This window comes from Rattus norvegicus, chromosome 19 (assembly GCF_036323735.1).
Source record: "Rattus norvegicus strain BN/NHsdMcwi chromosome 19, GRCr8, whole genome shotgun sequence".
Taxonomy (NCBI): domain Eukaryota; kingdom Metazoa; phylum Chordata; class Mammalia; order Rodentia; family Muridae; genus Rattus; species Rattus norvegicus.
This window is the reverse complement of record NC_086037.1, coordinates 30,170,397-30,241,700: the sequence shown is the minus strand read 5'-3', so window position 1 is coordinate 30,241,700 and position 71,304 is coordinate 30,170,397. Positions and strand designations below refer to the sequence as shown.

The following is a 71,304-nucleotide window of genomic DNA, read 5'->3' as shown; positions in this document are numbered from 1 at the left end:
CTTTAGCATGGGTGGCCATCGTTCCACACCTGGGAGGGCCTCTTCCTCAAAGGGGAAGTCTCTGTAACTCTCCTGGCTTTGTGGTAGCCAGGCCCCTGGCAGTGGTGAGTCAAGAAAGAGACAAAGAGCATCTGTTATTTCAGTGGAGTAATGAGTTCTTCCATGGAACAAGCAACAGGGAGTCACATCTTCCCCAGAGGTGTACCGCTAGCACCCCTACCCAGTCAAGGCAGGCTTCATGGCATGAACAGGACAAGACTGCCAGTCACCATGTTTCTAGCTTGTTTCTTCCTGTTTAGATAAGGCTGAGGAGTGCTCGCCAAGCTGAGTTCAGCTTTCTTTCCCAGCCTTTGATTCAGCATGAGGTAGAGAAGAAAGCCTGGCATCCTCTTGTACATGAAGGCTACAGTTCAGGTACAGTTTAAATGTGTCTCAACACATTAGGAGCCTGGTGTCCCAGTGTGGTGATGCTGACAGTTCACGGTAGAACCTAGGAAAGATGGGGAGCAATAGAAAGGAACTAAAGCACTAGGGGGGTGGTCTACCATCAAATGAAGATTAGCATGGTTCCCTTTGTTAGTTATTACAAAAAGAACACATCTGGGTTCTGAGTCTCTGGCTTCTTTTCCTGTTTGATCTCACAATACCTCAGCCATCTGCCACCAGCCCTTCACAAGAGGCCCAACAGTTGGGGCCTCCTGCTCGTAAACATTCGTCCTCTAAAAATATAGGCATAATACGTTTCATTTTGTACTTAGTACCCCACCTCGGGTGCTTTATTGTGGCAACTAAATGGATGATACAGGTTGTATCGGGAAAGGGCTTATGGGGTAGGGACAATTTTCAGATCTTGAAGTCTGTGGAAAGCAAAAACCTAAGCCAACCAACCAGAAGCCATGTACCAAATAGCTGCCAAGTTCTCCTTCATATTTAGAAGAAATGAAATCAGTTCAGGAGAGAAAGGTCTTGTCAACATCTTCCCATACGTGTTTGCATTTGGAGCTCCATGCTGGGTGGGGTCTTGCTTTATCTCAGTAAGATTTAGACGGATGAACATGGCAGTCTGCCTTAGAGAAAAGATTATATCAGGACCAGGGAGTGAGGTCAACTCCAGGCTCGGCTCACAGAACAGCTACTGTCCCCTAAGATTGCAGAGCCCACGATCTTATGCTACATGTTCTTGATCTGACAGCACTAAAAAACTGTTGGCTGATCTGAATTTGTTCTTAGTCCTTAGTCCGTGTCTCACTTGTAAGAGTTGAGACAACTCCAGCTCTTGTGAACTCCTAGGTATATTCTGTGGATAGCACACAGAAACCGTTTCCCAAGACTTTCTGGTTCCCACTGAAAGTGTAGCAAGTTCTGGGTTCTTGACCAGTCCAAGAGTAAATTTGCCATGCTTGTGCTTGGCAAGTGACTCAGGATTTGCTGTGGTGGGTCGGCTTGAGTCTGGCCTCCCAAATCCAGGTGCCCCTGCAAGAAGTGCCATGTCTCCCCAGGAATCACTTTGAAGTCTGCTTCTGATAGACCCCACCCATCTGGGCACTCATCGATTACCTCCGAATTTTGCATCTGGATCATCTTGCATTACTTCCTAAGCCTGGACACACTGAAATTCTGAAGTCCTTGAAGAACAGCGGCCACAGTGATTAGCTTCTGTTTCCTTCTGTGTCCCACGTGTAGATCTGATGTCCCTATGCTTTGCTGAGAATCAAGACTTCAATTTTTTTTTCTTATTATGGCAGGAAATATGCAAACGTGGCCACAACAATAATGCTATGGATCCTGGGTGAATTGGAGGAAGGTCAGTACCATGTATCTTGATGAGAGTACTTAAAAGTCGATCCTGCAGGGTACCCGTTTGGTGGGGACAGGTACCCTAAGGGAGTTTGATGTACAAAAGTAAGGGCAACTCTTTGCTAACACTAAAGTAGATAAGAGTGCACTGGGGTGGCCAGGTCATGGCTGAGAGGTAGATGGGAATGGGGGAATCCTAGATGCCGACATAGGAGCAGTGATAACTCCTTCTCAGACAATGCCACCGTTCCGGGACAGTGCCTGCTTGTATGAAGAGGTTGTATCGCAACCTGAAAGGCACTGGGGGAAACCAATAAAGCATGGCTGGGCTTCCTAGTGTTCGTAAATCCTTTCTTGATCTATCCTGAACTTTGAAGCACCACAGCTACTTAGTGACCCTTGGGCATCCTTCGGAGTGGACACAGATGGTTGTAGCCCACCCCTGGTGATAGAGCAGGGGGAAGATCTCTCAGGACGGTGGAGCCGGGGCCTGTGCTTATGTTCCACGGGGATACAATCAAAGCAAATTGGGTGAAGAAGAGCTGAGAAAATCGATGGCCGAGGCAGGGAGGAAACGTGTCCCTGTGGATTCTTCAGCAATTAGCTTTCATATCCTGGCAGCTGCTGAATTCCAGGGTCATCTCTACAACCAATACCTAAGACGTCCTGAGAAACTGAGGGGCCCAGTGAGGAGATTAAAAGGGTGATGGTAGTGTGATGAGGAGCGTTGTTGTCACCACCCTCAAATGTCTGCAGGGTGGTTGGGTATCAGCTTCTTCTGTGCGACTCGAAGGGTCAGAGTTAGGGAGACAGATCCTCCTGACTTAACAACCACAGATGTCTGAAGAGGGGACGGGTTGCATGACCACACCCGTTTCACTCTGTGTCAATAGGAATCTAGATGTGTGTCAAACAGCCACTGTTTGGGGCGATAGGAGCACCCACCTTTGGATGGGTTCTGGAGTCCCCACTGCCCTGAAAAGGCTGCGTCCTGACACATTTGTCGTAACTGCCACAGCTTGTGATTTTCCACACACTTTATTTACCATCAAGATTTCCTTAACAGAAAATTCAGATTTCTCTGGAAATGGAGTTCTCAGCCCAGTAACAGAGTGATCTAGAAAGTACTATAAATCTAGAAGGACAGGGTGGGGGAGACACAAGTAACGGGCAGTGTGGTAATTTGTGATTATCCAAGAACAATGAAATATAAGCCAGGCTTCTGTCAACCAGGAATGGACACGGGCAGGTAGGACATGAGAGTCTGGAATCTGTAAAATGTCAAGTGGGTTTGACGTATTTTGTTCCTTTGTTTTGTTTTTGTTTGTTTGTTTTTTCTTCTTTTTTTTTTTTACAGTCTAGAAGTGAGTCTTCTATCTGACATATCAATAGCCAACATTTTCTTCTGTCCTGGGATTTTCATTTCCTTGCTGAAGAGGCTGTTTTAGAACCTTATTTATTTTATTTCACCTTATTTATTTTTATTTTAGCAGATTAATTTGTATGAGTGTGTGTGCATGTGCACACAACACACACACACACACACACACACACACACACACACACACACACACACACATTAGCCATAACATGCAAGTGGCAATCAGAGGACAACTTGTAGGTTCTCCTTTCCTACCTTATGTGTCCAGAGGATGGAACTCAGGTCGCCAGGCTCACTTGCTGAGCTGCCTTATTGGTCACGTGCAGACATTTTGTTTGTTTGTTTGGTTAGTTGGCTCGGTTGATTGGTTGATTAGTTTGGTATGGTTTTGTATTTGTTTTAGTTTTGGATTTTGGTTGTTTGTTTGTTTGTTTGTTTCAGTTTTCTAAGGTCCAATTTATTGATTTGTTGGCCACGTTTCCTGCACAATCTTGCTCAGAAAGTACGCCTGTGCTCATATGTTAAGATACACTCCGAACTCTTACACTGAGGTTCTTGATCCACTTTTCTTCTTGATTTGGGTACAGGCTTAGAAGTAGAGATCTATTTTATTTCTTCTACGTATTGATACCCTGTATTCCTACCAGCTGTTGATGATACTATTTTATTTCCAATGTGTACGTCTGGTATTTTTGTCAAAACCCAGATGGTTGTGGTTTCTTGGACTTATATCTGGGTCCTCTATGCCAATATGCTGAGCTATACTTCTTTTGTTATTTTGTATAGACTAAAGCATAAAGCTAGGGGTATAGGAAAACAAATCGCCAATCAGTCATGGTATGTAAATATGGGATGGGCTGCCTTTAAGAGCATTGTGTATTTGTCACAATAGGCATCCTGCTCAGTAGTCACTCTTTGCGGATGGCTTCACACCTGTGCCCACATAGGTAGTCCTGGCTAAACTCTGGCAGTTCACCGGTAGAAACACACTAAACAGGAAAGTCATAGCAGAAGGGGGATTTTTGGGAATAAAGAGTTTGATGGGAGTCAGAGGGAGATAAGGGAGGGAGAGGGAGATAAAGATGGCCACAGTGTATTATTATATGTGTGTCTTATCAAAAATTAAATTAATAAAGAAATAAAGAAGTCAATTGGATGAGTCACTGAACTAAACTCACTCTGAAGGTAACAGGGGAAAAAAGACGGAAGTCAAGTAATCAGAAAGTAATGAAAAATTCACAAAGACCCCAGGTGACCAAACACTAGGAGAAGCTGGAAACAAGTAATTACAGGATGATATGTGGGTCCCTTGTGGCAGACCGGTTACCCTGCCCCAGGCTCCCCTCTTCCTTTCTGTGTTCTAGGATACAATAGGGCTGGAGGTTAGTCATGTTTGGAGGATGGTCTGTGCTAGCCCACCACATAGGCGAATACATCCATCTTTTGCTTGCTCCCTACAGAAAGAATTTGTGATGTAAGAACAGAAGTAAATGCTGGGAAGCCATCTCTTGATTATATTGGAGGAAAGGCTGAGTTCCAAAGAATGATTCCGTGTGGATACAATGGGGGAGGAATGGGGCACTATGGGAGCTACGATATTTTTCATTTTAATTAACTGGGGAAAAGTCAATACTGGGAAAGGCAGAGCTGAACTTCTGCCTTTAAAATATTGTCTGCGGGAATGTACGTGGAGACCCAATCAAATGATGCCTTTGCCTCTGTTCCCACACTGAAAATCAGCTGTTTATGGACCAGGTCAAGGTTAAGATATATGTACTTGAGACAGCCAGAATCTGTGTTCTGTGGTGTCCACAGCTGGTCAGGGACTTAGCATCCTTTGAAGGAACTTTGCTTGCAACGTAAAAAAAGGGTTTTTTCCTGGTTCACTGGCTTCTGAGCCAGTCCCATCTCCTCTCTGGAAGTCAAGCAAGCTAAAGCCATCATCCAGTCTGCAGGTATTGCCTTAATATATTTTCAAATCTGAAAATGCCACAGATTGTCCTTGGGTGGTAGGCTTTACAATATCGAGATCATCTTTTTTCCTCCTGCTCTGGGACCAGAGCCTCTTCTCTTCTTCCTTTCCTTTGTGCTAGAGCCTGATGATCCCCCCATCCCCCTTCTCTACCCATGTCCCTGTCCCTGTCCCTGTACCATACAGCCTTCCAGAACCTTTAAATACAAATTCAGTCAGGCTGCTCTACTCCACAATCCTTTATCGGTTCCTTACTAATAGGAAAGGGGAAACCACACTCCTCAAAATTGCCAGAAAGAGCTGAAAAACCAGGCCACTGTCCACCTCTGCTCATTCACACCTTGCAAACAATGGCCTTCTTGATGTTCAGCCTCTGGCCATGGACACCGATAGATGCTGCTCCCTCTGACACACCCAATCCTTCTCAGCTGTCCACGAGGCTGAGGCCTCCTCATTTTTTCCTCCCCGAAACCTTAAAGAAGGTACCTCTGAGGACCAACCCAGGGCCCTTCCAGGGCTTTCTATGGCTTGTCACCACTCTGGCATCTTCTTCAGAACCTTTCTCAACGCATATCCACGCTGTGTGTAGTTTTGCTTGTTCTTTTCTAGACTTTCTCCTTGAGTAAAAGGAGGGACTTGAGCTGTCTTATTTGCCACCGTAGTTTTGGCTCCTGGAACTGTTCTGGTCCAGGATCGTGGATCAGGGAATGGAAGGGAAGACGTAAGGGAGGAATGTGAAAGGATATTAGTGACTTTTCTTATTGCTGTTACCAGATATAGACAACAAGCAACTTTTGTGTGTGTGTGTGTGTGTGTGTGTGTGTGTGTGTGTGTGTGTTGGGGGTGGGGGTTCTTTGGGCACAGGGTTTGAGGACACGGTTGGTCCTGTGGAGGAAGCTGTGAGAGCAGGAGTGGCCTGTGGCTGCAGGAGCTTGCTGACATGTAGGCAGAGCAGGAAATCTAGGCACTCAGATGGCATTTTCTATTCCTTTTTTTAATTCCAGCAGGGCTTCCAGCCCATGTGGCAGTGCCACACACATTCAAGGTAGGTCTCTCTATAAACACCCCATCAGACATACTCAGAAGTTATCTCTCCTAGCTGACTTTGAGTCCTGGCAAGCTGGTAATGAAGACCAGCTATAGGTTGCAGAAGAAAGAGGAGAGAGAAACTCTCTTCACTATGTGTCTACCCTAGACAGTTTTAACCACAAGACAATGACACTTCTAAGTCTTAATGGTGAGCTTTAAGACCCCAGAGCAGCAATATTTTACAGCAGGCAAGATCCTTGGGGAACCACCACGTCTTCCTTTACAGGCTGCCCACTGAGTTAGCTGCCTGCATGTGGGGTATTCCGAAGCTAAGGGAGAGAGAACTGCCAGCAGGCGAGAACTCTCAGTTCACAGATGGGTGGGCCTGTTTCTCCCCTGTGATGTTTGATGCCAGCACCTACCATTGTGTGGTTCCCTCCAGGTAACACAGACTCAGAGAAAGAGCTGAGGATGCTGCACGTGGGGCCTGAGAAGAAGCAACTCAGACAGCTTGGGTCTTCTGACACACTGTCAGGCGCTGGTCAGAGGTTGGCACTCAGGTGTAGTTGTCACATAAGTGATGGCACGGGATAGGAGGAAGCGTTCTCCAAGGAGGCGAGGTGACCATGAATGACCTCTGACAACCCTGAGAGCATCTCCATGGGAAAACACAAGACAGAAATGCCACCTGTCAGCCAGCAGGGGGCGGGCTGTGAGGACCCCACCCCAGATGCAAGTTTTGGGAAAGAGCCTGAGGATGGTGGTGGTGGTGACTGCCCAGCCTCACATTCTATGACATCCAGACCAGGTTCCCTTCCAGCTGCTACCTATGGACTCGCAGAAGCTACCAGGAGGGGACTCAGCTCATCAGGGAAAAGTCAATTCCCTGGGGCTCTTACTTCTAACTTTGTTTGCAGATAGGGAGCCTTTTCCGCCTCGCTCCTCATCCCGAGCCTTTCTGCCTGTAACAATCACATTATTTAATTTAGACGAGTGCGGTTACCTTAGATCAATTATACTTATTTTTCCTGTGTAATTTCCAAAGCCTAATATCTGCATTCAGGCCCAGCCTGGGGGACAGCTTGTCTAGCAGAGTCCTAAACGATTTCAGCCTTTAATTCAATTGTACTTCTGCCATGGCCTGAGCAAGGAGCATAATTCTTTTATCCCTAAGATGTCTCATTAGCAATAATCTAATAGCACACATTAAAATATAGGTCACTGAGGTGGGCTGCTGATAGAAGACTTGTCATAACTTTGAAGGTTGGGTAGCAGCTTTAGTGGGAGTGGGTCCCCCCCCCCCCAGTGCAGTCACAGCCCCACTTAACATTGAAGCAGTTGATTCAACAAAACAATTTACTTTCTGCAGTTCAAGGCTGAGAAGTAACTTCGGCCGGGAAATGGGTTGGTGTCTGATTATGGGTGGGTGAAATAAAGAGCAATACTTCTTGCCAAGATAACATAATAGGAAAGCTCTCTGGTCTCAGGCATTGGCTGGAACCTCATTCTGACTGTGACCGGAGCATACACAGAGACCGGGAGTGGAGAGGGCACAACCTTTACTGTCCCTGGCCTCAGTTTGCATAATCATAAAAGGGAATGGTGGTGAGGGAGGGGTGCATGGTTCTGGGACTCTCTGTACCACTTGTCCTGGAGTGGTCTTGGTGTTTTCTTTCCAATCAATTCGCTTTCCTTAATCAAACCCATTTGTTTAAAAGAAGGAGATTCACATATCAACCTGGCATAATCTCAAGAACATTCGCAGAAGGATTCAGGCAGAATGATAGCATTTACATAAACTCACAACATACATGATGCCTTCTATTGTTCCGACAGATGGAAGGGATTCGCCCATCAGAGGTCAGGGTAGAGGTTCCTTTTGGGCAGAGGGAGGGGATTCTGATTGGGAGAGTTGTCAGGGGAACTTTTTACAAGGCTGATGCTTTCTTTTTAATATCCTCCATATAATTAAATAGGTGTATTTATTAGTTACAAAGTTCACTTATAATTAGCTGTTTTCTCTTACACTCAGAGAAATGCGTGTGTGTGTGTATACATATGTGCACATACATGTGTGTAATATAGAACTTTAGGGCTACCCACAAATTTTATTTATACATATATGCATATATAATGGTATATACTAAGTATGTTGTGTACATCCATGTAGTATATAGGTTACATAAATATACAATTCATGTATTGACCATATGGAAAATATGCACATACATTTATGGGTGATAGTCTCAGTGTCAAGCCACAGAGGGTCCACCTGCAATGACTGTATACTTGGAGGATCCATATCCGTTCTTTTTTTTTTTTTTTTTTTTTTTTTAAGATTTATTATGTATACAGCGTTCCACCTGCATGTACACGTGCAGGCCAGAAGAGGGCACCAGATCTCATTTCAGATGGTTGTGAGCCACCATGTGGTTGCTGGGAATTGAACTCATGACCTCTGGAAGAGCAGTCAGTGCTCTTAACCTCTGAGACTTGGGTCATCTCCTAAGACCACTCTACGACCTTCTTCTCCCCAGTTTTTCCATGGAAATGTGTGTTCTGATATGATGGTGGATGATGGTATTAGACGTAACATTAACACACTGGCTCACGCCACCAAGGCAGTGTGACTTGCTTAGTTCCTCACAGGGAAGTGTGACTTTGTGTGACTCCTCATCACAGTGACTTATGAAGTGCGACCCTGTTTCTGTTATTACCGGAAAAACCTGCCTAACCTGGACCCTCCTCCTCCTGCCACTATCAAGACTCTACGTGGACCTATAGACTCTTCTTCTGGTTCTCCGAACTTTATAGCCAGACCACCTGGTGCGATGAATGACTGATGAGCATCACATGATGACAGGGATGGTGTGGGAAGAGTCTTCTTTCAAGTGTCAAGGGACCAAAATCTTAAGTCTTAGAGCCATGACGAACCTGTGCTAACTTACAGTGGATGTACAGCCTGGGGTGGGTGAGTGGGGGATTCTTTTTCTCAGCTCCATGGGAGGAAGATGATGAATCAGAGGAAAGTGTGGAGGGGAGAGGTGTCTCCAGATGTGGAAGTCTTTGCAAGTGGGAACCACCCAGGGAGGAAGAGAAGAGGAGAAAGAGGATAGCATTTGGGGTAGGCTCTCAAGATGGCGAACGAGATGATGATACTAGGAGCCTGGGAAGAACTCGTGAGTCTTGAGAGGCAGGAGAGCTAGAGACGGAGACAGCTGGCAGGTAGGTATGACAGGGGTTCAGAAAGGCATCCGTTTCAAGGTTTGTAGCCAAAATGGATGAATCAGCAGGCTGCTGAGAATGGAGACCATGAACATAGAAGACTGTGGAGGAGGATGAGGACCAAATAGCAAGTTGCGAAGTCCCTGGGATGGGAGAGTGGTAAAGAATATATGTCCTGAGCTCAAGACCCATTCAGTCCCACTCTATCCCTTCAACCCAAGACAAGGGCTTTGGTCATTTTCAGCCCCACTGTTTAACCTATGAAATAGATTTAATAGCAACCATGAATGTTCTATGAAGCAAACAGCACAGTGCCTAGAGCCACTTTGTGCAATGAATAAAGATCTACTATTCGGGTCACTGGTATCCATTGTGTGCTTAGCATGTGCCCAGCCCTGCTTCGGCTCTTTGCAACCACTGATTCATTTAAGTCTGGTGTCCACTCAATGGGATAGCTTCCATTATCATCTTGTTTCAGAAATGGGAAACTGAGGCACTCATCAGTGTCAGGTGGCAGAGCTGGTGAGTAGGTGCCTGGTTTTAATCCTATGTTCCTAATAGAAAGGCGGAGAGTTTCTATGCTTGTTTGCTGTATCCAGGAAGGCAGAAGGTTGGGCTTCTAATGTTTACCCTAACCATGCCACAAGCGTGTAGATTCCTGGCCCCAGTTGCAAGTTCGCTCCATCCAGGAGTCCAGAACAAAGCCCAGGGATCTACTAGACTGACAAGATCTTGAGACGTGGCCAGCAGGCAGCCGTAGCAAATAAGCCAACGGCCTTAAAAACATAAATCCTGGGGTTGGGGATTTAGCTCAGTGGTAGAGCACTTGCCTAGCAAGCGCAAGGCCCTGGGTTCGGTCCCCAGCTCCGAAAAAAAGAAAAAAAAAAACAAAAACCAAAAAACATAAATCCTACTGATAATCCCAGAGCCTGGAAACACTTGTACCACAGGGGCTGTCATGCCCAGTTTACAGATGGGGAAATCGAGTCTGAAAAATCATCCGACGAACGAAGGTTGATGTGAAGCACTGAAGCTGGCGTCGAGTTAGAACTCTAAAAGCTGCACTCAAAGCTGTAACCCCAACCCACGGCTCCTGCCTCTTCCTGGTCGTGGAAGTTGAAGTCAGGTGGGCCTAACTTAAAATTCTGGGGATCAAATTCTGTACCTCCAAAAGATTTATGAGAAATACTGATATGTGGGTGCTATTCTAAAGGCTTTGTGTTTATTTACTCATTAATCCCCTTAGCAGCTCCATGAGGTACCACCAAGTCATTACCACCACCACCACTGTGGCCACCAAACTACCAGCAGCAGCAGCAGCAGCAGCAGCAGCAGCAGCAGCAGCAGCAGCAGCAGCAGCAGCTCACACACTTACACAACGGACACCCTTTAGAGATAAGGAATCGGAGGAACTCAGCCAAGAGTTTGCGAGCACTCGGTGCCGGGGAAAGTATTAAAACTCAGGCCACACAGTATCTGAGGATGTGCTTTAGTCCTGGTGCCATTCTGCTTCGGATGCTCCACACGAGGACTAAAATGCTTCGCACACCAAGGAAGCTGGAGACATCGTGCCCTCTATTCTCAGATGAGAGGATCAGACCCTCTGAAGAGGTCGGCTCCCTTCAGACAGACCTCAGACAGAGCACAGTCACTGTTGAACTACAACGATCCACTCCCCCTAGAACTCTGCAGGTGAAATATGGAGTTTAAATAGGAGTAAAGTTAGAACACTTTCAATGAAGAAGGACTGGCCGGTTTTCTCTGTAGCTAGGAATGTAAAGTAATGGTTATTAAGCCAGTGAGGTATTCGATGCTTACAGATAAATAGATCAATAGACCCAGAAGAGAAAGCCCAGAAGAAGCTAAACCATAGAGGAGACTGTTTAAGATAGAGAATTCTTTGTTAATCAAAGCAGAGAAGTGACTACTTGATAGTTCTACCAAGATAATCCATTATCGGTTGTTCTTACAAAAAATGAATGAAATTCCTTCCATACAACTCTCACTGAATGGATCACAGAACTATGAAGGACCCAAACTGTGAAAGTTTAGCATATAATGAAGGGAAATGACAGCAAGGAAAGAACTTCTCAAATTTCACCAAAACACATGAACAGTAGGGAAAGGTTGACATATCTAATTGTAGTGAAAGCAAAAGGTTTCTAGCAGAATCGTGAACAGAGAAGTGTTTTGTGCAACCAAATAGAAAATGCTTGCACATAACACAGCAAGGTGAGCAGCCAGCATGCTTCAGGAGCTTCTTTGAGTTAAGACAAGTCAATGGACAACCGGTCAGATGTGCCATCATTGACCCAGAAGAAAAGAAAATGCAAAGGACCCAGAGACATGGGAGAAGGGACGCAGTATGATTACAGTGAGAGAAGTGCAAAGTCACCACAATAAAACACTATCTCATGCTCAGAAGATAGACAAGGATTAACAGCCCAGAAAACAAACACCAAGGTTAGTGGGGATCTGAACATGAGAACTGGGAACTGACAGGTGGCTAGAGGGAGCAGTGGTTGGTTCAATCACTTAGGAAACGGTGCTGTCATTTCTTCATCAAGCTGAGCATAACCTAAGAACAAACAAACAAACACCAGAGCAATTTCAAGAACACTTCCTGGAGAAATTCTTGTAGATATGGATGAAAGATAATTTTAACATGTTTATGGATAGGATTGTTTGAGTTATCCCAACAAGATAGAGTCCTCCAACACCCCCTAGGACACACATACACCCTGGAAACAACCCTAAACTCCATGTCTTTCATGCCTAATAAATAAGTAAATTGTGATCATCTATCCCACAGAATGAATATATATGACAATGAAAATTAGGCAACTATGGCAAATGCCATCATTCTGGATAAATCTTTTTAAAAATTATATAATTAAAACCAAACAACACAGTACTTGGGAATAAATTCACAGCTAGTAACACCATAAAGATAAAGGTAGGGGCAATAATTTACTTTTGGGGTGGGCTGTGTGTATGCTATTAGAACAAGGCCTTGTGGGACATGGGGACACCCTACTTAACCGTTCCTGGACTGAATGGAGTCTGTGTATTCATAAAATAATTATTAAAAACTGTGAACTGTTCACAGTGTTCTTATGCTTTTTAAAAATACTCGATGGGTTTCATATTCAGTCAAGAATGGTGCATTGATGCCATCTCTGGGAAGCAAGTCCATGCTTCCTTATGGACTCAAGTGGCCACTTATGCAATACCTGTCTGATACAACTTTCATGGTTGTTTCTGAGCTTCCACCTACTTTGATATTCCAACATGGACAAAGGTCCCATGCTAGGCTGATTATATTCCCTCTACCCAGGGGAGAGCCAGGAGCCAGGTATTAGACCTCTGTCTTGTAACTCTCATGGGCACAATAAGGCCATCCAAGGATATATCTGGGTAGGCATAGAAAGAAAGAAAATCCCCATTCCTTCCACGAGACTGAACCATGTCTTCTGGACATACTTTTCCCTTCTCTTTCCTGGTTCTTCTCTTGCCCTACTTTTATTCTTCTTGTGCCCTATCTCACCTTGATGATGGCCTTCAGCCACAGCTGCAGAGCCCAAGCAAACCTCAGATAGCCTTTCTGCTCTTTTTGTTCCCCTTACCTCTCACATCACAGTCCCTGATTGATGTAGAGGCCGTGGGGCTTCACCTGACCGGTGCAAACAAGTCTCATTGGGTAGGGAAGAATTTTAGATTTTGTCCCAAATAAGACAGGAGCCATTGAAGAGCGAGGGTAACCAGAAGTAAACATGTGCAAAGCATCTTCCTGGTAGTCCTGGAGGATTTAAGTCACAGAGGACTGGAGAGAAGCAGGGGAGGCCACCTGGAGACTGTCCCAACCATCCTGGCAGGAGGTGATAAGGCTTGGAACAGGGAAGTCACCTCGGAGGTGCTGAGATGTGACATGATTTAGAGTCCACAGAAGCTGTGCAGGGTTAGATATAAAAGCAAGAGGAATCAAGCTGACTTCAAGCTCACTGCCTCGGGAAGCAAAAAGAGGGAGAAAGTGTAACCTAGACTGAGGCAACTGTGGAAGTCAGGTTTGGGCGCCAGGAGCTTTGATTTGCTCTTGACTAGTTTTAGGTACTCATTGGCTCTGTTTCATGTGGAGAGGCCTAGAGTGTAGCTGAATCCGGAATGCTGGAACCCAGAGCAGAGATCCAGGCAGAGGATTTAAAGGTGGAGGTCCTCAAGGGACGAACCATTGCTCTCCAATGCCAGTGAATACAGGGGGTCAACTGGGCTTAGAACTTGACAGAGAAGACACCCAGGACTGAGCCACAGTGTTCTAGGCAAGAAGCTTTAAGAGCCCCAAGAAGTTTTAGTGGGAAGTGTGTGGAGACAGATCTTTTTGTAACTCATGAAGGTTTTATATTGGGGGTGACTTGTTATGTTACTTGTCTTTAGAACACAGGTTAAACCAATGATCAATAACGCTGGGCAGACCAACTTCAATGAAAGAGCTTTAATATCCTAATGGGGAGGGAAGGAGAGATGGGGAGGAAGGGAGAGGGAAAGGCAAAGGGAGAGAGAGGGAGAGGGAGAGAAGGCAGAAGACTGGGGAGGAAGGTGGAGGGGGGAGAGAGAACATACAGGTATTTTCTTTTTTTCCTGCTTTAATTTCTCCTACAATGCCTTAAACATAAAGGCTGCAAAAGTGCCTCCAGGACTCAGTCCTTTGGATTCCAGATGCACCCCAGCCCAAGCTCTGTTTGTCAAAACCTGGTGTCTGCAGGACGGTGACCGAAGATGGACTAACAGCCCCAGAGATTGCTTTGCATCTCATGGCCTGTGTCACCAAGTGCCTTGGTAAGTGGAAATGACGCCTCCCCAGAGACCATGCTAGCTCTGATAATACTGCAGCCTCCTGCCCACTACTTGCCCTCGGGCCACCTGGTGGGCAGGACACAGAGCAGGAGAGAAGCCACATGGCCCCAATGGCCCTTAGAACTAGGAGTAGGGAGTTTGAGCCGGAAATGGAGGAGACATCTTCTCCTTTAGCCCAGCCCTAGCCTGGTGTCCTTACTGAGTCTCCCAGATGTCTTGGAAGCCACAGCGGGAACTCTGAGGACTTGCCAATCAGCCTTCTGGTAATGTCCATGTAGTGAGGGGAATGTTTCTCTCCATCCTGCAAGAGACACTTCCAGGACCTGGATCTCTACTGAGACCCCTTCTCTGGCCGCAGACACATACTCACCCTCGGTCAGATAGGAAGCACTTGAAAAGAGTAGATAATTGGGAACACATTTCATGGGTAAACCTTTTAGCTTTCTCCTTGGGGGGACAACTCCAGGGCATATGCTGTGCCTCTGAGGTCCTAGCAGGATGACACCAGTTGCTGATTTCATGAACTACTCTTTAACCCACCTTCTCCTGGTCTCATGCCCTTTCCTGCCTGGCTTTCTTAACTCTCTAAAGTCCTCCCAGAAGTTCCCTCCCTCACACATTCTGACCTTCGTTTCAAGTTCTGTGTTGGATGACTCCAACATTAACTACCCCAAGCAAGGGGCATGTGCCCTTCCCCTTCTGTCTTGTATGAGTTTCTGCAGTTCCAGCTATGTAGTAAATTAGATCAGATCCTCATCCTGCATAGAGGAATTGCACAAACAACTATACCAGGCAAGCACAAAGCCCTATAAAAAGTAGGACCTGACTCTGGTGAGCGTTGCTTGTCAGGGAAGATTTTGCATTGCACATGGCCTTGGAGGTTTGAGAGGTTGAACAGGAATTCCCCAAATAGACAAGTGGATGAGAAGAGTATATTAAAACTCAGCAGGTTTTAATATTATAAAACCATAATATTAGTTCTTAAATATCACCCATGTGCTAAAGAAGAAAGTATATTTTGAAGACTTATTTTATTTTTGTGTATGAGTGTTCTGCCTGCACGGATGTCTGTCTAAGCACCACATCCATGCCTGATGTCTGTGGAGGTCAGAAGAGGAAAGGGCAGTTAGAGGTAGATGCTAGCTGTCATGTGGGTGCGGGGAACTAAATCTGAGTCTTCTCCAAGAGCAGCAAGCATGTATAAGCATTGAGCAATCTTGAAGGAGGAGGGAAGGCTTGGGGAAAGCAAGAAGAAAATTAATGGCAATGGATGGGCAAGCGAAATCTTGTCTGCACTGCTGACCCTGTTTGTGTGTCATCTTGGAGAGGCAGGGGGAATCATTTGAAATTGTGTTATCTTTTTCCGACTGGCCAAGTATCAAATGCTCAAATGGGCAGATAAATACCAAGTGTCCCAAAGGAGAAAAACGAGACTATTCTGCATCCATGGTTCATACAGCCATACTGGGTGTCTGTGGGATTTCAGGTAATGGTCTTGGACTTGAATTTCAAGAATTTCTCTGGCAACTGGGAATGATTGTATGGCTGGAGATGGGGGAAATGGGGTGAGCAGGAGAGGGGTTGGGGGGCGTCATAGGCGTACAGGAATGAGGTTCTCAGAGTTCGAACACCAGCTGGACAGGCATGAAACAGAGTGGGGCACATCCGGTTAGCTAGAGAGATTCAGGTGTCTTTATCCATAATAGAAGGGGGGACCAGAGATTGGGGGACCAGGAGATCTGAGTGTCCTTTTCAGCTCTGCCCTGACACCTCCCACATGTTGGGCCTCAGACAGACCTCTTGAACTTCAGATTATGTGTGTTCCTTCCTTATAGGTTTGTCATAGAGGTCCTGAGATGACCACTCTCGATGAGCAGGAACCTATTGCCTTCAGTTCTCATACTGAAACCTCAGGTCCACCCTTGGCCTAATTTCCTGCTTCCTGCATCAGTCACCAAGAGATCAGGGTGAATCTCCCACCCTCAGGCTGTCCCCTCCTCTCCTCTCTGTATCCTCTCCACAGGATACCTGTGTTGCTGGCCCTGTGTGTGAAATTCTTTAAATATCCCCATATTTAGTCACACATTCATTTTATGTAGTGTTTAGTGAGTTCTAGTGCCAGAGACACAGGTGGATAAGGTAGACAATACTTGGTTCTTCTAGAGCTCAACTGCCACTAAAAGGGAGATCAATTAATCAATTATTAATTAATTAATAATTAATAAATTGCATCAGTGATCTGATGGAGGATGGGGGCGACTTCTAGATGCACAAGTCTAAGAAGGAATATCTTCACTAAGACCTGAACAACTTAGATGGAAGTCAGAGCTAATGCAAGTGCCCATGGGTAGCTTTGAGCTTGGAATGTTGAAAGTGTAGAAAGATCAGTGCGGCTAGGCTTATCTAAGCGTCTTCCCGTACTGTTTTGTGTCTTCCCTACATTCCTGCCTGCTGACCTTACTAATTTGGCTTCCCCAAAGTCCTGTTCTCCTATGACCACAAGCAGTTCTAAGGGCGGTAAGCTCTTTGCACACTGGGTGTCTGGGATTGTCTCTGCGATCTTCCTTTCAGGGTTGATTCAGACACAAGAAGTTGGGTAAGTAAACTCTCAGGTCCAAGTAGTTCATGCTTAAACACTATAGAACATATTGTTAAAAATGTGCAGCCCTACTTTGCTTTTTCCATCCATTTTCTTACTTTGCTTTACCCGCCCCCAGTCCATACCACACGAGTGAGTAATAAGTATTTATTTATTGTGTTTCCTGTTTCCCTCCTGTTTCCGGGACCAAACAACCGGCTCTTTGAAGGTGTCGTCCACTAGTGGGAAACTAAAAAGGCTTGATTTGGCATACGGGGAGCATTTTTGAGAACGAGTGGGTATCAGTTCTCAGCCTTATAGATCAGGGCCACAGACCCCAAGATCAAGGTCACAGCCTGGTCACAAATGGAGCCAGGAGTAAAATCTGTCTATGACCTTTCAACCAGCAGAGCCGGCCAAACAAAACTACCCAAAAGGCCGAGCCTGCAGGCCACCAGTCACAGTCTTCATCTCGGAGCACTAAGTTCCCATTCTGCTGGTGGAGAAAACTCTCACCAAGTAGGTTAAGTGGCTTGGGTGTATGACAATGCTGGTGTCACTGGGGTGGTGACTGCTTCCCTGTGTCTTTACAACTCCCCTTTGACAGACTTCTGGGAGTTCTGGGAATCTGTTGCTCTCTTCCTCTGTCCAGAGGTCAGAGCCAGGTGTTTTGGGGAGCAGCCTGGAAAGGGTGCTAAGCCAGATCCCCCGAGTCTCTGAGAGTCCGGCACCCGCCACCCCGGAGCCCTTGGGAGCTGCGCCCCCGCCTCTGCCAGTCCCGGCCACGCTGTCAGTCTGCATTAGCGCTAACAGGCTCCAGACCGAGCGGGCTGGGCGCGGGGCTAATGCAATAGGCGCGTTACCTGGGGCACAGGCTACATTACCAGGTCGGCCTCCTCCTGGCGCGGCCAGAGCCAGCCAGCCCGCGTCCTGCCGGCCACCCCGTCCCCGCAGCGCTCCCGGGCCCCGCCTGAGTGCCACGCGGCGGAGCCCAGCCCCAGCCCCGGCTGGAGCCCGGGATCCCCGTGCTGTCCGCCACGTGAGTGCGCTCTGTGCGCGCGGGACCGGTAAGTGTGCAGACCGGCTCCGAGGCACATCGTGAGCGGCTGCACCCTCTAGAGTGTCCCCAAAGGCTCCTAGTGCTGTCGGAGGGCGTTCCCCGGAGCTGGATAGGGGCCTCCAGTCAACTTCGGTCCCTCAGGGCCCGCAAGAAACTTGGCATTTAGGGAAGGGGAGGGGACAGTGAATGACCCAGGTAGACCTCGGCGGGGTCTTTAGCCCGACCCACAGGGCGGCCCGAGGAGGTCCCCACCTATAAATTCTGTCCCAGTCGGACGCACGTCACAACCTTAGTGTCCAAAAATTCCCAACTCAGGCACTCCTTTTCTAGGAAGCCTGAGTCCGCTCAGCGCACGGATCCTGACATCTGGGTTCCCTTGGGTGGTCTCAGTTGGTGCAAACGGGAGGCAAGCCTTGTTGACTGCTTTTTCTCCTTTCATACGAGCAGAACTTGAACTTTGGTGTGTCCCCAGTGCCTCCGAAGTCCCTCTCTCCAGCCGCACCCATGCTTCTGGCACGAATGAAGCCGCAGGTGCAGCCTGAGCTCGGCGGGGCGGACCAGCTGCCCGAGCAGCCCCTGAGGCCCTGCAAAACCGCCGATCTGCTAGTGGTGAAGGAGCACAACGGCGTCCAGTGTCTCCTGGCATCCCAGGATGGTGACGCGCAGCCCCGGGAGACTTGGGGCAAGAAGATTGATTTCCTGCTGTCTGTGGTGGGCTTCGCAGTGGACCTGGCCAATGTGTGGCGCTTCCCCTATCTCTGCTACAAGAATGGTGGTGGTGAGCACAGGGTTGGCTGAAGCTTTTGGGATGCTGCCTGTTCTTGTGGCATTGTCTGGGGAGGGAGCAGGGATGCACATGGAGGAAAAGAGGAGACACAGAAAAAATTTTGTGTGCAGGAAAGAACTCTTAAGGGTACTGAGAAAAAGGATCTGGGTAGTTTCTGTTAGGGAAATAGAGGCAGAACCTTGAATAGTAGTAGGCACAAGGGCTCAGGGACAGCATAGAAGGCATCTGGTCGGGCCAGGGACTCAGAGTCAATGCTGTGACGCAGAAAAGGGAGTAGAGAAAAGTTTGGGATGTTCCAGTCAAGACACAAGATTTGACGATAATTCTAGCACTCAACCTTGGAGCTCAGGCGTTAGGCTGGATAAAATGAGAGCCCTTGGATCCTCAGCGGGCTACAGGGGTAAGTGTACACAGCTTTCATGAGATCAGGATACTGGATGCCAAGAGCTGAATGGGACCTTGAGGCACTCCTGGGGACTGGAGTGTCCTTGTTAGCTTTGCAAGCTCTGGCCAAGTTGTGAAGCCCAGTGCATACAAGCCTGGAGAAGACACCAAGCAGACAAGCCCTTTTGTCCTCTTCGTGATGAGCTGTCATTTTACCCATCTGCTCTGGAATGAACCCACAGGCCACATACAGCACCACGGAGGTAGACTCGGGCTCCTTTCTGAAGGGTTTGGAGCTTAGCATGGCCAAACCACCCCAGCCCCACCACCTTTACTCAGATATAAGTTGAGGAGTGCCCTGCACAGAGCCTAAGGATATGGACTTCTAGAGGAAGGCATTGGCCTGTCCGTGGATCACCATGCCACAAAGTAGTTCTAACTTGGAATTTAAGGGAAGTCAGCTGGAGGCAGGGTGACAATTTACAGGGTCTGGGGGTGTGGGAAGCTTATGCCTTCAGAAACCAAGATGAATAGTTCTTTATTTCTGTATTCCGTCTGGACACTTGCTTTGGGATAAACAATACTCTGTATTTGTAAAGAGGGTGTGGTCGCCAAAGAGGGCAGGTGACTCTGAGTTGACTGTGTTGCATGTTGAAGCATCAGCTCTCACTGAGGAAGAAGAGCCCACTGATGAGCTGTCCTGTGAGCCCTTCCTGATATGAGTCTGTCACCATTAGATACTCCAGATAAGGCAAGGGTCCCTAGTCTCAGGAGATGCTTCCTGTCTCTGGTGGCCCTTGCTACTCTTCTGGTTCAGTGCTCTCATCTGGAGATGCTGGTAGGCGGAGAGAGAGAGCTAAGGAAAGGACACACCACCCAAAGGTGAAACTTTTCCTCACTTTGTGGTTGCGGATCCTCCAGGGACTCTGGGAAGATTTGAGCATTCTGGCCCTTGGAGGCTAACAGTAACAACAACAAAAGGGTAGCATTCTATATTTGTAACAAGCAGGGCGATGAAGAAAAAAAATGACAAATTGGGAGACCGTGGGACACGTTGCATGTCCTCAGTGACTGTCTGAGACTGCTTGTCCCTAGACATCAGACAGTCATTAATCAACAATATTTCTCTGGGTCAGCTCAGTGTAGGACATGATGCTAGGACCTGTGGGGGCCACCTGGACGTATGAGCCACCATTCTGTCTGCCTGGAGCACTGGTCCCCAGAAGTCCTCACTACCGTGCTGTGACAATTCTTTTTCATTGTTATGTGCCCCCTTGAAATTGAAGCAACACAGGTGGCCAGCTGGACACGTGAGCTAAATAGGTATTCCAGGGCTCTCACTGAAACTGTCCGCTTGGCCACTGCCATGTTTTGGGAAGAGCGCTTGCTGTGTGCTAGATGATAAGTTGGGTGCCCAGGGACAAAGTGCAGCAAGTTTGTCACAGATGGAAAGTTTTCTTTGAAATTGACTGACATTCCCTTTCCAGCATATACTGGTCCTGGAGTGACCTATCCCCCGTTGTTCCACAATTTGTCTTTTATGGACCTGTTTCCCAAGCAGGCTGAGAAAAGTTGAGAGCACAGACTGTTGGCTTTTAATCCCCAATAAGATCCAAGTCCTAGGAATGTGGTAGAAAGTTCCTACCCATGTGTAGTGAACAAACATATTAACAGAATAATCCAAGCTCTCAGAGACTTATTGCCAATTTCACAAACCTTGGCAGAAACATTATAGGAACTAACACAGTGACATGTTAGAGAGGATGGTGTGTGCATACCTGTGTGTGCGTGCGTGCGTGTGTGCGTGCATACGTGTGCAGCCCAGACATTAAGAGTCTTGGCTGTGAAGTTACAGGCTCCAGTCTCAAACATGTATGACGTTGGGCCAACTCTCTAGCCTTTTCTCATATGTGCAAGCTTCTTGTTCAGCTACACACATGGATAAGGACTAAACACTTGAGTGCACATGGAGAACCTATGTGATGCATGTCTTAGAGAGTGTAGCTGCTTCTTTTTATCAGCATCTCTAGGAAAGTATGGGAAAGGGATGGGGGAGCAACTGTTGCTGTAGAGGTTTAAGGAGGGGCTGTTTAGGGGTGACTCGGGGTGGGGAAGAGAAATGCGGTTGGAACTCAGCTGCTCTGGACAGGGAGGGCTCGGAAAAACAGCATTTTAGCAGCCACCTGGAAAAGGCTCCTTGGGAAAGGAACATAGACTGGCTGGAGGGCAAGCCAGGAGAGATAAGGGTGAGAGGCAAGTTGGGGCTGGGCCGTGGATATCTTGGATGCTAAACTGAGCGGGAAGGGCTGCTATCAGTGAATTTCCATGGCCGATTAGGAGGTTTGCAGTTGCTCTGGGGAAGGGTAGTCTCATCTAGTCTGTCATCTGGAGAACAGAGCACTCCCATTTAGTGCTCCCACTCCTTGTTCCAGGGGATGTTCAGCATCTCCTCAGGCCTTGATCTTCTCTGAGACCTCATGCTGTTCTTTGTGGACCCATTCTCCTTCAATAATTCTGAATCCAGCTCCAGAGATGGGTGAGCAGTGAGTACGCAGTTTTCTTCTTCTTCTTCTTCTTCTTCTTCTTCTTCTTCTTCTTCTTCTTCTTCTTCTTCTTCTTCTTCTTCTTCTTCTTCTTCTTCCTCCTCCTCCTCCTCCTCCTCCTCCTCCTCCTCCTCCTCCTCCTCCTCCTCCTCCTCCTCCTCCTCCTCCTCCTTCTTCTTCTATCTTGGAAGAAGCCAAAGAGTTGAGTTTAATTCCCAACCCCACCACTCACTGTGATCCCAGGCATTAAAATTCCTGATATAAAGGGGCATAATTTGAGATGACCCAACAATTCATTGCTCCCCAATGCCCTGACTACAGCTGTATGCAAGCCAGGCTTCATCATCCTGTTCTTTACCAGCCTGGCCCTGGGTATTTGTATGCCTTGGTGCCAGTGTTAACATAGAACCCTCCAAGTCTGAGTGTTTATACTGGCCCAGACTGGAGAATGTTTTGAAATGACGAAGTTGCCAATAGTTTATGCCCCTGGCTAGTGTTTTATGAATGAATTACTGTCAAAGATCAGCCTGTCTGAACATCTTCCTGAAGACCAGCTGCTGGGATGACAGGTTGCGCATTCCAGATCGTTCCCTTTGAACCCAACGTTGGGTCTGTGCTGGTCTCTGGGAAGGAACAAATATGCAGGTGGCTGAGTACGCATGTCTGGAGGTGACCTCTGGATTGTCCTCTGTGCATGGTGCTCGCACTGAATTTCGAGGTGACTGTGGATCTTTGGATTTGAGCATACCTGGCTTTGACTCAGAGTATGGTATTTGGTAGGGAAGTGTCCTTGGACAAGTTATATGGTGTCTCTAAGCTCAGTTTCCTTGCGTAGCAAAGTGTGTGTGTGTGGGTAATTTTGGCCCTTTCTACAGGACCAGATAACATCAGACAATATAGATAAATAACTTGGGATAATGTCGCATAGTAGAGGCAAAATACAAATGCTGCCATTTTTATATTTTTGATGATACTGGCTACATGGTTAACGCAGGTATAGAATGAGGTCCTAATTCTAAGAAGAGTAGAATTTAATCTGAAGAGAATTTGGTAAAGGGGATAAGGTTAAAAAAAAAAAAGAATTCCTTAAGCCTGAGGTCACAATGTGGCAGATTTAGGAAGCAAACGGTGGGCATGTCCAGACAGTCTTTTGCAGTGGTTCTCAACCTCTGGGTCACAGCCCCTTTGGAGGCTACATATCGGATATCGGGCATATCTGATATTGATATTACAATTCATTGAAGTAGCAAAATTGCAGTTGTGAAGTAACAGTGAACTAGCTTTATGGCTGCATCAATACAGCATAAGGAACTGTGTTAAAGGAAGACCAGGGACCCTAGAACGGTTGAGGACATCTGGTCTCTAGCACGTCACTATGGACTGCTCACCTGGACAGTGGGCTTAGCGTTCCTGCACGAGATAGCATAATTCTGAGTTTACAGCACTTTCCTCACTACACACATGCCTGGGCTCCTCGTTAGCACAAATGAAGGCGGTGCTGATGCAAACACCTGGGGGTTTTCAACTTGATACCTTTTTACTTTTTAATTCTAAGTACTTTTATGTCAACAAACGGAACCTAAAACATACAAAAAATTATGGAGTAGAAATCAGCTTTAAATACTATTTCATATAGCATTTTCTTTTCTTCCCCCCCCCTCTTTTATTGGATATATTTCTTTATTTACATTTCAAATGTTATTCCATTTCCCGGTTTCCTGTCCGTAAGCCCCCTATCCCCTCCTCCCTCCCCTTCAACTTGATACCTTTATGTCTGATTTGGATACAGGGTTATCCACATAAGGATCTTGTACAGGTGACACATTCTTGAGCTCACATGCAAAAGGAACCAACCAGAATGGGACCCCAGCTGTGGTGTGTGCTCGCCAGTTGGAAGGGGCAAGGTACTGATCCAGGTTCATTATTGTCTAGCGGCCCGCTACCCTTCGCTGAAGAAAAGGCTCTGAGGGGCTGTTCCCAACCAGATGGGATTTAATGGAGAGGGGAAAAACAAACCGGGAACGGCTCCAGTCAAGAAGCACACTGCACTTGTAGACAATCAACTCCTCTCAGAGGTCAGTGGAGGGGGGACTGAGGGCAATGAGTTTGGAGGCAACTTCTCTCTATGCAGCACCCCTTCTCACATGGTACTCCTGAGTATCTTGTCCTGCAGTCTCAAACCCTATTGCCTAAGTGAGGATTAAGCACTAGGTCTCTTGGAAGAGGCCCAGGGCTTTCATAAGTGGTACCCTCAATATGAGTCACTACAGAGACCTATTTATTCTAGAGAAACCCATTGATGAATGACACCCCATAGTACAGAGACACATGCAAGACAACCCCTGCCTGTAGGGAGTTACAGTCTGCCGAAGATGTTGTAAAAATTCATGCTGGTTTCAAATGTGGGAAGTGAGGTCCTACTCAGTTCTGCTATGGGTGACATTTCTTGTAGTAATATAGTTCTGAGCATCCAAGACACTTTCCTTTTTTTTTTCCCCCTCCATCTTTATTAAATTGGGTATTTCTTATTTACATTTCAATTGTTATTCCCTTTCCCGGTTTCCGGGCCAACATCCCCCTAGCCCCTCCTCCTCCCCTTCTCTATTGGTGTTCCCCTCCCCATCCTCCCCCATTGCCGCCCTCCCCCTCCAACAATCACATTCACTGGGGGTTCAGTCTTGGCAGGACCAAGGGCTTCCCCTTCCACTGGTGCTCTTACTAGGATATTCATTGCTACCTATGAGGTCAGAGTCCAGGGTCAGTCCATGTATAGTCTTTAGGTAGTGGCTTAGTTCCTGGAAGCTCTGGTTGGTAGGCATTGTTGTTCATATGGGGTCTCAAGCCCCTTCAAGCTTTGAAGGAGACTAGAAGGAAGGAGATAGGGAACCAGAATCCACAAGGACACGTCATGTTGAGGCATGACCATGTAAGGAGAGGTGTTGCATAGAGAGCAGTGGCCTCCAAACTCCTTCCCCTGAGTCCCACCCCCACTGACCTCTGGGAGGAACTGATTCCTTCTGCAAGCACCTTGTGCTACTAGACTGGAGCTGCTCCTGAGTATCAAGACTCGGGCAGGAGGTCAGCATGAGTCACACATAAAAATGAGAGAGTCATTGTCCCTCAACCTAACAATGCTCCAGATACCTGGCTCTGGGTTTTTCTGGGCAAATGGCTCTAGGGATCTGTTGAAAACTGTGCAGGTCAGGACATCATTACCTTCAGGGAACAGAACCCAGGCACGGGACAGGAGAGCCCAATAGCATATTCCAGAGGCTTTATGTGGCCTAAAGTCTAAGAGCTGAGAATTCCAAACTTGGACCTTTTAACAGAACTATTATAAAGGTCTCTTGCCAAAATAAGGAAGGAGATAGGGTTTAATGAACAGTTGTGGCTGGAGTTGTTATTTGGATCCAACAGTTGTGGTTGGATAGTTTGCTGGACTGAGATGCTAGTCCCTGAGATGCTCCAATGGACCAAATCTGGATATTTTAGGTATTGGCCAAGGCATCGTTGGTCCTGATGGGAGCCTCAGGCAGTGACAGCCCACAGATGAGCTGCAGGTATTCAGGAAACCATCTTGTGCATTCTCACTTCTCAGATTGGCCAGAATGCTGAAGGAAGTCTGTCCTCAGAAGGCTGCTCTTGATGACCTTGCTCCTTCTGCTGCAGCTTCTGGTGACGTCACCCTAGTTCCTCAGAGTCGGGCCCTCCCATTCCTCTCAGTGGCCCTTCTTCCTCTATCCCCAGTCACCTTTAAACAGATCCCCTTACCTTCTCAGGAGGCTATCTAATGATCTCAGCGGCTGGTGGCTTTTCTTCCTGATGAACCAGCATTTTCACAGAAAATTCCAGAACCTCTTGGCCAGTAGAGTTCCTCTATATAATGGAGGTGCTATTTGGAAGTGTCAGTGACCCCGAGAGGTGTATGCTTTTCAGTTTTTACCAAATGTATCCAAAGGCCTTTGGCCAGAGTCTCTTTTACAATGGACACCTCTCTCTGGACACTTCTCTTCCTTGTAAGATGATGTGAATCTCTCTCTCTCTCTCTCTCTCTCTCTCTCTCTCTCTCTCTCTCTCTCTGTGTGTGTGTGTGTGTGTGTGTGTGTGTGTGTGCACACACAAGATCTAGTTCTAACATGAGTATATGTGAGTGTGTGAGGCTGTGAAGTCCTATGTTTTGGGGACCTCCTCAAAGTTGAGCCCTCAGAGATGTATATCCTGCTCTGGTTAGAAGCTGAGGCCTCATAGAGGTGTATCCTGCCCTGGTTTTCCCAGGTCTGCTCATGTGAGCTCTGTACTTAAAAATCAGAGCACTTCAGAGCCATGACTGGATTCTGGACTTTCAGGTCCTGTATGAGGCTTACTGTAACGCCTGGCCATACAGGAGATATCAGGGACATTAGGGCATGGCAGCAACAGTTCTTTCAGACTGGTACATTTGCATGCAGCCTTTAGATAATGTTGCTGAGCTGGATATAAAGAGGTGTCCTTCCCAGCTACTCTGAAGCTCCTTTTTTTTTTTTTTTGGAGCTGGGGACCGAACCCATGGTCTTGAGGTTGCTAGGCAAGCTCTCTACCACTGAGCTAAATCCCCAACCCTTCTGAAGCTCCTTCTTAACTTAACATCACCACCACCACCACCACCACCACCACCACCACCACCACCACCACCACCATCACCACCACCACCACCTCCACCATCATTGTAAGAATGCTCCCACCAGTTTGTTACTTAATGTCCTCTTTTAACAGAGTCATTGAACCGTGGATACTTTCTGCTTTTCACTTATACCATGTCTCCATTACATTTTAAAAATATAATTTCATTTCTTCCTTCTGACCCCTCCTACATTCCCCATGTCACCATTCTAGTGTCTTCTGGGATTTGTAGTCCACAAAACATCCATTGGTCCACATGAGAGTCATTCCTGTGGGGAGCTGTGGCTCACATGGACCGATATTATCGATGTCTGTGCTCCCTCACTTTATGGCAACTTGAAGACGGCGAAAGGGGAGATGGGCTTCAAACTGAGTGACTTGCTGGGTGTTTAAGGGCATGAGTTAAAACAAGCCTGTGGTGGACTGACTGAGTTCTTTACCTTGGCCATGTTAAAGACAATGTGGAACCCAGGTTGGCAAGTCTTAGAACCACCATCAGACTTACTCGCTTGTTTTAGGACCTAGCTTCCTACTTGACAGCAGACTGGGACCCAGAAAAATCAAGCTTTGAATCTAAGCTGTAAATGTTTTCTAGTGTGGAGAAGCAGCTTTTTTTCCCCCTAAGCCTCAGTGTTCTTGCCTGCAGAGCTGGGATAGTGGTGCTTCTCTCTCACGGTGAGTTCTAAATGAGTACTGTGTGCAACTAGTGCGGTCTGGCATAGACTGGGTCCCCGTTAAATGAGATGTTACTTTCCCTAAGCCCATGGCCTCCCCACATTCAGTGCTACACACTATCCCTGAAGTAGTTATCACAGCTATCCCTGTCAGCTATGTGAGCAGACTCCAGAAGGGTCCTTCCTGTGAGAGAGGGGACTGAGGCAGAAGTTAAGTGGAAGAAAGGAGACCCTGACATGTGGTATCACAAAGAATTCCAACCTGGAGCAGAGTGTGGTGTGCTGGGTTAGCCTATGACAAAGAGACTGGATAGCTTGGCTTGTCCTAGATCCTCAAATATCCCTCTTGCTTTAATCGTATTTATATCCTTTATCTGTACCAGAATGTTTTAGACTCCTCAGGGTATGCTGGGCCTAGAACTCAGGAGTCAACCCTATCATGGCCTAAATCCTATAGGTATCACTTACCCAACATATAAGTCTGCTCAGCTCACTTCGATTTGTCCCTAAGTCTTAGTCTCCACCTCTGGAAAGGGGTCACAGCACTGGTTTGCTACCAGAAGAGTTCTGTGCAGTAAAGCCAAACCCAGATTCTAGTGCCTTCCATGACACGCATGATAAAGTTTGCCGTAGGTTTTCCTGTTCTCCACCCTTGGCCTATCTCTAGCTGGGAATGATCTCAGTCTTGCAGCCACAGGACCAGCACGTCATGCTTTGAGAGCCCCAGGCTTTTCCTTCAGAGGCAGACACTGAGTCACCGGGTGAGTTTGACCCTGGATAATGTGTACCTTTGCCTCCGTTCTTTTCTAGTGAAGAGCTTCAGCTTCTACCCACAAAACGGAGTGAGCAATGATCTGTAGAAATGTAGCTCTGTAGAACTGCTCTAAGGATCTAATGAGGCTGCATGGAAAGTGTCTGTACCACTTCAGGGGCTTAGCCACAGGGAGTTGCTGATCCCTGTGTTAAAATCACCGATGTTGTCCTCTTCTCACACTTACAATGCTGCTCATTTTCCTGGTGCAGATGGGTCAGAGGTTTCTAAGTTTTGAGCACCTCATTCAGAAATCCAGGAGGAGTCTGGTTTTGTGCTGGCTGTCCCAGGAAAGGAGCTACAGTTTTACTTTGATCCTACAGACATGGCATACATACAATCCTAGGCATGGCATGAGCCAGAGCTCATGGCCCATGTTGCTCCCTGAGGGTGTCAGGGTACACAGAGAATTGTCCCTGACATTGAGACATGTCCCATCTCACCAGAATTGCCTCTGGTGGCCTAGAACCCCCTTCATGTTCTACCTCTGCCTCAGCAGGTGGACTTCTTATGGCCCCTTTGTAGCAGCCTTCTCCTTAAGCAACCTACAGCAGCAGCGTGAGCCCCATGGGCAGGAAGAAACCCTGAAAGAGAATTTACCTTCTGTCTGAAATTACATCAGGAAGTATTGACTTCTCTCTCTGCTTAACAATGTCTCCCAGGGGACCCAATGATCCTGATTGTAACAGTTTCTCACGGGGTTCTGTGACACTCTAAGGGGAATGCAGTAAAATCAGGTTTGGGGAAGCCATGTGAAGTCTTGCAAGGATACCAGTGTGAGAAAGGAAGACTCCACATGTCACCTTAGGCACGCTCACTCCCTGTCTGGTCTCAGTCATCTTGCCTTGAAAGGAAAGGCTGGCCTTACATGGGAGTTTCCAGAGTGAAGCTTCATGGGGGGACAGGTTCTGGGTTTAGGTGAGTTTGGTGGAGGCTGTCTCTTGTGGTGCTTCATGGCATGCAGTATGCTCTGAAGGCTGGGAGAAGCTGTGGAAACACAGCTCTGCTTCCTTGCTTCTCGCAAACTTTACTCATCTGACTGCAGACAAGCACTGTTATGGTTATGAACACTATGACCATTATGTCGATCAAGTGTTCTGCATAACTCTATTGCCACAAAACTTCCTCTAGGAAGTGGGCAGATGAGTAGATGAACAGGTTCCTTGCAGCTAATGTAGAGAGGTAACCTTTAAGGGGTATCTATCCTGCAGGTCTAATGTTGCCTCTATGTCTTGTAGGTGCCTTCCTGATTCCATATACACTGTTCCTCATCATTGCTGGGATGCCTCTGTTTTACATGGAGCTGGCTCTGGGGCAGTTCAACCGGGAGGGGGCAGCCACAGTGTGGAAGATCTGCCCTTTCTTCAAAGGTAAGAGTGATCTGAGGCAAGACCAATATTTTCTCCAAAGCCTTTCTTGGTGTATCCTGAAGAATCTGCTCCTAAGGTGAGATTTAAGGTAGACCCACCATCACATGGGACTATGGGCATTGACAATGTCAAGATTGTCCACCATTCAAATTTACACAAATACACTAGGGTACCTGAGGTGTAGCCTGAAACTCCAGGCTAGGCCCCACTAGTTAAACAAATGACTAGAGGATTTTTATATGTGGGAAATACAAAGATAGCATACCCCTGCTCTCACGTCTTTTTCTTGTGGCAGGCATGGTAAGTTGATCACAGATGCCTTCAACTTCAAGCAGAAAACTGCCTTAGACAGCTCAACACAACAGTTGTGAGTGCTGTGAGGTTAACTAGTACTTGAATTTAGAACAGGTCTGTGGGAAGTAGCCATGACAACTGCCATTCTCCATCCCCTAGACTTTTGGGAGAAGGATGTGGAATAAGGCCAGTATCTCTGAAACACTGGTTAGGAAAATGGAGACAGTGACTATAGGGTATATCCCATGATCCTCTCCTTAAGAGGCAAGGGTCTCTTCAGCACCTGTATATCCTGGCTTAGTGATGAGGAGGACAGGCTGACATAAAAGTCATACAAGACACATGGATTAGCATCTTTCCTGTTAGGTCACCTGAGGTCTAACTCAAGATGGTTTCATTTTAGTATTCTTTTTATATTTTTAAAAATTATGACTAATTTATAAAGTTAGCATACAAAGAGATGGGCTTCATTATGGTATATATATGTGTACATGTACACACACACACACACTTTTTTGATCCAGGTGCCTGTCGGGAATCTTTCTGTCTCTCTTGTGTGTTTCCTCCTATGCTAGACTCATTCCCAGGTACACTTTTATCCATTATTAGTAAAAATGGCTGCGAGCAGCTACAAGGTTAAATTCTACCAAGCTCAACAGTTGAAAGCAACAAACACACGCATGAAAACAAGCAGAGGGTGCTTGGTTAGATCTTCTCCTAAAACCAGGGCCTGGGGAAGGACGTAAGGAGTTATCAGGGAAGCTGAGAGGGTCTCCGGAGCATCAGCTAGCGGCAGAGCACCTGTCTCAGTGAAGGAGCCCATCCCTGGTCAGTTCCACCATGGGTAGGGAGAGAGAATGGGAAAACACACCCCTGTGTTGTCCTGCCTGTCAAGAAAGCTGCAGGATTTATACACCGATACCGGATGTAGCATTAAGGCCTTGGCACTTTATTTACCTGGTAAGCGGACCAAGAGAGCTACAGTGTCAAAAGATTATGGGTGAGGCTCTGACGATCCGCTCCAGAAAAAAAAAAAAAGAGAGGTACAAGAGTGCCTAGTGACTGTAGCCTACCTCTGGGGGTGAGGGGACAGCTCTGAGACTGGTCCAGGAAAGTCTGACCTCTGTCTCCATACAGGAGTGCACAGTGGCTGGAGTGTCTACTTCTGGGGTTGAGGGGACAGCTCTGAGACTGGGTCCGGGAAAGCCTGACCTCTTTGTCCCCACACAGGAGTGGGCTATGCTGTGATCCTCATTGCCCTCTATGTTGGCTTTTACTACAATGTCATCATTGCCTGGTCACTGTACTACCTCTTCGCGTCCTTCACCTTGAACCTGCCCTGGACCAACTGTGGCCATGCCTGGAACAGCCCCAACTGTACCGACCCCAAACTCCTCAACGCCTCGGTGCTGGGCGACCATACCAAATACTCCAAATACAAGTTCACACCGGCTGCAGAGTTTTATGAGTAAGTCACGGGTGCTTTGCTGGCATAGCGGGAGCTCAGGCCTGGGCGGGAGCTGAGCCAGGTATTAGGAAATAACCCAGATAAGCTAGAGGCATGGCAGCCAGCATTTGAAAGGTGTGACTTGATGCCAAGTTACGAATAGAGGATAGGGTAGTGTATGGAGTGCTTGGGGGAGCCGCTGGTATAGGACAGGAGAGTGGAGGTTGGGAGTGAGTGTGTCAGCATGCAGACAGGAAGCATGGTGGTGCTAAAGACAGTGTGTGGCCTGCAGGACATAAAAGGTACTTTGGAGGGAGTAGTTGCCTTTAAGAACCTAAACTAAGAATGTGGTTGAATGGAAGCTTGTGGGAAGGACAGCCTCTCTGGGGAAGTGATTGTAGATACTGATGATAGCAGCTAAGAGATTGTGCAGAAACTAATGGGTGACTCCAGAGCTGGAATCTGCATCTGTCTGGTCCTGAGGCTGTCCTTCCATCTACCCTGTGCTGGGGGCTCCTATATGGGGGGAAGCATGCAGCCTATACATTATATAGTGTGTGTATGGGAGGCACTGGCTGGTGGCGACAGACAGAATATTGTTAAAAATATATACAACATTTTGGTTGAAATAATTTCAAAAACTTTATGGACCTACATGAGACACTCCCTCCCCTGCTTCCCATGTTGACACCTTGGGTAACCTCTGTGCACTCTCTAAATCAGAAAATACATGTTCACGTGTTATTAGCTAGCCTACTGGGGACTCACGTTTCCCCACTGACACCGTGTTATGATATTTAGTTGTCGCGCCTGCTTACTTCCCTCCGACTTCTTTGAGCTTTCCTTGAGTTTCATGACCTTGACACTTCTAGAGGATGCTGGCCAGGGATTCTATGAAATATATGTCAAGATGGATTTATTTGTTGTTTTCTCACGTTCTCATTGAGGGTGTTTACTTTCAGCAAGGGCACTCCGTAGAGGCGCTGGGATGCTCTTCTCAGCGAGCTTTGTCTGGGGGGACAGGAAGCCCATCTGTCTTGTTACTGGTGAGGTTGACCTTGAATGTTGCAAAGGTAGATGCTGCCAGCTTCTTCCTGGATGGAGATATTTTTACTTTGGTAAATTGTGTCTTTGGGAGAGGTCATGTGAGCGTCCTGTTTCTCCTACTTTAACCTTTACTGCCTACTCTTAATGTTTGCAGGTGAGGATTTCTGATGTAGCATTTAACTGTTCTCTTATTTTCATCAATCCTTCTAGAATAACTGAGTAGAGCCCTGCTATAAAGACCAGCTGTCCCCTCCATGTATTTAGTCCAGTTTGTTCTCGTGACTCAGAATGGGCTCCTGAATATTTATTTTATCTGTGGTTGACTCCTGAGCCAACACCATTCAGTCTGTTGGTCTCTCACTATCTGTTCCGTCTTGCTGTGTCTTAGTGTAGGAAGTGGTTGACATATTTTTCAGTCCCCTAACTCGCATACACGTTTCTATCCTCAGAAGACAGCTTCAACTGCTCCTTCCAGCAAGGGTGAGCCTCATTTGAGTGATACCTTACACACATGTTAATAGTAGTCCGGACTCCAAACACAGAACAGGACAGGTAAGGCTCACTGGAGTCCATTTCTCAGGGCTCATGGGAAGCCTTTCACTGTACTAAAGAGAAACACAGGTTATAGATTCTTAGGCTTTCGGGTCACATATGTAGATTTATCACCTAGGTCATATGTAAGCCCACAAAAGAAGAAAGTATGGCTACCACCAAAGTCCAGCTTGCTGAGCCGTGAGTGTATTGGAGTTATTTACATGGAAATGGATGGACATGGAAATGAAATGACTCAAAAACAATTCTATCAGCAAAGCCCTCCCCAGCATTGGTGACAACTCTCCAAAGCTGGCAGCCTGGATCTCACTACATATTTTCCTTTTCAAGTGAGTTTGTTCAGAACTGGTTCCACGTCTATCAGCTGGTTGCTTTTACCAGGCAGCTCCGCTGGTCTCGGAGTCTTTGCAACTTTTCTCCTCTGAGAGTCTTCTTGGCACCTCTGTTTCCCTAGTGTCCAAGAAACTCTCAGCTTTTGTTGCTTATTCTGGCAGTGAGGGGCTCAGTGAATCTGCTCAGCTTCAGGGACTCTTTGAAACAATGTGAGTTGTTTTTCTTCCTGCTAAAGAAGTTTCACAATAAGAACCTGGTTAAAACTAAAATGTTGCTTGCTTTATGAAAGAGGAAACCACCCAACGGCAAGTGCTTTGTTCTAGGTCCTCAGATTAGAAGTAGCATCATCAGAAGGGAGATTTTCCCAGGCCCAAGCTCTTAGCATAGTGGAGTTAAATCACCTGGGGAGTTTTAGAAGTCACTGCTGCCTGGGATCTTACACAGGACAGCCTGGGCACATGGACTTTCTTTGTCAGAGTCTCCCCAGAATCCTAACATCTGGTCATCACTGAAGGCTCCTGGATGAATCACTGCAGGTCCTTGTCTCAGGGTGGGGGGGTAGAGGTTTCCTGTCATAAAGGACTTAGGGCTGCCTTCATTCTTCAGAGGAACAGGTTCTGTGAGTGTCTTCCTATTTCATGTGTGTGGTTTGGACAAGGAGACAGTGAAAACTGGGGGATGGGGAGGGAGTGGCTGCTGGTCCCTGCTTCCCAGCATGCTCCACTCTCCTCTCACAGAGCAAAGAAACATGGTTTTCCTTTAGCTCCTGGCAATCGTTGTCCTTATAAATTAAAGTGGTAAATGAAAGCCCCTCATCTTGGTCTGGTTAATATTTGATTCCTCCCTTGAGTGGCCAGCACATCTACTCCCACAGAGAAGCACAGCGGGAGGGAGAGGAGACCTCCAGTGCTTTTGTTGTTGAGCTGAACTTCTTCCAGGCCAGGCAATAAGCAGAATGTGGTGGAAAGGGAACACAAACTTGTCTAAGATTACACAGGAACTTGGGGTTTAGGGTAGAGAGCAGAAGGCAGGGAGACGGTCAGCAGTCTCTGTAGACTTCTTCTCTGTCCCCCTCTGTTCCCTAATCTGTTCTCTACCCCTGTAAGTCTTCAAAGCTCCCCTGCACTGGGTTCCCAGCATGTGTCCTCATCCAACTTCTGCCTTATCTTCTCCTTCTCCGTTTGTGGAAGTGGAAATGAGCTATAATGTCAGACAGCAAAGGTGTGGCCCAGCTTTAGGTCTGAGACAGATCTGGGTCTCCTCATCTTGGCCTAGGACTCTCATAGGTCTGGCTCCTGGTTTTCTTTTCTGGGATCCCTGCAGGTACCTAGGATCCTGTCTCAGGCTTCTCTTTGTCAAGTCGGCCCTGCCTACGAGTTTCCCAGAACACAGCACTGTCATGGGCTGCCTCTGGACTTTGTACCAAACGTCTCCCTTTTATTGAAATGTTTGATGTGCTTTTAAGACAATTCAACTCTGAAGAGCCAACAAACTTGAGCCAGGGCCAGCCCTGTGGAGGTTTGGTAACTCCTTCTTCTCCCTCAGGCATCCTGACCACGTTTGTTGCCAACTTCTCTTCATTTAGGCTGACAGGATGCTCTCCCCAGGCTCTGGGCCTGAAGCCACATAGCCCCACCACCGAAAACCACTAAAGTTCTATCCTTATCTGTAAAAGGCATCTTCACTGAATGTGTCAGGATAGAAAAGTTCTACCCATGACACCACAGATGAGAAAGGGAATCCTCCCTCCTCCCTAATATTAACTCTTCATGCTTAAATGTCAAGTGAGAAATGGAGCTGTTTTGGCCCCACAGGCTTTGGAAAACCTGATGGTGCCCTCCATGATGACTCATGTTCATTAAGCTGCTGGAAAAGGAATGCAAACCCAAGTTACTTGTGCCAACACCAAAGCCTGCGAGGTTGCCCTCAGTCCTCTTCTCCGTGATCAGCTCTAGAGTCTGATTCTTCAGATGCACACGAGGGAGAGGGCCCTTCAGTTGTGTGACTAGATGCTAAGGAATTTCCCCAAGTCTCAGACAAGCAGGGGGTGGTAGTGAATCCCTGCAGAGAGAGGAGGAGTTTTTAACAGTCAAATTAGCCAAGTGGCAATTCACATCATTCTACATTTTACCCATAAAAATACAAGACAAAGCAGAACCAAGCATCGACTGAGGCCAGACTACTTTATATCCTTGGTGATATTCAGCCATCCGTTTCAAATATCCAACCCATTTTCTTCCTTCTTCTCTTCTCATCTCATCCCTTTTCTATGCCACCTTTTTGTTCTTTCTCTCTCTCTGGAAATTAAGGTTACAAGTCAGGGGGCCACTTCTGATTTGAGATTAGCAGGACTCAGGTTAGGCAGGCTGACAAATTGGGGCTGGGAAATGTATTCTAGGAGGCAGGAACAGAGGGTCCCAAGGGTCCCAAGACTTTCCCAAAGGGTCAGGGGAACATCTGAAGATTGTAGACAAGTACCTTGCTGTTGCGGGGAGCAAAAGACTGATGCGGCAAGGGATGTGTGAACTTGGCAGTGATGGGCTCTGAAAGCTCTCTGATGCCAAAAGGCTTGTTGATATCCCCTGGAGCTGGACTTGACACCTTGACATGCATAATTTATGGTAGGGTGATTCTTTCTGGGGAGTGGGGGTTGGGTTGCCCTTGTCTTGTATGTTTGGCAGTGTCTTTGACCTCCACTCAATAGATAACAACACCAGTCTTTCCCCTCCACAAATAATAACCAAAAAGATCCAGACACAAGAAGAATCGTCTTGGTGTGAAGTTTTGTCTTATGTGATAAGGAGTCTCTGAGTATTTGGAGACAAAAGAGTGACAAGGTTAGACCAATGTGCTATTTTGGTATAAGGTTAGATCAGATTGGATTTAAGAGAGCTAGTAAGAGCAGAGAGACCAGGATCAGGGGAAGCAGTGGCATCTTCTATAGTTCTAGAGAGAGAAAGAATAAGGGGTCTGGTGTGGGACAGGATAGCAAGGTCCAGGACAGGACAAGGAAGAGTCAGACACAGGGACTGTTGTGGGAGGAGATAAGACATGGTGAAGTCAGACAGGTGATCTGGGACTTCAGAGACTGGATGTTTGGGGGAATGTGGATGTCTTTGGGGGGGGTCTCAATCACTCACAAAGCTTCAGTCATCATTCACAAATGCTCACATCCTCGTCCACCCCTGCACCTGTAGACCTGCTACCCGCTTGCCCTGTGCTCTACTGGCTCCTGGCAACCTTGTCAGAAGAGCCTGGCCTGCTCGCACTCTTTGTGGAACCCTGCAAGTGCAAGCCTAGACCCAGATGCAGTGATGCTACAGCTGCTGTCTGTGGGAGCATTTCCTGGGCTCAGCATATGGCCCACATTCTGCAGCCGAATCTTCATGAGAGGGAAAAAGCTCATAGGTGGGGATGCTTGCATGAGCCTTTTCGCATCGCCCCTATCCTGGGAGCTGCATGTATGCTGGAGTCACCAGCCTCTAATGCACAACCTGGGTTGGAGCTGAGGTACAGGAGGCTTGGTGCTCAGCATGGGGTCAGGTCACGCAGGATAGGCCCACTGGGAAAGCCTGGATGGCTTCATTTCTGTCCCACACTCTTCAACTTCTCTTCATGTTCTTGCAAATACTAGACACCTGATACGAATGAATTACAGAATGGATAAATGCAGTATGGTGGCCTTTACACCTTCATGGGCCACTCACAAACATTAACTACTTAGGGGGAAAGCTGCTAGATCTTCACACTGATTATTTTTTGAGCCGGTCCAGTAAAGGCAGTTCAACTCCCAGTTAACTGTGCTCTCCTTTAAGCACCCAAGCTTCTACAAAATTTACAAGCCCCTTCTGAGGAGCCTACTCAAGCCTCCTCTCTCTCAACTACAGAAAGCCAGTGGTATTTTGCCAGGAAAGAAGATACATTCTGGAAGGCTTAGGTTGGTCTAGCAAAAGCTTGCCATTTGGGTAAGTACCCGACTTAGGGAGCTCAATCTCTGGTGGCAATCAAAGACTTTACAACCCAAGTGCCAACTTGTTAGAGGTTCGACTTAATTGGTTAAGAGTGAGCAGATAGCAGCAGATTGCTTTTTGATATAAACCATCTTTAAAAAATAGACTTTTGCCTTCTCTGGAAGATCATGAAAGAGTGAAGCAGGAAGAGAGCCATGGGTTCCAGGCCAACCTAAGCTACACAGTGAAACAGACGATCAAACAACAGCAACACAAACAGAAGGATTTATTTTGACATTAGACAAGTAATACTGACATATGAATTGACAATCCTGTTGCCAAAGAGGAAAATTACATGGAGATGGGGTTACATGAACAACTGGTGTTCCTGGAAGATTCCAAATCATATTCAAATTAAAGCCCCTATCTCATAATTCTCTCAGGGCATGGAGGAGGAAGAAGAGGAAGAAAACTGAGGGAAGAGAAGGATGAAAGGAAGGGGTCATGGAAGGCATATCTATGATTATATGTTACACACACACACACACACACACACACACACACACACGTCTTTCCATCAGAGATTTATACAGTTTTTTTTTACCATCAGTGTGTCTTTTGAATTAGTGTTTTATTCTAAGGAAGGATATTATATGAAGCTGTTACTTCCTCATAACACTTAGCACGACTGGTAACTACCTGAAGCTGAACACAGATGTTTGCAGAATGACACACAGGCAAGGGAATTGTCTACATGGGAAAATGGGAGGTCGCCCGGGCAGTATGAAAGACCTGGAGAGTTGGGATTTCACAAGTAGAAGGAAGGCTTACTAAGAGAAGCAAAAGCATGCTGGAGACTCACCCTAGATCTCCTTGGGGTGGCTCTGGGTTCTCATTTCTATTTTAAATAGAAGACAGGTTGTTGGGCTTGGCAAAAAGAGGTTAGGACATTTGTCTCTGCTGAAACCAACATGTAGCTGCCAGACCTGGGCTGAGCCCTAGCCACCCAGGAGTAGTTTATCTACCTCTCTTTCCGGGAAGACCTTTGTACAGTGAACCCCCGTATCACAGTGAGAACGTGTCTACTGTGAACATGTACAGACAAAAGTTTGTATCTTGCCTTTGTCTCTGCAGTGATACAGAATAGCCACATTTACTGTTACTGTGTTTAAAACAGCCTAGAGATGATCTAGAGTGTTCAAACGGTCTGCATAAGAAATATCAAGTACAATGCCATTGTATCTAAGGGACTTGGGAATCCCCTGATTATAGAATCCATGGAAGGTCCTGGAACCAATTCCCCAGGAAGACTTAGGGACAACTGTGCAGTCAATCAGTCTTGGTGTCCCATGTAGAAGCTTTTCTGCTAGATGAATCAAGAGCCACAGGAACTGAAATGGTTAAAGATGTATGTCAAGGGTGATCGGGGAGCCCTTTTGGAGGAAAGGAACTTGGAGGCAGCAATCCTCATCCAGATGCAGCCTTTGAGTGAGGCAAGGAGGCAGAGACCACTCTGGGGGCTTGTGCAACTTCCTGACTCCTCCTAACAAAATCAGTCTTTATAGTAATTTTTTCTTTATAGTAATTTTATACACTGCTGACATTGGAGTATAACCTCATCACGACAGGGCTTGAATGCCAGAGGCTCCCTAAGTGTGTCTATAGCCCAAATGGGCCAGCCTACAGCACCCTTTGGAGAGGAATTCATGGCATAGGTGTTGTCCAGTGCCCCACTAAAGTACTCTTTGTTCTGCTTGTTTGACTTTCTAGATTGTGAGCAGTTGGTGAGCATCTGTGACCTGTGGGACAATGGTGATTGCAGGGACTTGATCTTCTATTTTATCTATCCATTTGTCTCATTTGACCATGTCACCAAGTGGCTTTGGGACCTAATTAGCAAGTAGTCATTTTCCTTGCTGTTCTCTTATTCCCTCACCATATATGGTCTTGAAAGCCCCAGGCCTTCAGAAGGCTTATTCTTCTTGTTTTCATTGTTTACGATGCCTTTTATTGAAGGGTATCACAAAGAAATGCATATCATAATGCTCAATGACTGTCACCGACTGCACATAGCCATGTGACCAACGTTCAACCTAGTAATCATGGTCCTTACAAGTGTCCATGAGTCCTTTCCTAGTTGGCTAACCTCATTTCCAGCCCAGAGTGACCTCTGCCCATCAGTTTTCCATATTTCACAGAACTTCATATGAATGGAATCAGACAGAAAAGGCTCACTCCTTTGTCTGCCAGGGCCTTAAGAGATGAAAGGTCCATCTCCTCATGATTAGATGCTGCCTAGTACTCTATACTCTGTCCACTCTACTAATGGTGGATTTTGGTTTTAGGGGTTGTTGTGTTTGGGTGAAAATTAATTTCGTGAATGGTAGATATTACCATGTTGGGGTTGGAGCATTTGTGAACATTAATTCTAGATGTTAACATGCTAGGGTCATAGTGTGTGTGAGCAGTGTTCTTCCTCCTACTGGTAGTTTAGAAAATGCAGTCTGGAGAACTGGGGTCTTCCCTGTCTTGTCACTGTGTTCCCATGGCCAGCAGGTGGCACTTGAGCAGGCCATGCTAGATGCAGGCCATAGCTGACCAGAGCTGACACACACAAGAACCCCAGACTTATGGAGAATAGCAAATCCCGTTACCATCACGGGGCACTTGGTCCTCCTCCCTGATGCTGTCCTCTCTCCCCTCACAGGCGTGGTGTCCTACACCTTCACGAGAGCAGTGGGATCCATGACATCGGCCTGCCCCAGTGGCAGCTGTTGCTATGCCTGATGGTCGTTATCGTTGTCCTGTATTTCAGCCTCTGGAAAGGAGTGAAGACATCGGGAAAGGTAACGTCTCTGTGCTTCTTCAGCTGGGAGGTTAGGCTTGGAAAGACACACAGGTGGTGCACATGTGTGAGCGCGTGTGCATGCACGAGTGCGAGTGTCTTCCTAGCTACAGCCATGTGGCTAGTGCAAGGAGGTGGGTCTAGGAGCCCACGTTCAGGTCACACCCTCATCTCTGCCTCTGTGTGGACAAATCTGTTCCCCAGAGCCTGACTCTTCCCAACGGCAAGGTAAAGGGCTACAAGTGGATCAGGCCTCCTCTCATTTTCTCTTGATAACTTCCATAGTAGCAGAGATCAGAGCCTGGGGCATCCTCTAAGATCTGAGGCCAAGGCTGATCTTTGGCCTTGAATTCTCACCTAAAACGGCACGTAAGCGTTGCATCTTCCTTGGGAAATTGACAGTTTGCTTTACTATAGAATCAGTAAGTCTATACTGAATGTTGGGAGAAAACGCTTTGAAAGATGATTAGATGTATGCTTTGGCTCTATTACAGTGCTGAGTGTCCACAAGTATCTAGACATTTAGGAGAAGAAAACGGGTTAGCAGATCAGTGAGGTGGCATTTTGAACTTGGATGCTGCAGCCTTCTGTGGTCACCTCTCCAGGATGGAGTCTATTTAGGGGGCGACTCCTGGTGATTCTTAGCTTGGGGATTAATGTGGGAATAACAATCTCCCAGGGACTATGTGTAGTCTAGAAGAACTCGACTGTAATTAAGTGATACAGCTAGAAAGTGTTCTTTCTAATGTTTTGCTTAGGTACAGCTTTGGAACAAGCCATACCTAAGAAGAGAGAGTTCAAATGGCAGCCATCTTTTCCTATTTCAATTCTGAGAACTGACTAAACTCGGACAGATGATTCTGCTCTGTGTGATGTTGCATGGGCCATATGTCTGGAGACCTGACTGGACTGGAACATATTAGGTGGTTTGAGGCTCTCTGGGAGGTGGAGTTGGAGTTGTCGGCCAGTGGTGTGGGATTCTTTCCGTGTAGCTTTTCTGTGTTTTCTGGACATCTCACATCATGACAGCTGACTTCCCAGAGAACACTTCACGCAGACGAGACCCTGCATCAAATAGGTCTTCCCGTCTGCTTGCATCATGCTTGTTCTTTGTCCTAATGCCAAAACCGGTCTAGGATCGCTGCCATCTAACACTTGGCACGTGGTAGGTGTTAGTAAATACTTAGTGATGGGTTGAAGGATGGGTGAGTAGGCTCCGAGATTTTATTAAATGCTTGGCTCAACTTACTAAGCTTTTATGGACACCTACTATGTGCTATTTTAGAGTCTAAGACTAGCAGTACACAAATAGATTTCTGACAGATTATTTCCTCCATTTCTTTCTTCTGTTTGTGTTCCTGATGGGGTTGGGGTTGGCCCAGATGTCCAGTATTTTGAGCATCTATCCAGAGGCATCTGTAAAGTTTCCTTTAAATAAGCACTTGTGGTCACAAATTACACTTGTTATTATGTAGTTTGTTTTTGTTTGTTCTGAACTTACCATTACCCTTAGAAATAATTTCACATGAAGTAGTCCAGTTATTCCTTAATAAAAATACAAACTGTAGTCCTTTAAGCTGTTATTAGGTTAACTTAGCAGATAGTTCCACCTCACCAGACAGACGCAGCCAGCCATATGGTTATTGGCACTTTGACTTGAGGCAGACAGTATTTCCTGTCAAGATCTGCCATGGTCAGAAAGTCAGAGGTGCTGCATTTGCAAGTTGTGGATGCTTTGTGAGCTGAGATAAAGGTGTGGAGAAGGTGGTATTTGTGCTACTCCTGTCAGGATAGGCATGGGCAGAAATGAGGAGAAAGGGAAAGAGTCTCTCTGGAAAAACCTATGAGCAAAGTTATCAACGTGTGGAAGCCCTGGATAAGCCCTGCTTAGGTTTCCCTGTGCTGCTCTTGGCACCAGGAGCAGGCCAAACGTCCCATCGCATGAGCTACAGAAGATGGGTGTGAGTCCTTAGTATTCTAATATGGAGCTCAACTTTGTTCCTCACAGTCATGAGCTGATCATAAGCTGCCAGCAGGGAGACTGGTGTTACCAAGATACCAGCAGGAGCGGGAGTGCTTGCGCATGCTCTGTTCTGCTTGCCGAATGTATTTTCTGAGTTAAGGAGTGTTTCACCATGAAAGCGCCATCCATGTAGAGACATGAAGAGGGATGTGCTTGGCCCTGCAGGGTCAACTGGAGCCAGGACCCCCATTTGCATAGAGTCCCCCTGAGTCATAAAATTTGAGCACATAGAGACCCCAGGTGGTCCGTGAGGAGGTTATTTCTAGAGCTGGCTTCACTTGGGGCATTCCAGTGCCCTGTCTTTAATTGTTTTTATAAACTGGCTGATGAGGAATCCGAGAGTGTTGCTTACTTCTTTCTGGAAAAGCACACAAGCTTTTCTTAGTCATCCTCCAGAGTCACAGAGGAGGCCTGGAATGAGTCAAAAATGTGCAAATGAAAATGATCTGGGAAGAGGATCGTTGACTGCTTGGCTCTTGGGAAGGTGGGAACAGGGTAGTTAGAGCTGGAGTGAGGGGGTACCCCCAGACCACACACCCAGTGGCAGGCAGCTGTGTTGGCCCAGTAATCACTTCAAAGTAGAAGGAGGTCAGAAGGGATCAGGAGCTGGGCTTGCCTCCCCCCTCTCCCAAGTTCCCACACAATCTGTTTGCACAATACACCACACTTCGAGAAACTTCAGAGTCTCTTCCACGGAGACGAGATGGGATGACAGAGCCAGCCAGCCCCAGCCATTCTTCTTTACCTGCTTCACCGTCAGCTTCTGGGCTGCTCGGAAGATGGGAACACATAGACCATTGGAATATATAGACGATGCTCTGAATTCTAGCAGACGCAGTAGAACGGGAAAAGCGAGAAAGCCAGTTAAATTTGAAATTATTTGAGCTTTAGAATATTTAATCGATTAAAAAGTTTCATTGTTGTTGTTGTCGCTGCAGCTGATGTTTGTTTGTTTGTTTTTTTGCATTTTGCATTTATTGTCAAGGCATAATTCCAGCTGTCTTCCCCCTACTGTTGTCAATCCTGTCTTGCCTTCCTGACTTGACCTGACGGAGTTACACAGAACAGAGTTATTTGCACATGATCCATGCTTACACTAAACTATTTCTAGCTCATTATTTTCTTAAGCAACATTAGCATCATGCCATACCCTATAAATTTTTCTCTGTAAAAGACTATCCCCATTGTTAGTAAAAATGGCCCTGAAATTTGGTTCGAAGACCACAAATCTTACACCTACAAAAGCTACTGAAGTTTTACAGGAATACAGAGTGTATGTGACTTTGTTATTTATTTTAGTGTGTGCACATGTGTACGGGAGTACAGGTATGTATTTGGGTGTGTGTGGATATGAAGGCCCGAAGGAAAGACTTCAGATTGTCAGTCCTGTGCACTGTGTTTGTTTGTCTTTGATTTTGTTTGCTTGAGACATAGTTTCTCACTAGTCTGTCACTTCTAAGTAGGCAAGGCTAGCTGGCCACAAACTGAGGGGAGCTTTCTCCTAGGAGTGTGGGTATGTATCTTCTCAGTTTTGGAGTATGACCACCACCAGAGCTTCTCCAATTGCGGGTCCAAGAGGACCCTGAGGGGCACCTTGATAAAGCTCAGATTTCTGATTTTTCCTATAGAGAGTCTATTTGGTATGGGTGGGGTAGGAGCTTCCATTTGTGATGAACTTTTGGGTGACATCAATGCCAGTGGTCCATGAACATCACCTTGACCAACATCATCCTTGGCCTGATACTTGGATGCATGGTAAGGCTCAAGGCTTTCATACTTTCAATAATGGAACTTCAGCCTCTCCCTAGACAACATTGACAAGAGACATTGCCATCTGGAGCCTTTTTCTTTTGTGGGCCATAGGTCACATTCTTCCTCAGTTTTATGATCAGCCATTAGTTTGAATTTGGTAGTGTAGAACTTCAGAAATCATCCACAAACACATCCGAGTGGCTGTCGTTTATGTTTAAGGATAGATATGATGGAACAGGCCTCTAATCCCAGCACTGGGGAAGCAGAATAAGGCAGATGCCCATGAGTTTGAGGCCAGCCTGGTCTACGAGGGCAGGTTAACCAGTGAGACCAGGTCTCAAAAAAAATCAAAGCCGAATAATAATAACAACAAAAATTATGTCTGAAGTGACAGGGGAAAAAAGAAAGAAAGAAAGAAAGAAAGAAAGAAAGAAAGAAAGAAAGAGAGAGAGAGAAAGAAAGAAAGAAAGAAAGAAAGAAAGAAAGAGGGGTTCCTTATTTGTTTTCTACCTCATGCTGAAAGGGAAGCCTGAGATGGGGATGACAGAGCTGATCGGTCTTTTTCTTTGCTGTGTGCACAGGAGAGCACATGGATGTGAGGAAGATGTCCCTTAGTTTTTTTGACAAATGCCCTAGATGTCTGAAAACATGTTTGCCACCCAAAGCTTTAACTTTGAATGTGTGGGCATTTCTTGATGCTTGACACTCACTGTCACCTCCGTTGTGCCCTTGTATGTTCCTTGGGAAAACCAAATCCATGTTGGAGTCGCACTCAGGGCCAGTGCAGGAGCTCCCCAGGCTCCCTGGGAGGTTCCCTGGAGTCAGAACACTGAGTGCTGTTTTCCTGAGAGGAGTCTGGTCACACCCAGTTTCCTGGGCAGGACAGTGCATCTGGGCCACAGCTGTTGACATGAGTTGCAGGAAGCAGTAGCCATTAGGATAAGGGTGGATGGCGGCTCTTTCTTTGTTCCTGTTGCCAAGGGTTGGGGACCACTTGCCTCAGTTTGAGAGACTGAATGGCCTGAAACCAATGGGAGGCCACCCAGATGTGACAGCCTCTCTTTCAAAGGCCATGCTTTTCTCCCCTTTTGTTATCAAGTTTGTCCCCCATGTTTCTACACTAATGACCCAACAAAGAACAGAGAACACAGCCCATGTTCTCAAAGATATTCATAGAACTGGGGAGTGAGTGACTGGATACCATAAAAATAGGAGAACCTTCCTGTTTTCCTCCAAACCAGATGTGCCCCTGGAGAATCTATTCACCATGTTTCCTCTCCCATTTGTTTGTTCCTAATTTCATTCTTCCATTGACTGCCACTCACTATCTTCTTGGTTTATAACTCACCTGCTCTTCCATTATTTCACCCCACTTAGCTACCCATCCATCCATTCATTTAACCAAAGCTTATTCTAGACCCTACCATCTTTCTCGTTTCCTAACTCAACCTTTCATCCACACGACCGTTCATTCACTCACCTAGCAAACATTCCAAAGGAGCCATACATACTAGGAATAAGAAAATCAGGAAGATAAATTCCATCCTCTAAACATGAGTGTGGAAAAACTCAAGTGTGGGAGTTTGTCACTAATATGTCACTTTTTGTTTGGGGCCTATATCTTTGCAGGCTGACGAAGAACGTTATACTCAGTCATGTCTTCGACGTTCTATCAAGGGCTGTGTATGGATTCTTTAGGAGACAGAGTTCCTGAGGTGTAGGGAAAGAACAACCTGGTCTTTAAGCTGTATGTCCACTCATGTTTCAGCTCTGTCTTCTTTGGGTCTGACTACCCAGCCCTGGTTCAGTTTGGTGCACAGCTGTTCTGCAAGCCCACAGCTGTATCAAGAGTGAAGCCAGTAACTTTGGCTACGGTTGACCTCAGCTGGGAAAAAATACTAGAGTTGAGGCTGTACCTTAGACTATTTAAACCACAAATCTCAGGACTGGGAACAATCTTCCACATTCTTGTCCATGGAGTACTTTACTGTGTGGCCAAGAGCATGGAGAATCAGTGACAATGACAACTCTCCTGGTCACCCTTTCTCTGTTTCTCCATGTTGGGCAGGGTGTGGCTGTTTTGATTCTGAAGGTAATTTTTTCTCTTTTGTGTTTCCACAAAGATAGTTTGTCTTGGTCTCAATCTGCTCCTACTGAGGTGGAAAATTGTTGTTGTTGTTGTTGTTGTTTTTTTCTTTCTGTTTTCTGCCCAGCCACATGCACCAGACTTGAGAGGATGTACTAAAATGCGGATAAAGAAAAAAGAGAAGCTAAGTGTTGTGCACATGTCTGTAATCCCAGCACTTGGGCAACTGAGGCAGGAGGATCATGAGTCTGAGTGACACTGGACTACAATTGAGCCAGTGTCTCAAAGAAAACAAAAACAGTATCTCAGTGGTAGTGTGTTTGTTTGATGTGTGGAAACCTCTGGATTCTATCCTCTGGGTTTTATTCTCAGCAATGAAGGAAACAGAAGCACATAAAGGAGGAAGGGCTAAAGGAGAAGAGGAGCATCAAAGGAGGGGAAGGAGAGAGAGAGAGACAGAGACAGAGAGAGAGACAGAGAGACAGAGACAGAGACAGAGAGACAGAGACAGAGACAGAGAGACAGAGAGACAGACAGAGACAGAGAGACAGAGAGACAGACAGAGACAGAGACAGAGAGACAGAGAAGGAGAGGGAGAGGGAGGGAGAGATGGAGAGAAGTTGGGAGGGACTAGAACTTTTAAATACTCTGCCTATATATAAGTTGGGTGTAACAACCCATGCTTGTAGTGTGACAGAGGCAAGGCTGCCAGGGCCAACACTGCCTTACTTTGTAAGCCTGCTCGGTTCCATATAAAATAGTTGTAAAGGGGTCCAGAAAGGCAGCTCTGTTGAGAAAGAGGCATCAGGGGCTTTGAAAACCTAGTTTTTGCCCTTGGTGACCTCATCTTCCATTTCATCTCTATTCTCTCAGTGACTGACTTGATCAGTCCTGAGCTTCTCCAAGGGAGCCCTGCATCTGTTCATTGCTCTGTCCCTGGGGTCAGGCCACAGACCTGGCCCTGAAATGAAAAGGAGAAAGGAAGTAGTGGAGGGCATGTTTGCGTTCTGAGAAAAGACACCATGTCTTCGTCCTAGCCATGGACAGGCCATGGACAGGGTGAGACCCTCACGGCCATCTTGTCTATTGCTCAGGTTGTCTGGATCACAGCCACCCTGCCTTACTTTGTCCTCTTTGTGCTCCTGGTTCATGGCGTCACTCTGCCTGGTGCTTCCAATGGCATCAACGCCTACCTGCACATTGACTTCTACCGCCTCAAGGAGGCCACGGTGAGTGCCCAGGGGCCACCTATCTGCCCAATGGCCAAGCGGAGGGGAGCTTCTTAGGGTTGGGAGGTGACGAACGTAGTAACGTAGCATTAATAGGGGTATATTAAAATATGCTCCTGCCTTAGTTGAGTGTCTAGCGGATCACCATGCTGTACAGCAAGGGCCAAGAAGCAACTTCTTTCCTGTATCACTCATAGGAAGATGATAGACCACAGACCATGAGTCATCTTGAAATTTGCAAAACAGAGCAGGCTTCCATGGGTTCTGCACCTGTTTGCTTCCCCTTATTCAGTTAGCTCTGCAGGCACTGAATCCTTAGTGCAGTCTCAGTGAATGAATCTCCCTTCTTCCCACTATAGTGGAAGGTTGGAGAAATCCAGAATAATAATAAGTAGAGACGTGGCAGAAACTATCCTACTCAAATGCCTTAGTTTAGGTGTATTGATGTAATCATAATAATATTGCAATATATTATATATAATATATACAATACACACCTATGTGATATGTATAAATATTATAACATATAAATATATAGTGTATCTCCAAGCTTGCATATTAGAGAGGTGAGATTAACTAGGACCAAACTATGAGCTTAAACCTTTAGTCCACCAGCCATCTACTCTAGTCACCAGGGAGGGCGGATAGAAAAGTAAACTCCATTGTGTCCAAAGGCTCTCATTGGTTGCCACCATCTGCAGTGGGAAGTCCAGCAGAAATCATTATCTTCTGAAGATTCCATTTCATAACTCCTGAGATGGCCAGGACCGTTTGGTCTTGTCCTGTCAACATTCTAGCCTAGAATTTCTAGTTGTTTTTTTTTTAATTTCTTGAAAATTGGGACATTAAATGGATCCATTGGGTTCCACCAGGACATCATTACTCTGACATCTGACTCCAGGAGAATCTAGGGAGATTCCAGGATGTTAGTATAGCTGTCTATGTCTGCTTCAAACCACATTTCCTGGTCTACAGCACTCTCAGGGAGGCTGTCCAGTCTGTAGGAAGTAGATGGTGATGAGTTTTGCTTACTGATTTCAGGTATGGATCGATGCTGCAACCCAAATATTCTTTTCCCTGGGAGCTGGATTTGGAGTCTTGATTGCATTTGCCAGTTACAATAAATTTGACAACAACTGTTACAGGTAAGCACCCTTTAGTGTTCGCAAACACTAGGAATCCTGGAGTTGGTCCTTGTAGGAACAGAGAGGGCTTTACCTAATGGGACTGTCCCCTGTGGACCATCGTGGTCATTCTGAGAACCTCAATGTGGTCTGTGGGATTTAAGAAGCAGATTTCACTAGAAGACACCTCTTGGGGAAGTTGAGGTCAGAAGCTGTAGGAGCCTGTGGGGAAGGATCACTGTGACAGAGAAGCACAGCATGGCTTCAAGAGATGGTGAAGCTCTGACTCTGTCAGGCAGGGGCAGAATGAACAGGGGGAGGGCTAGCTGTCTCAGAAGTAAGACTTCAGGGCAGATGGGACACAGAAGAGGCCTCCAGTTTGGGTCAATGAAGTCCTCCAGACACTGTGCTATGAGGACTTCAATCTGGGACAGATTTGGGCCTGCCTTTCTCACTCCATTTAACAATTAAGGAAGAATAACTACCTTTGATTCAAGAAAGAGCAGGAGGAATGTTCAGCCAGGAGAGGTTTTAGGGAGGTTGGAAAATGGGGTGGCCATCCCTTTAGTAGGCTCCTGCTATTAAGAGTCTGGAAGTATATCTGAGGCAAGCCCAGGAGGATAGTCGGGATTACAGTAGGCAGATGTGGAGTGGAAGGCATAAGTCATGGTAAGGAATGGCATTGACAAAGACAGGGAGGCAGAGTGTCTGTGGATCGATGAGCTGCTGTATTTTGTTCACTAAGACAAGTACATGTAAAAGTCATTAGAAAGAAACCAAGAAGGAAGCGTAGCTCATCTTAGCAACACTTTGAAATGACTATGCAAGGAGCTAGGAGACAGAGGAAGACAGAATTTACTTATGGAAAGGGTAACTCTGATCCCCAAGAGTCTACTGCATGCTTTCGGTTTAGCTCTTTGCTATGCACTGCACCAGCAGGTACTTACCCAGTGATAGCAAGGCTCTGGAGTCAGTATGACAGGACAATGAAAAGGAAGGATCACACTGGTTGTCCATAGATGGCCAGTGGTTCCTGGGCAGAGGAGGGAGGGTAATGTGGACTGTTAGTAGCAGCCTCTCTCTCTCTACCAGGGATGCCTTGCTGACCAGCACCATCAACTGTGTTACCAGTTTTATTTCTGGATTTGCCATTTTCTCCATCCTTGGTTACATGGCCCATGAACATAAAGTCAAGATTGAGGATGTCGCCACTGAAGGTAGGTAGCCAAACCACTTGGCATTCCGCTAAATGAAGAAAGACTGAGCTGGCTTCATAACGCCTCTAAAGTTGGAAAACTGTGAGGTGTGGCTGTGGAGGTTTCTGGCCTCCCATCTGTTAAGACTTTCCCTTGAGGGCATCATCCTGGCGACCTTAGCTGGATTACACTTCTGAACGTCCAGAGCGTGGAGATTGGTTATCAGGTAGACATCTAGGGGAGGCCATGTCTCTTTATCTCACTACAGAGAAGTAGTAGAAATGTCTCTGTGTTAAAAGAGTCATGTTTGTAGGAACATCCCTGATTTAGAGCAAGCTACTCCCTGAGAGCCTGCCTAACTCGTAGACAGTAGGAACTCCCCAAAAGAGTGGGTTAATCTCACTAACATCTAATTAAATCCTTAAGGTCCTCAATCCTCTTCACATCACTATTTTGGGAAGCAAGCCCGAGCATGAATTTCAGCAGGGATAAACTCTGTTCAGAACATACCAGTATACTTCATTCCACTTAGTTCTCACAAACCTGCAAGGCAGAGGTTGACAGATTCTCTTTAAAGATGAAGAATTGGGGATTTAAGCTACGTATGAGCTAGTGAGAGGTGATGTTAGCGTTTGGTCCCAGTCAGCATGACTCTGGAATCTATGTCCTTCTCTATGGCCTTCTGTGTTCTTAAGGCCATAAGGAAGATAAGACCTCGGGAAGGGCAGTCTTTAATGGATCCTGAAGATCCACGGGTTTCTGAGAACCAGAGTAGAATTCCACAAAGTAAAAGGCAGGTTGGCTAAACATGACTTATGGCTGTTTAGACAAGGTGCTACTCTCTCTGCTGCTTGCTTGATACATAGATTGTGTTCATTTGCTTTGCATTACTATTAACAAAATACCCAAGATAATTGATGTATGAAGTAACGGGGTTACTTGACTCACAATGTCTAACTGGCGCTCTTGCTTTGGTCCCATATGATGGGACCCAAAGTGTAAAGCAAGGTTTCACCCCAAGGTGTAAAGCAGAGCGAAGGAAAAGGAGCTTGGGTCCCAGGATCTCCTACAAGGGTGCATCCTCAAAAAGTGAAGACTACACTGGACTTCATCTCTTGAAGTTTGAATCACTACACAATTGCACCAGTTGGAGATCAAGTCTTTGATACAAGGCAGCTTGGGAAACAGATCCAGACAATAGCATAACCAAACTGTGACTCCACCTCTCATACCCCGATCTCAAGACTGTGCTGCCCATGCATGCCTGATCGAATGTCCTGAAGCTGGGCCAGAGCTCTCTTTCCCTGTGTAGCCATTATTGAGTATGCCAATCACTCATCATGCCCTAATATTTCCTACAGGAGCTGGCCTTGTATTTGTCCTGTATCCAGAAGCCATTTCTACTCTGTCGGGATCCACGTTCTGGGCTGTCCTGTTCTTCCTGATGCTCCTGGCTCTGGGGCTAGATAGCTCAGTGAGTGATCCTTCTCAGAACACCCTTCTTCACCCATGCAACCCATTCCAGCACTCAGCCTGCAGATCTGCTGCTGTCTTGTGTCCGTCTCCAAGGGCACTGTTTTAATCCAAACAATGAAGTGAGTCTCCCTTCCACATGATAGCCTAGCTCAAAGCCAGGAACCCACAGGAACTACAAATTGTACTGGGCCTCAGACACGCTAACCCAATACTCTGCTTTTACAAATGGGGAGCCAGACTTCAGAAAGGACATGAATAGAATGTTCTGTGACCCAGCACTTTCCCATTATTTATATTTTATTACTGACAGCTAATGCAGACATTTTGGACCCTATTTTGTTACTAGATCCCTGTATTATTATAATTTTTTTCATGTGCAAAGTTAAATTCCTAACATCTCTTTTCATCTGTTTCCACCCTTAATTCTTAAATGACATAGGGAGGGGCTGGCCAACAGGTCTTTGCTTTTCGGGGTCTGAGGTTGACTCCAGACCCCAGGGTAGAGTACTGGTGTTGATTAACAGTGTCTAAGAGGCAGAGGGGAGGAGCAAGGGACTTCCCTGCCCCAACAGTGGCTCATAAGGAATAGACTCCAAGAGTCTATTTTGATTGGGGATTAGAAAGGTAGCAAGGAACCCTTGTTATTTACCATGGGATAAAGTTCCCACTCTGGGGAAGTTCTCCAGTTGATGTTTCCAGAAGACGCTATTTGCGTGTAGCTGTGTCATTTGGAAACTATATCCCTCACTCTCTCTCCCTCATCAGTATCCACTGAGGCTGAGCTGGTCAGGGGTCAGGGACTCATTGCTGACGTTTGCAAGAATTAGCTCTTCGCCATCCCGTCTAACCTGAGCTTGGTTGAGATTTGGGGGGGGGGGAGGGAAAAGTTGTTTGGGAGGAAGGCAGGGTCTGTTATTTTCTGGAAAGCCTTCTGTAACTGAGGTCGATACTGAACCGTAAGAACCCCTTCATCCCTACCCCACCTTCCTGGTTCGCTATAGATGGGAGGCATGGAGGCAGTCATCACCGGACTGGCTGATGACTTCCAGGTCCTGAAGCGACACCGAAAACTCTTCACATGTGCTGTCACCCTCGGTACCTTTCTTCTGGCCATGTTTTGCATAACGAAGGTGAGGTTGGACATGAGACACTCTTGGGCTTTCTAGGACCGTGTTTCAAAACTCCAGACATTCTTAGCCTGGGTACCGGGGTGGGCTGGATGCGGCTGGGCACAATGGCTCTGTTACACAGTCTATCTATAAGACAGCCAATCCCTGTTGCCTTGTGCTACTTCTGGGGTTGATGATGCGCAAGCACTGTGGTTTACCGCTCACTGACTTACAGTTGGTGGAAGCTCCCGGGAAGCTTAGCATACTGTTTATCGAGCACAGCTCTTCCGTCCAGCAGCTCCTGGAGCTCTTAGTTAGGATGCAGACATGCTGAGCTGTACCTTAGCCCTGACACGCATGTTTGGAAACAGGGCCCTGAGCAGGTGGGAATGGGGATTCGGTAGCTGTAGATGTAGTTGGGGACTGTTTATAGCCGACTGAGCCCTTTCTCCCTGTGCCCCAGGGAGGGATTTACGTGCTCACTCTGCTGGACACCTTCGCGGCAGGCACGTCCATTCTCTTTGCCGTGCTCATGGAGGCCATTGGAGTTTCCTGGTTTTATGGTAAGTGTCCCAAGTTTGCTCTCTCGGGCTCCTCGGAGACAGAAAGGGTTTTCCCAGCCATCTGGACAGCTCTCCAAAGGTGAGCAGCTCCTATTAAATACAGGTCTGAGTCTCTTGCAATCCTCAGCTCATTGGGCAGTAAGACCTGGGAGACACCCAGTACCAGCATCTGAGATAGAATCAGTAGAGAGCTGCAGATTCCCCAAACCAGACAGCTTGAAAGAACAAAACAGGATGCCCAGGTAAACTTGAACTTCGAGTGAAAAATGAATCTGCACTTTTAAGTTCATACGACCCAAGTATTGCATAGAATCTACTGATACCGATTTTTTTTTCTAAGATGTGTCTGAACTTAAAATTTAAATAGATGTCCTGTATTTTACTTACTAGACTGTAAAATGGGTTCTAACTGCTCGTTTCCCCTTGGTCAGTCTCGTTGTTACTCTTTCTGGGAGAGACCACGGCGAGCGTGTCTGATGGTCTCTTTTAGATTCTGGTTTGGGTGTCCATGTGCATGAACATATGGACAGACGTCTTCGCTAGAGGAAGGAGCCAGGCTGGGATTGGGGCCCCTGGCTCCTCAGTCTGGCCCTCCCTTCTCCGAGCTCTGGTTTCCATCTTGTAAGATAATCAGAATGACACATGCAAGGCGACTCTGTCCAGAGTTTGTCGTCTCCCTCATTTGCCATTACCGAAGTGCCCTCCAGGCTTCCCGTAGTCCACAGTGTCAACCTCCCATCACCTGCCCTGCGCTCTGCCAGAACCTCTTGCAATGGCTTCTGGAGGAGGCCCCAGTTCTGCCTCTCTGGGTTCTCTGTGACACACTTGCCCCATGTGCTCACAGGCGTGGACAGGTTCAGCAATGACATCCAGCAGATGATGGGGTTTAAGCCAGGCCTGTACTGGAGACTGTGTTGGAAGTTCGTGAGCCCCGCCTTCCTCCTGGTAGGTAGGGCGTGGCCTTGGTGCTGGTCCTTAGGGTGGCTGAGTCCAGGTTGGGGGTAGGGTGTGGGTACTTGTTTTCTGTGGGAGGTGGTGCTGGGGTCTGAAAGCCCTGGTCATGCAGGCCTTAGTGGGGATGGAAGGTATTCCGCCTTAGTGGTGTCTGGCCAGGTCCCCAGAGGCTATTGTGCTGGTTTCAACCCCGATTATGTTCTTCCTCCCATTTCTCTCTGTCCTTCCACTGCTGTCCTTTCCTGTCCTGCAGTTTGTGGTAGTGGTCAGCATCATCAACTTCAAGCCACTCACCTATGATGACTACGTCTATCCTCCTTGGGCCAACTGGGTCGGGTGGGGCATTGCCCTCTCATCCATGATCCTGGTACCTGCCTACGTCATCTACAAATTCTTCAGCATACGGGGCTCCCTTTGGGAGGTGAGCTCCGGGCGGCTTGTGGGATGAGGGGGGAGGTGGCTGTCTCTGTTGAGACAGAGATAGAGGATGCTTAGGTTCAGCACGCCTGCCTCATTTTGCCGAGATGACCCATCTGGAGCCTCAGTTTCCCCATCTGTAGCCTGAGAAGAATATTGCGTAGCTTGGAAGAGAAAGATACTTGGGTACTAAGAAAAGAACCTGGCCCATGGGAAGCGCTTCCTGCATGCTACCTGCCAGTACCACAGCTATTTCTGCTCATGAGATGATAAAGTGCAGCCTGCCTGTCCCCTTCCAATGTGTGGGATGTCCTCAGATAGCCCATCTCTCCTTGTCTGAGTCCACTACCATTTTTCTAATCACCACAGTATGATCAACCAGGGCTTTTTGAAATGATTCTTTTTTTTTATATGCATAGATCTCACAAACACACACACACACACACACACACACACACACACACACACACACACACACACACACAGAGTTACGTTATAACACATATGGTCTTACAAACCAGTGCTGGTGGCCTTTTCAAATATCCCTACTTTGTAAGGCAAAGACCTCATGCCCGGGCCGCTTTCCCTGGGCCCCTGAGGCTCCCTCCTTTCCCCTTCTCACAGAGAGTGGCCTACGGAATCACCCCGGAGAATGAGCACCACCTGGTGGCCCAGAGAGACGTGAGACAGTTCCAGGTGGGTGCAGAACTGAACTTGGGTTATGTGGGGCAGGTTCTGGTTGTTCTCTGTTGGGTGGCCCCAAGCAAGATCACAGTTAGGAAAGTCAAGATGGCAGCCACCTGGGGTTGGGGATTTGGCTCAGAGGTAGAGCGCTGGCCTAGCAACTGCAAGGCCCTGGGTTCGGTCCCCAGCTCCGAAAAAAAAAAGAAAAAAAAAAAGATGGCAGCCACCTTCAGTTTAGGGACTAAGGTGAAGGGGGAGGGGGGGAGGAGAGAGATGAGACTGTTGTGTCTCCAGCCAGCCTCCTGCTGTCACTGTTCTGTTTCCTAGTCCTGGGATGCCAAGTGGGGTGTTAGTGTCACCAAACTAAGCCAAGCATTTTATATCTCGAAGGCATAGTAACTGCAGGGCATCAATGGCATTACTGGCCCAAGCAGTGAGGATGGTATCTGCTGTCCTCCTCCTTTGGGAGTTCTCTTTGCTTCCTGGGGCCCCAACTGGCTGGCCCCTTGACCTCTAAGTCCCCACTGGCTCTATCCTCACTACAGTGGCCTTGCTGTCCTTTTGCAGTTGCGGCACTGGCTGGCTATTTGAACCTGGCCCTGAGGAGGAGGAACCCACGTGCCAATGTCCAGGACAAGGACCTCTTTTCGCCCCCGTGGGACACTGCCTTGGGATCCCTCCCCTGGAAGACAGTTTCCCCACTGCTCTCGTTTTCCTGGTTACTAATGATTCTGTGACTCTGGTTTTTGTTCACCTTCTGTTCATCTGGCCTGGAGGCAGCAAGTGTGGAGAACTGGTGAGCCTCGAGGAAGTGGATGGAAGGAGGAAATGGGACATGGATTTTGGAACTCTGGCTTGACAGCAAGCTCACTTGCCTTGGGAGCACACCTGAGCTGAGGTCTGTGGCTCAAGCAGTAGCAACCCCTCCCAGATTTGCTTGTACTTCAGATCATAAAAGACATCTTCAATTCATCCAGGCTGAGAGAAGATTGGCTTCTGGTTAGATATCAAAAGCCCAACTAAGCCTGACAGCATGTGTGTGAGCTAAGGTATACAGGTTACCCCTCTATTTCCATTTGTCCAGTCACCACTCTGGTATCTGAGCCTCTGTTTTGGAGTGGGGCTTTTTCACACCTAAACTGTAGCTGGTAGAAGTTTTATTTTGGGGGTAGGTGAGCAGAAACTCTGACTTAACTATCTAGTTCATTGTGAAGGCTGGTTTTGGTATGCTCTAGATGATTACTCTAACTTCTGGTATTTGGATAGTCCCAAACCATGATGTTAGGGGGAGAATGTAACTGTACCACCAGTGAAGAAGTTCTCCAGAGTCAAGGACTTCAGAAATGTGGTAACTGCTAGATGAATCATGCCTGCCAAGGCTACCTGCTAGTCTTGTTCTGTCTACATATGGGTAGTTCCCAAGACCTTCCTGGGGATTGAGTCAGGGTCCCTCTGAAGCCAGATATGTGTGTCTATCACAGAGATCTCTGTCCTGTGTGACCAGGAAGATATCTTAAGGCAACCTGATAGACTGCCATGGTTCCTTATGGTCCACAGACAGTTCCAAAGTTTCTTCTGAGAACCTCAGCAGAACAGAGAAGTCCATTGGCTCTGAAAATGGCTTGTTTCATTATTTACTTGACTTGGCACCTTGGAGGGCATGGTTGGATTTACCAGAGCACAGCACAACCTCTCATGTCCAGGGAGGATAATCTGACTGGAGAGGACAGGTAGATAGGTTCAGGAAATTTCTAAGTTCACATGTGACACCAACTTGCAACTAGTGCCCTCTGGTGGTTAGTTTTGGTTCACTGAGTGAAAGGAAGGTTTTGGTGAAATTGATGGCCTCTCCTTGGGATTTATGGTTCTTGTTTGAGCCTCTTCTGCCCTTATTTGAAATCTAGAATCATGGGTTGCCATTGTGGTAGTGGGATTCCCTTCCACAGGTTTTGTGTGTGTGTGTGTGTGTGTGTGTGTGTGTGTGTGTGTGTGTGTGTGTGTGATTGGAGTCATGTAGGAGACACATGGAGAAACTAGGATGTCCCCAATGTCCCATGGAGGGCTGTAAAAAGATGGTTTACTTTGATTTCCCTATCAAATCAGGGCCCTTAAGTTATCTCTAGAGGAAATTTGATCTTTCCATGTAAGAAGGCCAAGCTGGCTCAAGGCATCCCTCACTGGCAAATGTCTTGGAGCTCTGGGGAAAGGAAAGCTCTTTCACTCCACTGCAAGGTAGGTGCGAGCCAGGGCCCTGTTAGCATCAACCTCAACACCTCTCAGGAGTAGTAATCCCTTTTCAGCTGTTACCTTTAAAATACTGTATTATTATTTAAACTCCCATCTGCTCCATAGAAAGGAGAGCCACTTTTCCTATTTCCCCACTTGCTGGGCGAGAAAATGAGAAATCTCACCTGCTCAAGATCTCTACTCCCTAGGGATATGAGTCCCTCTACCCCCATCTTGTCGTCACAGTCCAGAGCACCCGGGAACTAACTCCCTGTTTATCTTACCTGGAGCTGATACCAAATACAGAGTACATAAAATCCCACATAAGGGCAAGGAGTGTTTCTTAGCAGAACAAAGTGTTGGGAGGAGGGCAGAAGAAGGTTATTCATCTCATCTCACTGGCCCCCTGTGAGGCACTGTCCTAGCCTTTGAGGACAACGGTCACCCTTTGAGCAGTGGGGCCTGAGAAGCAAGAGTCCACCTGACTGTTTCAAGCGCACATGCTCAGAAAGCCTGGGTGCCTTAGGTCAGCATGGGCCCGCCGCCGTTTTCTCTTTGCCGTCTGTGTAGCCACTTTGACTGCAGACATTGTTCCTGGGGGCTAAAGTTGAAATGTGGTGCTATCTGAGTGAGCCCCAGACTGAAGCAATGGTGCAGTTTTTTGGCTCCTGGGACTGGGACAAAGTGGTTTGTGGCTCCAAACCCAGGTGCTCTAGTTGGGAGGGAGACACCCAGAAAGCCCCTGGAGGTTCTCAGGAAGGTGCTAGAAGGTCACTCGTCTTTCCACCCACACTTGCCAGACGGGGTCTAGTGCTTTATCATAAGTATTGCTTGCCTTCTGCATTTTGTTTTTTAATAGTAAGGATCACCCAGGACCAGCATGCTCCTGAGTACTATTTATGACACTCGACACTTTTGATAATCGATTGGATTTTTAGAGAATTGTTTTCTATGACACGTGAGGCTTCTGTTTAAGATGTTAGCATTACTTAGAGTCAAGTAAGACAGAAGAAAAAGTGAATACTAACTCACTGCAAAACCCTGCTCAACCAAAGTCCCTAAACTGCCTTAATTCTCAGAGGGAGTTCCTGCCCAGGTGGAAGCCAGTCCCCTGCCTCACAGTCATCCAGTCTAGATTTTTCTAGATTTGGTGATGTAAGACATTCTTACCAAAGAAATCAGTTCTGCCCCCATTGAGCTCACTCACTTCATGCGTTTGCTTATTTCCTTTGAAAACTATGGTGAGGAAGTGATCAGAGTGGGTGTTTGGTGGAGTAGCAGCAGCACAGCATTTAGGACTGATTTAGCAGTGGGTCTGCAGCCAATTAGTGTAGTTTGAGAGAGGAGCTTTCCATCTTTGGGTTTGGTGCGGGGAGGTGCATCTCTATAAACTGGGGATTTAATTAGGTCATCAAAGGACACATCCAATTGAAAACATAAACCGAAATAAAGCACAACAACATCCTTTGTGCTAAAGCCACAATGAAGCAAGCTTCCAGAAGTGACCCCATAACTGGCCACCTATTGGCTCTAGAAATAGAGCTTTCCAGCCTTCAGAGCTTTGTTATTACTTCATGTCCCATAGATCCTCTTTTGTCGAGTTTTCTTTTCATCTCCTGCCAGAAAACCTTGGTGTTTAAGAAGTCAGGTCCAGCACCATTGATTTGACACTTGGGTAGCATTGAGAAGGCAGAGAGGGTTGCTCTGCCCTGTGTTTGCAGGTCTGGGGACCCCACAGCTCTGCCCCACAGGCAGGATGCCTGGCCCTGGTTGGTGAATGTGAAGTCTGGGGGGTGCCTTTCCTTGCTCTACTGTCTCTACATCTGTGTAAATAGGATTGTTTCACTCCCATGTTCTCTGTGTCACAGACTGTTCAAGTATCATGCGAGCCTCTGTGTCTGCCTTGGATTTAATTTGAAAGTTGTTCTCTTCGTGGAAAAAAAAACCAAATTAATGTACAGAATAATAAAGAACATTCCTGGGCCGTGTGTTTGAGCGTGGAGTTCTGAGCGCTTTTTCATGAATGTAAAAGCTGTGAGTTATGTAAGACGAGAGACTTTCACTCTGTCGGGTCATTGAACTGGCAAAGAAGAGATTTTGATCATAGTAACCCACCTTTCACCCAAAGGGCTGCATTGAGACCCCAAGGAAGAGACAGGAGGCAGGGGGTTGAGTGTGTGATATTAACTCAAAGATTGGCAGTCCTCTCTACTTCACTTCTCACCCCTCCCCTTCCCTCTCGCCTCCCCTCTCCCCTCCCCTCCTCTCCCCTCCCCTCTTTTTCCCCTCCTCTCCCCTCCCCTCCTCTCCTCTTTTCTCCCCTTCTCTAACCTCCTCCCTTTGTTGTTCCTTTCCTCCTGTATTCTGCTCTGTTTTACTCTGGGACTTGGAATCAAACCCAGGCCCTCAAGCATGCTCAGCTATGCTCCCCCGCTGAGCTGTGCCCCCGGCCCAACACACATCTTTGTTTGAACACAAAGTGAACCCCATGAGACAACATGTCTGCTGTCTAATTTTGTTTTGTTTTGACATCCGTAGGCCTGGCTTTCAAAGGAATCAGAACCTCTGCTGGATTGAACTGGATGCACAATTTAGTGCAGATGTGTATTTTTTTCTGGTCACACTCAGGTCCTTGGAGCTCATGGTTGGCCTTGGTTGAGGGAAGTTGTGAGGTCAATATAGGTTTTTGTTTTCTTTTATTGAAAATGGATTTTTTCTCCCACAATATATGATGATTACAGTTTCCCCTCCCTGTTCTCCTCACATTCCCTCCCACCTTCCCTCCCATCTGGATCTACCCCATTTCTGTCTCTATGGGATAATAATAAAACACAACATAGTAAGATAGAACAAGAAATAACACTAGAAATGAACAAAAGAATCAGATATAAGGAGGAGAGACCAAGAGAAATCACAAGAAACAGACACAGAGAGTCACTCATCCACACACACAGGCAAACACAGTAAGCTGGAATCTGCAATATAAACCCAAAGGACCTATAGGGTAAAAAGAGAGGAAACATAAATGACATATAAAAAAGATTTGAAAATCTCTGGCACGACATTATGAGATGAGGACTGTCCAAAGATGCTGCCGAGTTTGTTTTCTGTTGGCCATCTACTCCTGGGCATGCAGCCTACCATTAAGAATGGTTTAGTTTCCCAATCAGACTCCACTGGAGAAAAGCAAACTATCATTTGCAAATAGTTATCAATTGCAGATAGCGTCTGGGTTAGGGATGGGCCATGTGTTCCCTTCTCCCTTCAGCTCTAGGACCACATCTGGTGCAGGTCCATGCAGGCCCTGGGTAGGCTACCTCGGTCTTTGTGAATTCATATGAGCTTTGGCCATGTTGATTTAAAAGGTCCTGGTGTCCTCCAGCTCCTCTGCTCGTACACATGGCCTCCTCTTCAGTTGGATTCTCTGAGCCCCAAGAATAGGGATTTGGCAGCGACATCCCCATTAGGGTGAAGCATTCCAGGATCTTTTACTTGGCATAACGTCTACTGTGAGCGTCTGCATTTGTTCCCATCTACTGCAGGAAGAAGCTTCTACGGAGATGGCAGAGCAAGGGAGTGATCTATGAATACAGCAGAATGTCATTAGGAGTCATTTTTATTGCTAATTTTAATATATATTATATATATTAAATATTATTAATATATATATATATATATATATCAGCAAGATTTGGTTTGACACTAGGTCCTGGGGCTATCCCAGGTTCTTGGTCACCAAGTAGTGTCAGATATGGGTTCTAGCTCACGGAGGGGGCCTTCAGTCAAATTAGATACCGGTTGGCTAATCCCACAGGTGGAGTGTCACCCTTGCAGTAGCAGTCGGGAGACCATTATAGATCAAAGGTTTTGTGGCGGGCTTGGTGTTTATGTTTCTCCTTTAGTAGTATGCAGAGCACTTTCCTGTACCAAGGATGGTGGCAGATAGGACTAAAGGCTCTGTCTGGGCATCAGTTCAATGTTTCCATGTTCAATGAACTGTTGTCATTGTCCTCAGGAGGGGTCCTTGCCATTGGTTTGTGGAGAGCCACAGCCTGGGTTGTTTTGGGGTTCCATCTCAATTAGATTCAATCTCATTTGGTGGCAAGAGATGGCCAGTTGGGACTCCGTCTCCCTGACTCTGGTTATGGGTCAATTCACTAAGGATGCCTCTTTCCTACTTTTATCCACTTACTTGTGAATTTCTTGATTTCATTTTTTATGACTGAGTAATATAGTCCATGTGTAAATGTCCATTTTCTTTATCCATTCTTCTGTTGATGGACATCTAGGTTGTTTCTAGTTTCTGGCTACTATGAGTAGAGCAGCAATGGACATGGTTGAGCAACTGTCTCTATGGTGGGATACAATGACCTTTGGACACATGTCCAAGAGTGGTATAGCTAGATCTTGAGGTAGATGGATTCCCATTTTCCTGAAAAACTGCCACACTGATTTTCACAGTGGCTGTACAAGTTTGCACTCCCAGCAGCAATGGATAAGTGTTCCTCTTATTCCACACCCTCCCAAGGGGTCACCTACGTTATTGATGAAATCTCAAAGTAGTTTTGATTTGCATTTCCTTGATGACCAAGGATGTTGAACATTGTTTCACAGCCATTTGATCTTCCTCTTTTGCAAATTCTCTGTTTAGATCTGTACTTTGATTTAAAACTGGAATATATGTTTTATGATACATAGTTTTTGTTTTAGTCCTTTATATATTTTGGATATTAACTCTCCAGCAGATGTGTAGCTGGTAAAAATCATTTCCCACTGTGTAGGCGGCCACTTTGTTGGAATGATGGTGTATTTGTCAGCAGAAGCTTTTCAGTTCCATGAGGTCCCATTTATTGTTGTGAGCCACCATGTGGTTGCTGGGAATTGAACTCAGAACCTCTGGAAGAGCAGTCAGTGCTCTTAACTGCTGAGCCATCTCTCCAGCCCTTGAGGTCCTATTTATTAATTGATCTTAGTACCTGCGTTGTTGGTATTTTGTTCAGAAAGTATTTTCCTATGCCAATGAGTTAAAGGATATTCCTCAGTCTCTTATAGCAGGCAACACATTTGCTCTTATTGCAACTCTCTAGTAGCCAAGAGGATTTGGTGTCAAACGCAGCTCTGTTTAATCATTGCCTCCACAGTGTCATCTGTAACAACCAACAGGGAATGAGTACCGGGCCCTGGAGCTGAGTCTAGTTTAAGAGTAGGAAAACAGAAAAGATTTCAAGTTTGGCTCCCTTAGGATCCAGGTATCCCCTCAATAGCTGCAATATCTGGGGAACAAGTCTTCAACACATGAGCCTTTGAGGGGCGTTTTATACCACAACACTCTGCCCCCGGCTGCTAAAGGTTCGTGATCATAATGTAATTCAAAATATATTACTCTATCCTGTAACATTTCTCATCCTCTCAGCTCTTCCAGCATTACTCAGCTCAAGTCCAGGCTGCTGAGATGGCTCAGGAGGTTAGGGGTGCTTGACACCAAGCCTGAAAACTGGGTTCCATCCCCAGTACCCATGTGGTAGGAGGAGGGAACTGACTCCTGAAGCGTTACACACACACACACACACACACACACACACACACACACACACACACACACACACACACACGCACACTGCAGACTGGCCAAGCAGCTCTGGATTTGTGGATGTGGGTGAGCCTGGCCCTGAGGACATGAGAGAGAGCAGGAGAGCTGACCCTGCCTCCTCCTGATGGAGGCATAGCATAGCCTAGTTGGAGCAGTGCTGGACCAGAACTTGCCCTGGTGTTGTGGATGAGGGAGAACCGGTGGGCTGACGAGCTCAGCTACCACTCAGACCTAGATCTAGGGCTCTGAATCAGTCCACCCCCAAATCTATAACATCTGGAAATGTTTGGGACATCTGAAAAGGTCCGTCCTGCTGTCCCAAAGATACAGGGCTATAACAGGAGAGCTGGGAGGTGTTCCAAAGAAGAGCCAATATGGATAGTGTCACAAAAGCCAGAGATCTCAAACCAGAGTAAATGACACATTGCAATGAACATGTGCAAGTGAAGATGTGTGGACAGATGGATGTTCTGTGGGTCACATTGTGACATACTACAGCTTACATGATGAGATGTTTTCTGTGCTTTGTTTATTTTTGTGTGTTTTATTTGGGGGAGAGGTTGCTAGGGTGAAGGGCAAATATGAGAGGATAGGAGATGGGCAGGACTGGAAGGACTGAGGTGCATGATGTGAAACCCACAAAGAATCAATAAGAAGTTAAAAGGAGGAGGAGGAAGAGGGAGAGGGCCAGGGAGAGGGAGAGGGAGAGGAACAGGGAGAGGGAGAGGAGGAGAAGGAGAAGGATAACAAGAAGGGGAAGGGGAAGGAGAAGGAGAAGGAGAAGGAGAAGGAGAAGGAGAAGGAGAAGGAGAAGGAGAAGGAGAAGGAGAAGGAGAAGGAGAAGGTAGCAGTTACATAGTTCCAGCATTAAATAGTGGGTCAGGTCAAACATTTCCATCCCCAAAGGACAGGATGTGGGTTTCAGAGACTCCAGTCATCCCAGTCTTGTGACTTCATCAGATGGTGCTTACTTAGTCTCTGTCCTGGGCTGACTCTGCTGGATGCCTATGGTTTTCTGTTGCTTCTAGCACTGCCAGAAGAAGCCTGAAGGCATCCTGAGCCTGGTACACAATGGGTGGCTCCTAGTCCTTTTGTTGAAAGTTTAGTGGAATCTTCCAGGATGCCATGACCCCTAGATAATGCAAGCCTGCAAGACTGGTCTCATATGGACAGGGTTAAGGAGTGCTAATAGTTCAAGCAGCAGTGTTCCCTAGACATCACTGAGATGTCCTCAGAGAGTCTGGATGGCTGCATGTGGGAAACTGTTTTCTAAGTGGCTTTGTGTAACTATGGCACCCCAAATCTCTCTCTCTCTCTCTCTCTCTCTCTCTCTCTCTCTCTCTCTCTCTCTCTCTCTCTGTCTCATTCTGGGATAGGGTCTCACTCTGCAACCCAGGCTGACCTTTGGCTTTCTCTTCCTCTCCTCCTCTCTTTCTTTTATTTCTTTCCTTTTTCTTTTTCTTTTTTTTTTGAGATAGTCTCAACTTGAGCTAACTTTGAACTCACAGACTCACATACTTCATACCCCTGCATCCCAAATGGTGAGGTTACAGCTGTGTGTTGCCTCTACAGAAACAGAATCTTTCAAATGAATTTTCACCTTTAAACACTTGGGCCCCCAATGGGGATAGCATCCATCCATTCCTTGAGATTCTCCCTAGAACATCTTTCTCTTCCCCTTCCCCAGTCTCCCCTTCCTTACTTTTTCTTTTTCTTCTTGTGAATCTTCGAGAAGCTCTGTTATGTAGCTCACGATGGACTACAATTTGTGAGACACTGGGAGTGCAGAAAGGGACTAGGACACTTAACTTTGGTATTTCTGTATGGCGTCTGAGATCTTTAGGAACCATACTTCTCTTGACCCCATTGTAAAGAAGTCTCATCTCTGGACACACTGTAAGCTTTTCAAATCTCTCTGTTCTGCTTCTTCTTCTGCATCCAACCTGAAAATCGGGTTAAAAGCACCCAGTAATACACATAGCAGTTGTGTTGTCTTAAAATCGACTACATCATCACTTTACATTCAGGCTTCCACAAACTTGTTGGGCACAGAACAGACATAGACAAGGCCATTATAAAAAATGTAGCATGAGCGGATTCTAGTTCAATTCTCGATAGAAACCCATTTCTATCTCAATCCCCACAGTCTTCGCTGTCCGTGTTCTTGTAAGGGTTCTGGTCCAGCAGCCACAGCCACTATGGTCTGCTTACAGCTTTTCAAATTTTGTCCAGCTAGATTGTCCGATTTTTTAAAAAATTCCTTCCACATCTCCAAAGACATCTGTACTGTAGTTGGAATGTCAATTGTAGTCATGGCAACAGCCCTGTATCTGGTATCAATTCTGTGGTAGTCAGGGTCCCAGCACTATGACAGAATACCCAAGGAAAGCAACTCGGAAGAGGAAAGGTCTATTTGCTGTGTAGTCTCAGTCAATGACCATTGTTTTTAGGCCAATGGAAATGCTGATGTACTGCTATGCCGGGAAGGCATGATGGGAAGGGATCTGCTCCTCTCATGGCAGCTATAAAGCATGGGGAGATAGAAGGAATGTGAGAACAGGATGCATCCAGATGTATGCCTCCAGTGATCCCCTCCTTTGAACTGGGCTCTACCTCCTAGACCATTCAACTGTGAGCTTGGAATAGTCTGTTGATGAAGTTAATGCTCTAATCACATTTTGATAGCACCGCTCTCTGGGGACCAAGTCTTCAACAAGCCAGCTTTCTGGGGGGGGGATATTTCATACCCAAGCCAGTCCCTGGATCTACACCCTTGTCCCATCATTCCAGAGAAGAAAACCTTGTGATGCTTTGGGTCTCCGTCTTGTTCTGACTTTGAAGCTCATTTTAGAGGCGTACCAGCCGTGTTGTTGAGTTTCACGTGGCTAGCATAGTGCCTCTTCTCATGTTCCTTTAGTTCACCTTCGAATGACGTCTTTTTGGGGGGTAACCAAATTATAGTCTTCCTGTATCCACAGGAATATGGCTGCTTAGGCACGAGGTTAACCTTCTAGGTATACCTGGGTCTTGCCTCCTTCTAGAACATTGCTATCTTACACGTTCTCCACTACCAGCTCCTGTTTGACTTGCTGGCAAGGAAGACATTCCCTTATGCCAGTGCTGATATCCACTGGGACCAAAAGTGGAGGAGAAAGACATCTGTACCCAGAAACTATTTAAGCATCCAGCTGTGATCTAGGATGCTATTGTTAGCTACCAGCTTCATCAGATTCAGGTATGAGAGAGGGTGGGATGAACCGGGGCAGCAGGACATCAGGGTAAGCAAAGGGGGGAAACCCGGTATGTCCTCCTCTGTTCCCAGGAAAGGTCCCAGTGGTGTCATGACCTGGACATATCAGGGGTACAGACATATGGAGTCTTCAGCAGAGGGCAGCTAACTGCCAGATGAGAAACGTCCTCTGTATCCCTGCAGCTCCTGGCCGAGTGGCATGATCCTTGCCCTCACCTCCCTGGGTGATGGACTACAAGCTGTATGATGTAAAAGCTTTCCACTCCAAGCTGCTTTTGGTCGTGATATTTTATCACAGCAATAGAAAAGCAACCAAAACGCTGGCCTTGATTAGCCCCGTAACAACTCACCTGCTTTCCGCCCACCCCGAGTTTGTTTCTAGGACCCCCCCCCCAAAATTTATATTGTATCACACCTGCCTTTCCTTATGATTGTCACTGAATTCAGCCCATCTCTATAGCCACTCAAGAGTTCAAACTCCTGTCCCCAGGGGAAGACACTGCAGCCACGCCCACTCAGGGGTGTGCAGCTTTGACATATCAAGTGAGCTGGCGAGTCAGGTCAAGGCATACTGGGGACCCAACAAGAGAACCACAACTTCACAACCACAATGATAAAGCTTTAAGTTTTAGAACTGGTAGAGGCTTGGGACACAGGGATGCCTGACTTCATTTCAAGCCTCAGTTGAGAGGAGCTCAGGTCCCAGTCATACAAACTTTGGGCTCCCAGGAGGACAGACAGCTCTGATGAGGGCAAGCAGATGACTTAATGTGTACTGGTTATTGCTCTGCTCTACAAATTAACTCATTGAGTCTGCCCCAGAGCTTCCGGACAGGGAGAGGGGAGAGAGGGGGAATGGGGGAGGAGATCGGAGTGGTCAGTATTACTTTTCCAAACTCCGAATGGAGAAGATAGATTATCAGAAGTTGTCGCTGGGATTTGAACGCTGGAGGCATGGTCCCATTCTTTGCCTGATGAACTCTGTTTCCCGGTTCCAGCCACAGCATGAACATGAGTTTTCATCTAGTTCCAACAGCCTCTTCAATTATTGATACATTGTGTATGCATATGCAAATAAGGCTATTTATTTGCATAAATATATATATATATAAGTTGTACACTATAGACTTTGTAATCTTGTATTGTTTGCATATGCATTTACATGCATACTTTAATAAACCTTGCAATATGTGCATTTTAGCTCTCTACAATGTATTAGAAAGGAAATAATTTACATCAATTCACATAGTTAAATTAGCTTAGACCGGGGTCTAGCCTCTAAATTAGCTCTAGCCTCACAGGGTCAATGGTTATCCTAGCTCTCTTTAATCTGCCCCAATTACATGTTCTGTGGGCCATTATTCAGCTGGCGATTCTGTCTAGGTTCAAAACCAGAAAGCGAGAAGACCTCTCTCTCTCTCTCTCTCTCTCTCTCTCACACACACACACACACACACACACACACACACATGCACATACTTGTATGTACTGTTCATTCATGAATATTAGGGTAGCAAATGACAGCATCTAATAGAAATGTTACTATAATATTCATTGCAAAGGAGGGATGGCCCCAATCTCTGTATCACTCAGACAGTGGATCGGAGTGATAGCTGGTGTCAACATGTCAGGATCTGCAAGGCTTAGGAGACAAGACTTCAGCTGCACCTGGGAGGGCTTGTGTAACCTCTAGGCACGCCTGGGAGGAATTAGCTTGCTTGAGTTAATTGATATGGGAAGGCTCGCAGAGATCAGATTTACATTTTTAACAGGTTATCTGTATAGAACGCGTTGCAGTCCCATCTCCTCCCTCGTGGTCTCCTCTTGTTCCGCTTCCACACCTGTTGATGACCTACTTCTTCCCAGATCATCCTCCCCCAGCAAGCAAGTTCTGTGCAGAGTGCTCTTTTCTCCTCTACCACGTCCCCCCGGGCCCCAGGCTGGGTGAAATAATGTCCCATCGAGAGCTGATCACTCAATAGTCCCTTAATCTCAGTTTTTGGTACCCGGGCTCTGATTTGCATTTGTGGGTAATGAGAGACCATTTATAAAGCACGGGAGCCTGAAGGGCCACCGAAAAGAACTTTTAGCTTCACCCCACCTTTTAAAATAAATTACTCCTGGGCTCTGGTGAGAGGAGTCAAATCTTACAGGGTGTCTTAGTCAGGGTTTCTATCCCTGCACAATCATCATGACCAAGAAGCAAGATGGGGAGGAAAGGGTTTATTCAACTTACACTTCCACATTGCTGTTCATCACCAAAGGAAGTCAGGACGGGGACTCACACAGGGTAGGAACTTGGAGGCAGGAGCTGATGCAGAGGGCATCTGGGGTGTAGCTTACTGACTTGCTCACCATGGCTTCTCAGCCTGCTTTCTTATAGAACCCAAGACTACCAGCCCAGGGATGGCACCACCCACAGTGGGCTGGGCCCTCCCTCCTTGATCACTAATTGAGAAAATGCCTTACAGCTGGGTCTCCTGGAGGCATTTCCTCAAGTGAGCCTCCTTTCTCTGTGATAACTCCAGCTTGTGTCAAATTGACACACAAAACCAGCCAGCACACAGGGTAAGAGTAGACATCCCTGGGAGGCACTTACAGAGACCCCTCTGACCTGTTGAACTGCTGTGTTGGCTAAGCAAAGAATTTCTGCTCTCTCTACCTCCCTCCTTTCTTCTTAGGCTTCCCAAAGTACCTTTGGCGACAAAGGGCGATGTTTAAAACATTATGTAGTCACTAGGTGGCGCCAAACACACTCCAGAGCTAAGCAGGGGGTGAAGGAAGTCTAAAGGAGTCTAGAAAATTTCTTTTCTGGGTTCTTCTCAGGGTTTATTTAAGAATAGAAAATAAGCTATTTTTCGTATCTAGACCCAAAAGAGAGATTGGTTTCATACTAGTGTGTCCAGGGAGGAATCATCTATTAACTCACTCACTGGTGAGAATCCCATGTACGATGTATAGGCACAGACTAGGGAATACAAAGAACAGATAGACACATCTTTGAGATCCTCAACCTGAGAGAGCAGTAGATGACTTGCTAGTACGGAGGAAGGATTGCGCACCCACTGCATACTCATTTAAATTCTTTTAGTCTTTCCTGTTGCCTTTAAGGTGACTGAAAATGTATCTCTCTCGTTTCATTTCATCTCCGGACTCCAGTCACAGTTCTCAGGCTCCCGAGGCCTCTCCAGTTCTTTGTCCTTGTTCAGAGTTCTCAGTATCGACAATAGAATGTGATGGAAAGCGATGTTTAAACTAGCGGGTGGAGCACTGGTCCTAACAGTCTGGGCTGTGTCCCAGGTCCTCCCAGAACAGTATATCCCCCCACAGCTTAGCCTGCCGGCGGTGTTCTGCTGTCTCTGCATGTAAAGCCAAGTGAAGGCTATTTTCTGGGTCTCTCGTATGCGGCACAAATGGGGAGGGGGAAGGAGGGACACAGATAAGATCGCGCCTGATCTTATGGATGCTGTCGGGGTTAGCTGTAAGTATGAACACAGAGAAGAAAAACAGTTAATTTTTTCTTACTCGGGATCAACCCAGACAAAGCCGAGCCCCTTTGCTTAAAAACAAAATCTCATCTTTAGAGTTTCTAGAACACTTCCGAGGTTCCCAGAAGTGGATTTGCCCTGTCTTGAGGCCGGGCATCTTTGATGTTCACTGAGATTCTCATTTTTCTGGTCCGTGCAGGATTAGAACTGGTGAAGCAGAACAAGGTAAGAACGCATCTTGAAGCTCTCCGTATTTATGTCAGCTCTGGCATAATCCCACAAACAGGGAAGGGAATGCTAGCGGGAAGGGAACCCTGGCGAGAAGGGAACGCTGGCCTCATGTAGTCCCTGGCCATTCCCAGGAAGCTAATGCTGCTATCTGCCAATTGACCACCAGAGGACAGCAAAGCGCTGTCAGTTGAACGCGCTCCTGGGCACTAGCTGTCAGAACAGGGCAGCGGTAAGAGTATCTAGAGGCAAGATTGCTTGGCTCTCATGGAAACGCCTAGATTCACATCCAAGCTCCAGTTCCAAGGTTGGCTCTGTGGTTGTGAGGCCTCTGTAGTCACAGATTTGAGCTTGTAGAAAGCCTCCACCGTTGTTTAATGCTGTGAGGTTACTGTCAGTAGTTACAGGCAGTAGAGTGGGACCAGGAGGAAGAATGTCGTGTCCCTGTGTCTTGGGGTGGGGCTGAGGCTGGCTAAGCCAAGTGGTTAAAGAATGTGGTGAGGGAGAGGGGACTCTGCGCGACTTCACTGCCTTTTTTTTTTTAAAGTATTAGATATATTTCTTTACTTACATTTCAAAGGTTATTCCCGTTCCCGGTTTCCTGTTCATAAGCCGCCCTCCCCTCCCCCTCCCCCATACGAGTATCCCCCCCCCCCCCGCCCCGCAATGACTTTGGATCAGTGCCTTTCTTTCTTTGTCTTATAATCTAGTGGTGGCTCATTGGCCCTCTAGCTTTAGTGTGTGACAATGGACGTTTTTAATTTTCTGCTCAACCCCATGTTCATGGTTCCTACTCACCAGGATGCTTGCCTCCCCAAGTCCTTGGGGTGAACATCTGTAATGCCTCATGGGATCAGGCACAGAGCTGCAAAGAAGCTACCCGTGGGCAAGGACTAGAGGTTGTTGTATGAACGTCCCCCTTCCAAATACTGAGTTTGTTTCCCGCTTGGTCCCCAGTGGGACTGACTCGGTTTCCACTAAGAAGCCCCTTCCCACAGTTGCATGAGCTGACTTGAACACAGTCTCTTTCCCGCTCCTTTCCCAGGTCTTCTGTAATATCTCTCCATTCACTCCAATATGACTGCACTCAGGACTTACTCTTGGGGGAACCAAGTCCCCAAACATTAAGCGCCGCCTCTGAGATTCTATTGGCTGTTGTTGATACATTGGGGTTGTAGTATCTTCCTGGCGGATCGACACGCTGATGTTCTACATACCCACCCCCACTTTTGTAACACTGATTCATGGAATATTAATATAATCACCCAATTGTCTTTTGAGTACCTGGGTTGTATAGTATGCCTTTCCTCCTATTTTAAATATAAATATAAATATATAAATGTGTGTGTTTATGTCTACACTGTAGAGGTTTTGTTTTTTTAACATACTCAGTTGAGGTGCAAGGCAGGCCTGTCAGTCAGCTCTAGCAAGGTCTGGAAGGAAAGGCTTAGGACTTTTGTGGTTGGGGCTGAGTCCGGTGTGAGCTTGTGAGGCTTAGATCTTACCCTGGCACCAGGACAGGAAGTGCCCAGGCTTTCTAATCAGCTTCCCCAGATAAGGAGCTAGAGCAGACAATGACTGGCCAGGCTTAAAAGCCAGCAGCCACCAGAGGTCACAAAGCAGAGCCACATTCCGTATTCTGTAAGGTGGAGTTGGGTCTTGCTTTTTAAATCCAGTCTTACAAATATCTTAATGGATATGCTCAAGCACTTTAATTCCACAAAATTACTGCTATGAGTGGATTAGGATCTCTCTGAATCTTTTTCTGCTAGTCGATGTTCTGCTTTTCTTGTTTGGCTATTTGCTTTTGGATTGAGAGTTTTTGATTCATTTTATCTCCACTATTGAGCTTTTCTTTATACCTCTTTAAGGAGGATTTAGTGCTGATTATGGGTATACAACACCCTGGTGTGTTTTACTTTCAAATAATACAATATTGTTAGCATCTATGGGAAGAAGACTTTTTTCTTTTTTTAGGGAGGTTTTTAGATGACTTGTGTATACCAAGGGGTACTCATGTCTGCTGCCTTTATGAGGAAACACCAATGCCTTTTTGTCCACCATGATACTCTTTCAAATATCCATCCAGGACTTTGAAGAAAGCATACTTTGAAATTCACTCACCATTTTTCCTTCTTGAATCTCCCTTAAACCGAGCCTGCTCAACAATGTGCTTCTTAATGGAGCATGCTCAGTAATGTGCCTCTTAATGGAGCATGTGCAATAGTGTGTTTCTTAATTGAGCATGACTAGCAATGTGCCTCTGAATTGAACATACACAACAGTGTGCTTCTTAGTTGAGCATGTACATTAATATGCT

General features: G+C 46.6%; 1 protein-coding gene across 5 annotated transcripts; it reads left to right on the top strand.

Annotated features, from left to right (window-relative positions):
* The first annotated feature begins 13,408 nt into the window (after positions 1-13,408).
* Slc6a2 (solute carrier family 6 member 2) lies at positions 13,409-58,412 on the top strand. Of its 5 annotated transcripts, XM_039098031.2 has the most exons (16): positions 13,409-13,511; positions 14,077-14,237; positions 18,341-18,671; positions 28,990-29,121; positions 30,646-30,883; positions 39,452-39,590; positions 46,545-46,679; positions 47,721-47,824; positions 48,896-49,020; positions 50,361-50,473; positions 51,477-51,605; positions 52,048-52,147; positions 52,992-53,092; positions 53,355-53,522; positions 54,143-54,214; positions 54,770-58,412. In XM_039098031.2, exons 3-16 carry the CDS (start codon positions 18,398-18,400, stop codon positions 54,791-54,793), a joined length of 1,854 nt encoding a protein of 617 aa, XP_038953959.1. In that variant the 5' UTR covers positions 13,409-13,511; positions 14,077-14,237; positions 18,341-18,397; the 3' UTR covers positions 54,794-58,412. The 5 variants fall into 5 exon arrangements, with proteins under 5 accessions (XP_038953959.1, XP_063134385.1, XP_063134386.1 ...); XM_063278315.1 differs by lacking the exon at positions 13,409-13,511 and having other exon boundaries at positions 14,030-14,237; XM_063278316.1 differs by lacking the exons at positions 13,409-13,511; positions 14,077-14,237 and adding an exon at positions 17,627-17,872.
* Positions 58,413-71,304: the final 12,892 nt, after the last annotated feature.

Coding starts and splice junctions, on each gene's coding strand:
- Slc6a2 (XM_039098031.2), top strand. CDS start 18,398: ATGCTTCTGGCACGAATGAAGCCGCAGGTGCAGCCTGAGCTCGGCGGG. Junction 47,825..48,895: donor TTTGACAACAACTGTTACAG/GTAAGCACCCTT, acceptor TCTCTCTACCAG/GGATGCCTTGCTGACCAGCA. Junction 54,215..54,769: donor GAGACGTGAGACAGTTCCAG/GTGGGTGCAGAA, acceptor GTCCTTTTGCAG/TTGCGGCACTGGCTGGCTAT.